We start from the raw sequence: 72,089 nt of genomic DNA on the forward strand, positions 1-72,089 counted from the left end.
GGGCTTTCAGGTGTGCTGTCAAGTCACTAGCATGAGATTTCTCCAGCTTCTTTATGTGGACATTCAGTGCTATGGATTTCCCACTTAGCACTGCTTTCATAGTATCCCATAAGTTTGGGTATGTGGTGTATTCATTTTCATTGATCTCTAGGAAGTCTTTCATTTCTTTCTTTATTCCTTACTTAACCCATTGATGATTCAGTTGAGCATTATTCAGTTTCCATGAGATTGTAGGATTTCTGTAGTTTTTTCTGTTGTTGAAATCTAACTTTAAACCATGGTGGTCTGATAGAACAGAGGAGGTTATTCCAATTGTTTTGTATCTGTTGAGATTTGCTTTGTGGCCAAGCATGTGGTCGATTTTAGAGAAGGTTCCATGGGGTGCTGAGAAGAAGGTATATTCTTTTTTGTTTGGGTGGAATGTTCGGTACATATCTATTAAGTCCATTTGAGCCATAACATCAGTTAAGTCCATTATGTCTCTGTTAAGTTTCAATTTGGCCGATCTGTCCAGAGGTGAAAGTTGGGTGTTGAAGTCTCCCACTATTAATGTGTGTGGTTTTATATGTGATTTAAGCTTTAGTAATGTTTCTTTTACATATGTGGGTGCCCTTGTGTTTGGGGCATAAATGTTTAGAATTGAAACTTCATCTTGGTGGATCTTTCCTGAGATGAGTATGTAATATCCTTCATCATCTCTTTTGATTGAATCTCCCTCTTTATTTTTTTCTTTATTATTATGTGTTTTAAATTTTATACATCAGCCATGGGCTCCCCTGTCCTCCCCCCTCCTGCCCACACCCTCCCCCTAGCCCCTCCTCTCCATTCCCATGTCCTCCACGATAAAGGCACCCCTGCGGATTCATTTAAACCTGGTGGATTCAGTACAAGCAGGTCCTTTCATCTCCTTCCAGACTGAGCAAAGTGTCCCTGTGTAAGCCCAAGGTTTCAAACAGACAGCTCATGCACTAAGGACAGATCCTGGTCCCACAGACTGGGTGACTCCCAAGCAGATCAAGCTATTCAATTGTCTCACTTATCCAGAGGCCCTGATCCAGCTGAGGGCTCCACAGCCTTTGGTTCATAATTCATGTGCTTCCATTCGTTTGGCTGTTTGTCCCTGTGCTTTTTGCAATCTTGCATTAAACAATTCACGCTCTTGCAGACCTTCCTCTTTCTGGACAGTTGGACACCTGGAGCTCCACCTGGAGCCTGGCTGAGGATCTCTGCATCCACTTCCATCAGTTATTGGATGAGAGTTCCAGCACAACAGTTAGGGTGTTTAGCCATCTGATCACTGGACTAGGTCAGATCAGGCTTTCTCTCGACCATTGCCAGCAGTCTACAGAGGATGTATCATTGTGGATTTTTGGAGACCTCTCCAGTACTCTGCCTATTTCTGTTCTCATGTGGTCTTCATTTATCATGGTCTGTTATTCCTCGTTCTCCCTTTCTGTTCTTGATCCAGCTGGGATCTCCTGCTCCCCTAAGCTTTCTTTCCCTCAAATCTTGCCCTTCATTACTCCCACTTTTGTCCAGGTTGTTCATGTAGATCTCATCCATTTCTCTGTCATTGGGTGATCCTTGGGTCTTGCCTAGCATCCTGTTTTCTAGGTAGCCTCCCTAGAGATGTGTGGCAGTCTGGTCATCTTTGTTTTACTTCTAGTATTCTCCTATGAGTGAGTACATACCATGTTTGTCCTTCTGAGTCTGGGTTAACTCACTCAGGATGACTTTTTCTAGATCCATCCATTTGCCTGCAAACCTCATGATGTCATTGTTTTTCTCTGCTGAGTAGTACTCCATTGTGTATATGTACCATATTTTCTTTATCCATTCTTCAGTTGAAGGGCATTTAGGTTGTTTCCAGGTTCTGGCTATTACAAACAAAGCTGATATGAACATAGCTGAGCTAATGTCCTTGTGGTATGATTGAGCATTCCTTGGGTATATGCCCAAGAGTGCTATAGCTGGGTCTTGGGGGAGATGGATTCCCAATTTTCTTAGGAAGCACCATATTGATTTCCAAAGTGGCTGTACAAGCTTGCATTCCCACCAGCAGTGAAGGAGAGTTCCCCTTGCTCCACATCCTCTCCAGCATAAGCTGTCTTCTGTGCTTTTGATCTTAGCCACTCTGACAGGTGTAAGGTGGTATCTCAGAGTCATTTTGATTTGCATTTCTCAGATAATTAGGGATGTTGAGCAATTCCTTAAATGTCTTTCAGCCATTTGAACTTCCTCTGTGGAGTATTCTCTGTTTAGTTCTATAGCCCATTTCTTAATTGGACTGTTGGGCATTTTGATGTCTAATTTCTTGTGAAGAAGGTATATTATTTTTTGTTTGGGTGGAATGTTCTATGGATATCGATTAAGTCCATTTGAGCCATAACATCAGTTACGACCATTATGTCTCTGTTAAGTTTCAAATTGGCTGATCTGTCCAGAGGTGAAAGTGGGGTGTTGAAGTCTCCCACTATTAATGTGTGGGGTTTTATATGTGACTTAAGCTTTAGTAATGTTTCTTTTACATATGTGGATGCCCTTGTGTTAGGGGCATAAATGTTCAGAATTGAAAGTTCATCTTGGTGGATCTTTCCTGAGATGAGTATGTAATGTCCTTCATCATCTGTTTTGATTGATTTTAGTTTGAAGTCTATTTTGCTGGATGTTAAGATGGCTATACCACCTTTTTTCTTAAGACCATTTGATTGGAAAGTATTTTCCCAGCCTTTTATTCTTAGGTGGTGTCTGTCTTTGAATTTGAGGTGTGCTTCTTGTATGCAGCAGAAAGATGGGTCCTGTTTTCATATCCATTCTGTTAGTCTGTGGCTTTTTATAGGTGAATTAAGTCCGTTGATATTAAGGGATATTAATGACCAGTGATTGTTCATTCCTGTTATTATTTTTATTTTTTGGTGGTAGTGTGTGTGTACTTGTCTTCTTTGGGGTTTACTGCTGTGGTGTTATCTATTGCCTGTGTTTTCATGGGTGTATCTGCCTGCCTTAGGTTGGAATTTTCCTTCTAGTGCTTTCTGTAGTGCTGGGTTTGTGGATAAGTATTGTTTAAATCTGGTTTTGTCTTGGAATGTCTTGTTCACTCCATCCATGATGATTGAGAGTTTTGCTGGGTATATTAGTCTTGGCTTGCATTCATGGTCTCTTAGTGTCTGCATTCTATCTGTCTAGGTCCTTCTGGCTTTCAAAGTCTCCATCGAGAAATTGGGTGTTATTCTGATGGGTTTTCCTTTATAAGTCACTTGGCCTTTTTACTTTGCTGCCCTTAATATTCTTTCTTTATTCTGTATGTTTAGTTGTTTAATTATTATGTGGCGAGGGGATGTTTGTTGGGGGGTCTAGTCTGTTTGGTGTTCTATAGGCTTCTTGTATCTTCATAGGCATTTCGTTCTTTAAGGTGGGAAAGTTTTCTTCTATGATCTTGTTAAATATATTTTCTGTGCCTTTGAGTTGGTATTCTTCTCCTTCCTCTATCCCTATTATTTGTAGTTTGGTTTTTTCATGGTGTCCCATATTTCTTGGATATTTTGGGTCATGACTTTGTTGGTTTTAGTGTTTTCTTTGACTGATGAGTCTATTTCTTCTACCGTGTCTTCAACACCAGAGATTCTCTCTTCCATCTCTTACAATCTGTTGGTTATACCTGCATCTGAAGTTCCTGTTTGTTTACTCAGACTTTCTATTTCCAGCATTCCTTCTGCTAGTGTCTTCTTTATTTTTTCTATATCCCTCTTCAGGTCTTGAACTGTTTCCCTTGTTTTTTCATGATTTTCTTTCAAGGACTTATTGTTTTCTTCTGCTTTAATTGTCTTTCCCTGTAGTTTTTTATAGCGTTCTTCCCATTTTTTGTTTGTCTGTTCCTCTACTTTATTTTTGATTTCTTCTATATAAGGCTCTAGCCTCTTCATGATGTTACTTTTAAGGTTGTTTCCTTCTTCTTCTTCTTCTTCTTCTTCTTCTTCTTCTTCTTCTTCTTCTTCTTCTTCTTCTTCTTCCATTCCATGGTGTTCAGGTCTAGATGTTGGAGAAGGGCTAGTTTCTGGTGATGCTGTATTGCTCTTTATTTTGTTGTATGTACTTTTGCCTTGGCATCTGCCCATCTCCTTGTGGATTCGTTCTTGGTCTTATCAGTGTACTTGGGCCAGACAGAGCTGACAGATTTAGGGAGCCTCTCTCTGGTCCAGATGGGAGTTCTGGTCCAGATGAGAGTGCTGGCTGGATAGGAGCTGGGGGGCTGGACTCTGAGTCTCAGGAAGTCCCTGGGGTCTCCTTATCTTGTCCAGATGGGAGTTCCGGGGCAGGGTGGAATGCTGGACACTGGTCTCTACATCTCTGGAAGTGGCTGGGGTCTCCAGCAGATGGGTGTGGGGGCAAGGTGTTGAGGTTGTAGTGTCCACCAGAGGGTCTCTCTGGTCCAAATGGGATTTCCGGGGTGGATGGGAGATGGGGGCTGGTCTCTTAGTCTCAGGAAGTGTCTGGAGTCTCGGGCAAATGGGTGTGGGGGAAGGGTGTGGAGACTGCAGGGTCTGCCTGTGGTCTTGGAAAAGGGGAGCCACGACCGTGGTAACTTTTAAAAGGGAAACATTTAATTGAGACTGGCTTACAGTTTCAGGGATTTGGTCCATTATTGTCATAGCAAGAAGCATGGTGGCATGCATGCAGCAGACATGGTGCTGGAAAAGGAGCTGAGAGTTTTATATCTTGGTCCACGGGCAGCAGAAGAAGACTATGTACTAAGCTCAGCATAGTTTGGGCATATAATATCTTAAAGCCTGCTCCCACAGTGACACCCCTAATGCTCCACAACTTCATCCATCTCTCCCTGAATACTCTCCATCCATCCCCCAACTTTATCCCTCTCGCTCTCATCCCCACCTATCCCCAGTCTACCCATAGAATTTATTGTATTTGTCCTTTCCAGAGAAGTACTTTGGGAAACAGCTGAGTGTCTGGCAATGTTCATTAGCTGGGTTCAAGCTTGACAGGAAAGAAAATAGCTGGTGTTGTCAGAGGGTAATCAATATACCCTGTCTCTTTTGGTCAGGGTCAAAAAATTTTGGGGAGACCTTGAAGACTCTATGATGTGGGCTTTATCTAATAAGCTACTCTCTGTTTCTACCTCCACACTTTAGTTTAAGCCAAAGTTGATTGAAACCCATTGAAACAATGTGTATTTGTTTTTCCTCTAATTCAGGAAGTAATCATCAGTTTTCATAGCCAACGAATAACACCTTTTGGTGATGAGGATCTGAACCTTTTTAGAAGTTTTGGAGAAGAAGCCATTATGACTTAAGCCATATGGCTATTATATAGTAGGGTTTCTATTGCTGTGATACAACACCAGAACTGTAAGCAACCTGAAGAGGAAAGGGTTTATTTCACTTCCACATCCACTTTCAATTCCACATCATAGTCCATTACTGAAGAAAGTCAGGGAAGGAACTCAAGGCAGGAACTGATGCGGAAGCCATAGAGGGGTACTGCTTACTGGCATGCTTTCATAGCTTGCTCAGCCTGCCTGGTTACAGCACCCAGGACCGCCAGTTCAGGAGTGGCACCACCCATAGTGATGTGGTCCTTCCCACGTCACCCACCAATCAAGAAAATGTACCACAGGCTTGCCTATAGGCTAATCTGGTGGGAACATTTTATCAATTGAAATTCCCTCTTCCTAAATGACTCTAGCATGTGTTGAGTTGTCATAAAACTGATCAGCATACACTGGGTCAGCAGGAAGTTCTCTGAAAGAAAGCTGGGTGCTGACAGGAAATGAAGGTTCGATATGGAACATTAACAGTATCCATTCTAAGAACTGCAGGATTCAAACAGTCTAGAAAATGAACATATGCACATATGGCAACAAATTGAACTTTATCTCTTAACAGAAATGATTTTCTCATAATTTAATTTGCCTTTTAAAAATTTCCATAAATGTTGACACTGTGGCTCAGCTGTAGAGCACTCACAGAGCATGCAGGAGGCCCTAAGCTTGATGACCCAACTGCTGTAAAACACAAGAAAAGAAAAATAACCTTTAGTGCTTACTTCTTAATACTTTGTTCCTATTTCTTTCCCTCATGTTATTCTTTCATGCACATAATTATTTGTGTAAATCTGGTTAGTTTTCCACCTCTGACTCCTCAGAATTATCATTTACTACCTCACATCAGTCTTCATTTATTTAAAAGCAAGTTACCCCAGGAAAATCTTTTCCCAGTGTGCTTATTTCTCTGTGACAGATATACAATTTTTATTTATTTTTGCTCCTAAGGAAGGGATTTGTCACATCCTGAATAAAGAACATGAGAAATAAACACCGAATTTTAAAGCAGCTCTAGGAACATGAGGAAAATAACATCAAAAATGCATCAGAAATTTCTTGCAAAGGGATTCTTCAGATAACAGGGACTTTAAGTTTTCAATGAACGATGGTAGCAGATTTTTATTTTTATTTTTGGCATAATCAGGTAGTCATCAAACAGTCTTCCATTATAGGTGTCTTTCAGAATTTCTGCTGTGGCCATATTAACGATGCAGCAATTGTTAGGTCTCTTTGTTGTCTGTATTTCAGTAGTTTTAGGAAGTGTGTTATAAGGTCATATAGTTCAAAATTATCACTGTTTTGATGGAGAAAACATAGTACCAAGGGGATAAGTTAATTTCCTGAGGTCACACAGGAGCAGTGAGGACAGCTCAAAATGCTTCAGAAGCAAAACGTCAGCTTACACAGCTGTAGAAAACAATGGTTTAGGAACCTCTGGGACAAAATATTGTTTGTCAGCATTGGATACGTTTGCTACTTGAGGAAGAGGAGAGCCAGAGGAGCCTCTGTACTATCTAAGTAATAAGTGGGTGATAGAATGGAATCTCTCCCATCTTTCTTCTGAGAACAGATAATTTAGAGAGAAAACATATGTTCATAATACATCAAAAGACGGCACGTAATGGCTACTGGTTTGACTTACCAGGCAAACTATCTGTGTTTTTCCAGTAACTGAGAGTTATATAATCCTGACATGATAGTTTTTTGAGGATTTTTGGTACATTTAACTATTAGAATTAAATCAGTTAATAAACTCATGCAATGATATTGAAATGTGTCAATTCCTGAGAGAATCATTGTATGACTTTTGTGTTGCTTTCAGAACAAACACTTGTTTATTATTAGTCTATGTGTGAGGAAAAGGCAGAGATTACTGAGTCCCCTGTCTATGTGCATTATTTTGAGAGCCTTTGGAGCCAATTCCACCAATTTGCCTCTTAAATAAATATGACTTAAATAAAAAAAGAATATGACTTTCCCTCCTCCCCTTTTGGTTCAATGGCAGCTAAGAAGTACACTGGGGATATATAAATAAATATTATATAGAATTTTCAAATAGGTACCTTCATATCACCAGAATTTAGCACAATTATGGATGATATTTTTAGAGATGTAGAGTAATGAATGGAAACTGGGACCTGACTCTTAGACTACAAATCTCCAGAAATAAGTACCATGCATTTTGAGGTGGATTTAATCTTGTCACCTCCTTCAGCAATCTTCTAACAAGTGGATTATGACATCTTTCCACTGACTCTGTGCTGTCCTTAGTGACGTGGCTACTAACAAAGTGCAGTGGAAACAATGCAGCCATATCTTTAAGGCACACTAGGAAGTTCTTTACTGTGTGCCTGGGTTACTTAGAATACTTGCTTGGGTGTCCAGCTGCTATTTAATAAGACTACAACCCTGAGACTGTGAGAATGGATGAGCCCATGTGGAAGTCTCCCATGGAGAGACATTTTATCAGCAAAAAGACAGAGAAAGTGATGCCATGTTTTTTAAGTCTCCAGTTTGTCTCTTTTGAGGCCATAGACCTCATGGAACAGAAAAGTATCATCCCTGCATCTTCTTATTCAAATTGCTGATGTGTGCTAGAAAGGAATGTTTGCAATTTTAAACCACTGAAATTTCCCCATTTATTGGAAATAGGTTCTTTTCTCAAACAATATGTCATGATTATACACACACTACCCTCTACTCTTCTCAGTTCCTTCCCACCTCTCCTCTCATTTAGATTCACTCTTTCTGTCTCTCATTAGAAAACAACAGGCTGCTAAAAGGTAACAATACAAAATATAAGATAAAGCAAAGACTGTTGCATTGTGTGGGACAAGACAACCCAACAGAAAAAAGAGCCCAAGAGCAAGCACATAAATCAAGGACCCACTCGTTTACTGGGGGACCCATAAAAACACAAAACTGAAAGTTTTAATATATATGCAGAGGATCTAGTGCAGACCTGTGCAGGCCCTGTGCTTGCTGCTTCAGTTCCTGTGAGCTCATGTGAGTTTTGGTCTTGGTCCATCTAGAGGTGGTTGTTCTCCTGGTGTCCTCCATACTCTCTGATTCTTAAATTATTTCTGCCCTCTCTTCTGCAGGGTTCCCTGAGCTCCGAGGGGAGAGATTTGATGGAAACATTCCATTAGACCCGAGTGTCCCAAGCTTCCCTCCCCTCATCTGTCTCCTTAATGTCTGGATGTGGTCTCTGCATTTGTTCCCATCTGCTGCAGGAAGAAGCTTCTTTGATGATTAAGATACTAAATTTTTAAGTGCTTTTTAATGAAGAAACTATTAGTTAGCATGAAGTTTCACCAATTTACACATTGGTTCTGATGATGCAGAATCCCTCTACATGTCAACCATTTAATTGAATATGATATGTCTGCATAACTGTCAGGTACAAAGTGAGTTGTTGCAGATACAGATGTTTCACAGCTTAGTGTTTCTTCAGTACTTGATCGTTCACATAAAGGATGCTAAGGAATTACAGATGCCCCCCCACCTCCACATTCCCTCATAATTCATGTCTCCTTCTTCTTCTTCTTCTTCTTCTTCTTCTTCTTCTTCTTCTTCTTCTTCTTCTTCCTCCTCCTCCTCCTCCTCCTCCTCCTCTCCTCCTCCTCCTCCTCATTCTCTTCCTCCTCCTTCTCCCCCTCCTTCTTTTTTCTTCTTCCTCCACTTTTTCTACACATTGAGTCTAATTAATACAGTCCACATGCACATGGGTGTAGGACAATCCACTGGATTAGGGGCAACCTATTGTGGGCCACATTCCTGAAGAAAACTGACTTTCCCTTCCCAAAGGACAAAATAAACATGAACTATATGCTTTGTACACATATATGAAATTAGCAAAGAATATAAAAAACATAAAAATGACATTTTATTCAGCTATAATAAAAATGAAATTAGAAAAAAATTACAGATAGAAGTTCTTAGTACTGATTTCTACTGCAGCTGTCAACAACAGAGAAGTCATTTCTGGTTGTGATAAGCCATTGTAGCGGTAAAGGAACTGTTTTAGCTTGCCTGTGAAGACTTCATTACTTCCCACCATTCTCAGCTAGTTGTCAATGTTTCATATTGTTGAATAATTACAAATAGATTAATAACAGAAGGTAATGGCTTCAATCAGGCAGATAGCCATTGAAACAAATGGAATTGGTGAGAAATACAGCTTAGAATAAGAGTTAATCAAGCTTAGTGAAAAATAAGATGATTTTAACCATTTGTGTAAATGGTTACATTTTGGTATCACTTAAGACGGGATCATTTCTTAAGACAGTGAGGAGGGCAAAGAAAAGAAATCATTTTGGATTATATTGTGTGTGAAATGTATATCCAGTAGATTATCTGGAGCTGAGAAGAAAGGTCCAGGGTTCTGAAACATTTTTATATTTATGCATTTTACACAGCCATGAGGATGAGTAAGATCAAGCAAATGAAAAAGAGCTAATGAAGGAGAAGAGTAAGAGAAATGGATTTTGAAAGGGGGGAAAGGAATATTTGTAAGAAGATCATGTTCTTATCAGATGAGATCTCTGGTCATATTCATTTTTGGTCATTAGAACTTAGGAATGGTTATTTAAGTAGATAAACTAGAATTATCAGTGATGATGACTCTGTGACTATCTTTTTGATTGATCTAAACTCTGTCCTTTAAGACACATTAAAGCAATCAGATGATTTGTTAATGGGGAAAACATTTAAATCCATTTTGCACATTTAAAACATTACATTTTTTAAGAGTAGCTTTAAACTACTCTAGCATCTGTATTAATGATCCTTTAATGCACTTCTCAGGAAATTGAAGTCATTTGGTCTTCAGTGTTTCATGGCTTACAGCACACTCGAGGCTCGGATTAATTTCATTTTTACATACCATTTTTGGTTGATGTATTTTTGCAATTCATTTACTCAATCCAGGCTTTCATGAAGGAAATTGTGTTTAAAAATGTATAGTCACAAAAGTTTTAAATTTATCTAAATGGAATAAAAATTTAAATACCTTTGGTAAACTTTTCAGTGAATTTTCATGTCAGAAAAAAATTACTTTATTTTCTGCTGTTAAAAAAAGACCTATGTTCTTTCAAAAAAATCTTTGATGCCAGTTAGCTTGACTTGATCAGTGTATATTATATGAGTGTGTTTTCAGACTGGACTCCATTAATGAAAAAATTGATACATATTATTTAAAATGAGGGAATAAATGAATATTAAAATAAAGATGAGAAATGATGATTTCATTGTGGCTCCTATGCATAAATTTGGCCCTTTTTTCATAGCTATACCATCAAGGCACAAAAATTCGCCAAATTCTAGAAACCATCCTCAAAAATCTGCCCTTCTTATCTAATAGAAACCAAGCTCCATTTGATCAAAGTACGCAATGTGTGTTTATAAACATCCCACCATGAAAGTTATTATTTTGTATAATGTACTTGTCCACCCCTCTCTATTTTCACGGGCTTTCCCTCATCATCATCCTCATTTGGACCTCTTCAGTGACACTCATGCTCTAGCCATGACCCCTCAGTTGACCCTGCAGCAGTCACGACGTTGGTAGCAGCTCTGCCACTGATGCTTTATCCTCTAGAACCATTTACATATCATGCTATGTCACCGCAAAGGCCTCCACCTCACGAGTGTCTCTGCCATTTCTGCAGAAAGCTAATCACATCTTTCTATTTCTTAAAACCCTGAATAGCATCTCATTTCAATTACAACAATGTATGGATCACTTGTTGTGACCTACAGCTCCCTTGTGATCTATTCTACATCTCAGAACTATCTCCTTAAACGTCCCCAGTTCAAAGTTACTGCTCAGATTGGCTTCAGGTCTAAACCCCAAATTTCCAAGCTCCTTCCCTTCTTACAGCCTTTTTTTGAGATGTGCTTATACAACCTCCCAGGGCCTTCTTTCTCATCAATCAGTTCTGTGCTCAGATAAACCTTTTCATAGATTGTCATTAAGATCTTCTTTCTCATTAATCTCCATTTCACATAGCTAATTTCTGATCGCTGTAAGCTTTGCTCTAGATGGGTTTGTGGACTTGAGATGGATGTGTAGAGCAGAAATTGTGACCACCTGTTGTTGTTCAGGTAAGTGGCCCTGCATATCCAGTACTATCTTTATTTTTACAGTTTCAACTGTTTGTATGAACAGTTTTGCCATCAGTTTTTACTTTCTTAGTTTCTACAACTGGTTACAGTAATTTCCAGTTTGTTCCTCATTTTTTTCTCCTTCTGTCTCCAGACTCTCACCGGTAGCCCCCCGGTGTATATGTGTGTGTGTGTGTGTGTGTGTGTGTGTGTGTGTGTGTGTGTGTGTGTGTGTCTGTGTGTATGTCTGTCTGTATGTGTATGTATATATGTATACATATATACACAGCCAGAAGCATAAGCAGTTTGCAAGCTACAAATGAACTTTTCTGACTGGCACACTTACAAATAGAAAAATGTTCTCAGTTGGCAGAACATGTGGTTACAGCACCATATAGGATAAGAGATAGCTTTGTCTCTTGTACTTAGTATTTACATCTGGTAGGGTCTGGGTTCTCATGATCAAATCACCTGCCAAAGCTGATAAATCCATTCTACATTTTGTACTACTCTATCCCCTCTGGGGGCACACTAAGTTTTTCCAATCCTTTAGGCAATATAACCTGGAGACTCACTCTTAATAGTTGGCACTGTTTATGCCTTGTCCTTATGTCTATGTCTCTTACCTTCTACAGTACTGGCACAGTTATTAGAAATGAGGTAATTGTGGGTTTGGGGTTTCTGATTCTACTTCATTCCTTGCTCCTTGAATATTCCCATTAACTCTTAATACCATCTATGTAATAACATTTCTTTAAAACTCTTGTGGTTAAAATGATTCTTTCCAGAACAGTTATGTTAATATGTATGCAGTGGGATGTCTTTCAGTATGCTGTGAATATGTATGGCTCCCACTGGATAATAAATAAAGCTGTTTTAGCCTATGGCAAGAAAGCTTACAGCCAGGCTGGAAATCTAAGCAGAGATACATAAAGATGAAGGGCAGAGTCAAAAGAGAAGCCAGCTGCCACCAAAGGAACAATAAGATGCCAGCAGACCAGTAATGCCACGCCACATGGCAATATATGGATTAAGAGGAATGGGTTAATCTAAGATGAGGCAGCTAGCTAGCAAGAAGCTGAAGCCATAGACCATATAGTTCATAATTAAAATAAGCCTCTGAGTAATTCTATTATAAATGGCCATGGGATTGTAGGTGGGAGAGATTTGTCTGAACAGCTGGGTAAGACACGAGCAGATAAATTTCCATCTACATATGTAATATTAAACTTCACAACCTACTCTAACTCATTCAGCAGTGTGGATAGCATAGTGAAAACAAAGAGAGCACATAGCACACATGTTCCTGGAGTCATGCCCAGAATCACGCAATGAACTGTTCACAGATCTTTGCCAATTGAATGAGGACCCCCAGGGTCTTGCCACAAGGACAGCCAGTCATGCTATTCTCGGGCCTTTGTCTCCTGAAGAAGGCACATGGCCCTCACCACTGGATGATCATTGTGCTGGTTAGTTTTATCTCAACTTGATACAAGGATAAAGTCTTCTGAGAGAAAGGATCTTCAGTTGAGGAAATGCTGACATAAGATTGGGCTGTAGGCAAGTTTGTAGGATATTTCCTTAATTAGTGTTTGACGTGGGGGGGACACAGCCCATTGTTGGTGGTGCCATCCTTGGGCTGGTAGTACTGGGTTCTTTAAGAAAGCAGGCTAAGCAAGTCACTGAGAGCAAGACAGTGAGCAGCACCCTTCCGTGGCCTCTGGATCAGCTCTTGCCTCTAAGTCCTTGCACTGTTTGGAGTTCCTATCCGGAATTCCTTCAATGATGAACGTACTGAGGAAGCATAAGCCAAATAAGCTCTTTCCTCTCCAAGGTTCTTTAGTCATGATATTCTGCTGCAGCAACAGAAACCCCAATTAAGTCAATAATGCAAGCTTTGAACTCGGCTACACTTCCAATATCGACTCTTCTATTGAGTATCAGATATCTCTGGACAAGTTATTTCATATCTCTTTCTTTTTTTTAGAAAATGTCACAGTAAAAAACTCATTTAAGTGCTACAAAAGTTAAATTATCTACTCTTAAAGTTTATATATAATACTGACCTATTCATTATTAGTTGCAGATGTAATATAATGTGTACTAAAATATTGGCTTTGAATTCAGACCTGAATATCCATTTTTGTAATCATGCATCAAGACTGGAGTCTGTTCAGGCATGGTGGTTCACACCTTTAGTCCATGCCATTAATCCAGAGGCAGATACCAGTGAATCTCTGTGAGTTTAAGGTCAGTATGGACTACATAGGTCTAGGCCGTCCAAGAACCTTACTTCCAAAATAAGGACAGACTCTGATACTCAATATTTGGTGCTCAATAAGTGTGTGGATGGATGTTACTTTACCACTGATATAGAAATAGAAATTATTAAGCAAATTTAATTTTATTTCAACACCAGGATTTGAATATGTAGGGAATCTGAAGTCCTAGAAAGGAGACTCAGAAGAAAGAAAACCATAGGGGTAATGGCCCTCAAAGTGATCTGATCCAGGAAGAATGGAGAATATTAGCTACAGTGTCTACCTGGGTCAGAGCTAGAGTGAAGTATCCTGGCAGTGAGTGATTCAGTGATGTAACACAGAGGGCCAACTGTGTACCTTTCTAGGGCAAGGATGAGCTAGAGCCTCTAGTGGTTGGAATTGGCTTAAAAAATAGGACAGAATGCATTCTGTATATGAAAACACTGGATCAGGGTGAGAAGGTGGCAAATGGCTAAAAAGAGTTTGCTGTGTAAGTGCAGGGACCTGAGTTTGGATACCAGGTACCTATATAAAAAGCCAGGTGTGGTGGCACACCTCTAATCCCCGTGATAAGAGATGGAGAGAGACAGCGGGATTCTGGGAGTTTGTAGCCAACTTATACAATGGGCTAGCCAGGTTCAGTAAAATTCTTTCTCAGAAAACAACATGGAGAGTGATAGAAGAAGGCACCTGGTATTGAGTCCTTCCAGCCACATGCAACACTCCACACCACATGCAACACTCCACACCACATGCACCCCCAACACACACAACAAAACAAAGATACAAAAACTAGATCAGAGTAATATATCTTAATCCCAGCTGCAGAAATTAAAAGCAGGTAAACTCAAGGTTAGGTCATAATTCATCATCTTAAAAACACTCAGATTTGGATAAAAGGATAACATCTCATTTTACTTCAGTGCTGAGATCTTCATGTTAAGATCAAGCACTATTTATTTATTTATTTATTTATTTATTTATTTATTTATTTATTTATTTTTATCACAGATCATCAGTCAATCCTACTAGGCTGAAAACCAGAGTAGGAGAAGGCACATCAAGCCCCTTGCTTTCCCTGACTTACTTCCAGTAAATAATCTTGCTGCAAAGTCTAGTGCACATGCCCCAAAGGATACTGGACTGATTTCTCCACATTATCAGAATTATGTCTGCATGAGCCTTGTTGTGTTTGCAAACTTTGTCATAAGACACTGCATCTGGTTGTTGGCAGCCTTGCCTTCTTGGCTGTGTCAGCCACTGTGTCAGAGTACAAATTTAGAAACTTTTATATATAGTCAGTGCCTCCTCTTTTTACCTGCTGAGTTGTTTAGATTTCCTGACCCCAGCTACATTTGTTGGAGGATCTTTCCTCATAACATACAAAGAGACAGGTATGTGTCTGGTCTGTCTGATGCCTCTAAAACATTGAGCATTTAAATAAAATATGAGAGGGGATTATGTAAGAACTCAAATAGCTGTTGCATAAAACTTGGCAGGTTACCTAAAATGAGTGTATTGTGAAGAGAAATCCCTCTCGCTGCTTCATAGTAACTACTTTTATGGGCTGAGAAACTTGTGTTATTAAGTTTTAGTATGTATTTTATATTTAATATTTGATTTATACCATAATTTGTTAGAAGACTCATTACTAAGTCTCGATTTTAGTTTTCATAATACATGGCTACTTCATGCACGTCACTAATGAAAAATCCTTATTTATAAAATTAGCTGTATGAATTGCTACATCCACCTTTAGCAAAGCTCTCTATATTTTACCAAAATGAATAATAGATATATTTAACAATTGTGAGTTGAATATTTCTAATTAATGGAACTCTTAAGAGTTAAGGCTGCTTTTTATACATTTAAAATTTAAAATTCACTATTGGTAGTATTCCACAGATGACTATACTTATATGGATTACTGCCAGTGGTTTCCAATTTCACTCTTTTAAAATAAAAATGGTTGTCAAAAACATAGGATTAAAAATCCAAACGTCTCTGCTCTCTTCTAGAATTTTTATCCAAATCGCCATCTTGTCTTTCTAATATCTCCTTCTGTCTCCTCTTTATATCATTTTGTTCTTTTTCCATCTGGTGTTTCTGGCTTTATTATGAGTCAAGGTCATGTACCCTGAATTACCAGAAGTGCCTAGAAGCTAAGTAGTGAGTTTAGGTAAAAGAACTGTGTCCTTAGTCTGCCAGTACAGAGTCTTTTCTTCTATGAGTCATCCAGAACCCATGGGTAGTGTCTTGGGCAAAAGAAAGAAAATGTTCCAGATAGTTAATAAGAATTCTCAAGTAGAATTAGGAAACATTTTTATAGATGTTTACTTTTTGTTTAGGTGAGTAAAAAGAGGTTTAGTAAAATTTATGTCTCTTCGAAAATTAAAATTAAAATATTAATAGTGTGAGCTGTTACATTCTTCCCTCTTTGTGTTTTTATTGTGTGTTTGTGTGCATGTATGTCTGGGTACATGTGTGTGTGTGTGTGTGTGTGTGTGTGTATGTGTGTGTGTGTGTGTGTGTATGCGTGCGTGCATGCCTGTGTACTTGTGCATCTTTTTTTAAAAATAAGAAACTTGCATTGCTTAGGATAATTTTGTAGATATGCACTACATAAAGTTTAAAACACTTGTTTAAACTTCTAAGAATGAGGTATGTGAGGGAAGAATGTTGGTTGTTTCTTTTAGAAAAAGTGAAGACAGTTTACAGTCACAATGAGAAAAATGGGAAACCTTGATAAAGTAGTTTATGTTGACAGGATTTGTAAGTGATTTTCTAGCATATATTTCCTGCTTTCTCCTTCATAGTTAATTGATTCTTCCAAATACTGTCTCCTTTGATAGGAAAATAACTATAATCACACCATCAGTTAATCTTTGTATATATTTCAAAAAGTTTAATTGGCTAACAAACTAAGTAAAAAAACAAACTTAATTTTTCAGGATGTCGAATTTGGGAGAGTATGACATGGACTTTTACCAGTCTAATTATACGATTGATAATCAGGAGCAGAGCTATGATTCCAATGTTTATGGAAATCTTTATGGATCCAGAGAGTAAGTAAATTATAGTGAGTAAACATACTACCATTTTTAGAAATGTCAATGTTCTGTCAGTTAGTTCTGTCAGAGGGAAGACAACGTTAACTGAGCAGTTGTCAATGATGTGTCCCCCACTAAATGACAAGAAAGGACAGATAAGTTACCACTATTTTCTGTGAATGTTTTTTTCACTTGGTGCTCATGCGAAGTTAATGCTTTATTTATTCTTTTAAAAATAATGGTTAAATAAGAGCCTTTTACCTGATAGCTATCTGGACACTAAAAATGCATTTCATCTGTTTAAAAATATTTATTTTGTCTAATTTCTCTCAGAAAATCAGACCACTACAAAACCAAGGTGAGGATGAAATCTAAGGTCTTTTATAGTTTTTACTTATTTTTAAGAAAGTGAGTATTTTTTACATGTGTAGTGAAGTCACATCACTTTCAAGCCACCTCTGGTTTCCACCCCCAATCTCTCAAATTCGTGACCTCTTCTTGAGTAGTTAATATTGCATACACACATGTGCATGTGCAAGCACACATACACACAATGCACACACACGTGTACATGAATCTGCTGAGTCCATTTGGTGTTGGTCTCTTAAACGTATGTGTTTAATGTCGATCACTTGGTATTAGATAATTTATCAGGGGGATCATCCTCGAATAAAACTGATGATCCCTCTCTCAGCAGACCTTGGTTGCCTGTAGGTCTTTATCTAGGGGTGGAGCCTTTCCTTTATTTATGATGGCATGTCAACTAGTGTTGTCATTATGATATTGCTGAATTTTCATGGATGTTACTTCCTGTCATACACAGACACTAAGTTGCAGCAGATGTCCTCTGGCTCCTGCAAACTTTCTGTCCACCTTTTTCTGAAATGTTCTATTAGTCTTAGATGTAGGCATTTCACTGTAAACATAATAGTTAGAGTTGAGTGCCCCACAGTCAATTCTCAATGTTTTGATCAATTATAAATTTCTATAATAGTCTTGTCTGCTTCTACAAGAAGTATCTTTAATTATGGGTGAGAGCTACATTTATCTGTGCTATAAGGTTAAGTTTTTAGAATGGAGTTAAGGAAGTCTTTTCTATACAGAGATAAAATTTTATTTTGAGGAGTTGTACAATAAAATATGCATTTTAATATATGAATATTATGAAATGTGCCATGACAGTATTGACATAAACATATTTAGGATGCATTAGGTATTGGAGATAAATTTAACTTCTTGAAGGTCTGGTGAGATAGCTTAGTTGGTGAAGTACTTTCCACAAAATCATGAAAATCAAGTGGAGGTTTCCAGAAATCCTGTGGAAAGGTTGGCTGAAATGATAACATGGAGGAGGTGGTGGCCAAAAATCTTCTGGGGCTTGGTAGCTAGACAGTTTAGACAAATCAGCACGCTCCCAGCCACTGAGAGATTTTCCCATATTAAAACCATAAGGAAGAGAGCAGAGATCTATTGAGAAGACCCTCAATATTGCCCACTGGGTTCAACATGCTCATGTATGCGCATGCGTGTGCACGCGCGTGCGCACTCACATACACACACACACACACACATACACACACACACACACATACACACACACACACACACATACACACACACGGGGTGCAAAATCTTAGCTTGAATTTTAAAACAGGGAAATGATGAAGAATTTAGTTTTTTTTTTATTAGTGACAAAAAGAAAGAAAAGAGGGAAGGAAGGAAGGAAGGAAGAAAAAGAAAAGAAAACCCTTCAAACTGAGGAAAATTTCTCCCGGCTAGCACTGTTCATCTCTGTGATATAGGAAGACAACTTTTTTTTTCTTCAGCTGAGACATAAAGTAATGTACTTTGTGTAATTTTTATAAAGAACAATTGCAGCCAGGCGGTGGTGGCGCACACCTTTAATCCCAGTACTCGGGAGGCAGAGCCAGGTGGATCTCTGTGAGTTCGAGTATAGCCTGGTCTACAGAGAGAGATCCAGGAAAGGCACAAAGCTACAAAGAAAAACCCTGTCTTGAAAAAACAAAAAACAAAACAAAACAAAAGAACAATCGCAGTGCTGTATAAAAAGTATATCTTAAAGAAAAACTATTATTTAAATGTTAGATAGACATAATTTTGAAAAGCACCCTGTTATCCTATAGTTTGGGTTGCTCTGCTGCATTTCTGCACATAGTTTTGTGGGTCTAGATAGAACTGGAATAAGGATCATGTCTCACAACAATTAACATTTACTGTGTTCTCTTTTTGTGTTATGGACTGCCTTGAGCTTAATTAAGCATGTCACTGGAATCCTGAGCAACCCTATGAGATAACTACTACTTTTGAGAAGCTAACCAAAGAAATAAATTGATATTTTTTGAAGGTTATTAATCAGTTATTTTTCTGGTTGCTATCACAAAAATATCACACATTCAACTTAAGTCAGGAAGACTTGTTGTTGTTGTTTTTTATTTTTCTTGGGCTCATGGCTTGAGGCTACAGTCCATCATGGAACAGGAGGGGAGTTCCAGAGGCAGTAGTTTGAGATTACTGGTCACATTGGGCCACAGTCAAGAAACAAAAGGAGAGATGAATGCTGTTTTTCACATCACTGTATCCTTTTGTTCAGAGTAGGGTACTGCAGCCCATAGGGTGCCATAGCCCTAAATTAGAGTGTGTATTTCCACCTCAGTTAATCCCATCTAGAATCTCCCTCCCTCACACATATGCCCAGATGTTTGCCTCTCAATTGATTCTCAGTCCAACTTTCTGACAGTAAATATTAACCATCACAGAAACATGCTTGAAGTTTGGGATCTAAGGTTGTTTGAATCTTTTTTTTTTTTTTTTTTTTTTTTGGTATTTCAAGACAGGGTTTCTCTGTGTAGCTTTGTGCCTTTCCTGGCTCTCACTCTGTAGACCAGGCTGGCCTCAAACTCAGAAAGATCCACCTGCCTCTGCCTCCGGAGTGGTGGGATTACAGGCGTGCACTATTACTGCTTGGCTTTGATTGAATCTTTATGGGGGTGAATGGAAGGTGTTCAGTTTCATCTCTGTCTAGGGATGTTTGGACCATGTTCTTATTAACCGATCTGTTCTTATCAACTGATCATCCTACACACTTGAGCAGTAGGTGCTGCACTCATTACTGAGCAGTGTTCTAACTCAAAGGTACTGTTGTATGTTTCTACAACTTCAAATGGTGTGTATCTGAACTTTATCCCATTGCACCATTTATGGTTTATACTTTGAGAGATAAAGAAATGCCAAACAGTGTTTGAGATTGAGTGAGTACATGGATTACAAGGCTATTGAATGGTTAATGTAATGGTGGAAAATGAGAAAATGTGATAGGCTTTTCATCTCAAGTGCCCTGTTTCACAGAGAGGATCACAGTGCCTTTAAATCCCTATTCCTTTTATCTATTCTCTTTTCCAAGTGGCATTTTTACTGGAGTACTATCTTTTATTTAAACTCTAATATGAAAGTCCAATATGAGGAAGCTAAAGCTTTATTCTTGAGATCTCCCATTCCAGCCACGCCAACATTTCCCCAATTTGATTACTCTTATCAACATTTTTCAGAAATCAAGATGACAAAGTGATAGATGTTAACTCAGCTGCATGAGAAAAGTTCGTGATTACACTGCACCAGTGTGGCTGAACTTGGCCCAGGTATAAGCTCTGGTTCCAGCCCACGTTGAAAAACATGAGTAATAGTTCATATGAGTGACATAGCTATAGTAACCAGTATACATGCTGTGGGGATTCAAAAGTATTAGGTTACATCTCTGCCTTTAATAAGCCAGTATTGGGTTAATGAATGATGACATGACTCTTTCCTCTATCTGTATGGTTTTATTTGCCAAGATAGGCCATTCTTTGGTCAAGGTTAAATACTTAGAATTGAATATGATTTTTTTGGAATGTACATTAAGAATAATCATAAAAGAAAATTGCCCAAAGTATTTTGTAAAAATATTTTAATAAATATTTTTTATAATTATAATAAATAAATTTAAAAAAAATAAAGAGATCTCAAGATTTCCAAAGTTCAGAATGTTGAACTCTATATTCATCTATAGGTCTTTGGAAGAAGAAAAAAGCAAAACAAAAAATATGAAAAAAAATGATAGTTATTGATTTTTCTTTCCCTTACTGCAACTAAAAACTGAAAAATGAACTAATTTCATAGACTCTCTTATTTTTCTTCCTTTCATCCTCTAGCGCTACTACAAGTTATTTACAAGTATCAAATATTTTTTCAAGTTTCTTAAGCACATGATAAAACAAAATACACATTCATGGACATGTAAAAACGTCATCCTTTGGCAAAAGCAGATTGCTCGTTGTAAGAAGAGTTTCAGAAGTTGGCAACTCACACAGTTAGCAAGGTGCTCCAGGTACTCTTGGATAATTTGATGAACAGTAGTTTTCTGGTAATAGTCATTCAGTAGTAGAGAGCATATTTCTCTGTGAACAAAACTGATTTTTGTAGATTTTGATTACATTTGGCTTGATGATACTATTAAGGTCTGATTTTTATTAGCCAGTTGTGGGGGCTTTTTAAAAGCTTTAATATCGACAATTCCCTCATGAAGAGCAGAGAAAAAGGTTTCCTATGTAGGGGCAGAGCTCTGCTCATAAAACTTCATTTCAGAAACCCAAGCATGGCGCTGAGGTTCATTTACTTTTGAAATTCTATTTATTCTTCTGTAAAATGGTATTTAAAGGGCATTTTTGACCATACAGAGTTTTAAGTGAGGAAAAGGGCACAGTGCCCAGCATATTGCATATGCCTGATTAATAATCTTACTGTAGATCATTATTATAGAAGCTTTTTCATGACCCCTTACTTCAAATTTTTTAGTTAAATGTAACTTTTGAGTAGGTTCAGTACTTCATTGGCAAGCAACCCTTAGAACCAGGTGAAGTCCTTAAGAGGAAAATTGTACTTCTCTTTCTTGGTTTGTTAGGATATTACTTTCTTGTATGTCAAATACGGGCATTTTTAATTTCCTAGAACACAAGCCACTGAGCAGCGTCCGCCTTCCTCTTCTGTTCCAGCAGAGATGCTCCTGTCATCGAGTTATGCAGGGCAGCTCTTTCAGCCAGCATATAACTCAGACTACTATCCACCATCTCCTTCAGTGGACGGTTTTGATGAAGAGCCTCCTTTGCTAGAAGGCAAGTTAAGGGAAGTGTTGTTCTTAAGGTGTGCACAGCTCAGGGAACTACTGCAGTAATCAGGGCTTAGCATGTTCTGCCTCAATGTTGCATACCCTGCTTTGTGTGTAGTTCTGCACAGTTAACAGGACTCTTCCAAACCAAGACACATACACCTAAACTACCGCACGTTTGTTGCATTATTGGGTGAAGTTTCCAAGCATGTTTGTCCTGTTGCTGGGAAATTGTTGCTATTATTGAATGTTCCTTCACTGTTTCCAAGATTTGGACTCTGGCCTTGCATAAATAGGAAGGACATGTTATGTAAAAGTGTTTATATCAAAGTAGCAACACTTTCCAAACATCTAAGGGTGCACTTCATAACAGTATTATTTTATTCTTTGCTGTTTGCCTGGGAGCAAGTGAGATAGTTTCTCAGATTAATGTTTCTCTGTGGTTGGCATGGAGGCAAGCCCAACTTTTTTTTTTCTCCTCTGGCTCTCATGAGCTCTCTCTGATCATCTTGGAAAAGCTAGGTGAAGGAGAATACAGTTCCAGTTCATAACAATGTTCTTAGGAGGGAAACCCAGGATTCTTGGAGCTGGAGATCCAGCTAGATTTCAGGAACTTTCTATTCATTTTTCTTCATACCCAGGCATTCTATGTCTTTGTTGAGTTTTTGCTGGAGGTAACAACTCCAGGAAAGAACTTAAAACTCTACTGGATTGACATTAGAGAATGAAGCATACATGCTCAGTGGTAGCCCCCTGCCAGTCTGTACCCACACCAGCTCTAAGTGGGGTGAGATGAAAAAGAAGACTATAATTACCAATATTTTTCATAATAAGTACTGTTTACCTCATTTGAATTCAATAACTACCCAGAGTTAACACAGCCTTCTTTCTTTGCCTAAAAACATAAACAAGAGAGAGATTTAAATAATTCTGAACAATGTGGAAAATTAGGTAATAGATCTGTTAGTACCTTAGAAGCTATTAAGCTTTGTGAACCGTTGTGTGTAATCAGCTCCTTCTATTTCTCCTCTGCAATTACCAAACAACTGAAACTTAGAAACTATTTTCACTAAATATGGTTGACTCTACCAACATTTTTTGCCTTAAAAGACCCATCAATTGCCTAAGTGCATTCACTATGCATATTGGAAAATCTAGAAATACATGCATTAGTATATAAGGTATTGAAAATCTTGTCTCTAAGGATTAACTACCATGAAACATTCGAATGTTTCTTTCCAGCTATTATTCTATTTTTTAATGTGTGTACATATTATGTATGTGCACATCTAGTTACTCCAAAGGGAAATACTATTTTTTCAATGAAAATATTTGTTTTGAGTATTTTAAAATAAAGTTGAGTCATACAATCATATCTGGTCTTTTTGTCAGTTATTATATCATAAATATTTCTTTTTTTTTTTGAGACAGGGTCTCTCTGTGTTGTTTTGTTGACTGTCCTGGATCTCATTCTGTAGACCAGGCTGGCCTCAAACTCACAGAGATCCTCCTGGCTGGGCCTCCTGAATGCTGGGATTAAAGGCATATTTCACTGCTGTAAGGCTTCATGAACATTTCTATATATCAGTTCTTTAAAAACATTAAATGTTAGACACATGATTTATAATCATCTTATAAAACTCAGGTGCCACAATTTAAATATACATTAAAGGTTGTAACCTACAGTAAGTAATATTGAGATTACCATCACAGTTAAAATCTTTTAGCCTGTGCATTCTTTGGGATGTGTCTGTAACAGTGGGAAAATTTGGTCAGAAGGCACTTGGAACATTATCAGTTGACCTGACAAAAAGTGAATTTTCTACTGTACTGTTATAGTCAAATATGCAATATCTATGTCAATTTGATGTTTAAAAAGGAAAGATGAATACTTTGTATTTTATATTACTAGAAGTCTGAGAATTTTTCATGTATATTGATTGTTTTGTTTTTGATTTTGTCTTTGGTTTTGGTATTTGAGACTGGGTTTCTCTGTGTAGCTTTGTGCCTTTCCTGGAACTCACTTGGTAGCCCAGGCTGGCCTCAAACTCACTAAGATCCACCTGGCTCTGCCTCCCAAATGCTGGGATTAAAGGCATGCACCACCACCGTCCAGCGCATTGATTGTTATTTTTTTTTCTTTTTTCTTTTTTCTTTATTATTATGTGTTTTAAATTTTATACATCAGCCATGGGTTCCCCTGTCCTCCCCACTCCCGCACCAACCCCCACATTCCCCCAGCCCCTCTCCTTCATTCCCATGTCCTCCAGGATCAAGGCACCCCTGGGGATTCATTTAAACCTGGTGGATTCAGTACAGGCAGGTCCTGTCACCTCCTTCCAGACTGAGCAAAGTGTCCCTGTGTAAGCCCAAGGTTTCAAACAGCCAGCTCATGCACTAAGGACAGATCCTGGTCCCACAGACTGGGTGACTCCCAAACAGATCAAGCTATTCAATTGTCTCACTTATCCAGAGGGCCTGATCCAGCTGGGGGCTCCACGGCCTTTGGTTCATAATTCATGTGCTTCCAATTGTTTGGCTATTTGTCCCTGTGCTTTTTGCAATCTTGGATTCAACAATTCATGCTCTTGTAGACCCTCCTCTTTCTCGACAGTTGGACACCTGGAGCTCCACCTGGGGCCTGGCTGAGGATCTCTGCATCCACTTCCATCAGTTATTGGATGAGAGTTCCAGCACGACAGTTAGGGTGTTTAGTCATTTGGTCACCAGACTAGGTCAGATCTGGCTATCTCTCGACCATTGCCAGCAGTATACAGAGGATATACCATTGGGGATTTCTGGGGACCTCTTGAGCACTCTGCCTATTCCTGTTCTCATGTGGTCTTCATTTATCATGGTCTGTTATTCCTCATTCTCCCTTTCTGTTCTTGATCCAGCTGGGATCTCCTGCTCCCCTAAGCTTTCTTTCCCTCAAATCTTGCCCTTCATTACTCCCACTGTTGTCCAGGTTGTTCATGTAGATCTCATACATTTTTCTGTCATTGCATGATCCTTGGGTCTTGCCTAAGGTCCCATTTTCTAGGTAGCCTCCCTGGAGTTGTGTAGCAGTCTAGTAATCTTTGTATTACATCTAGTATCCTCCTATGAGTGAGTACATACCATGTTTGTCCTTCTGAGTCTGGGTTACCTCACTCAGGATGATTTTTTTCTAGATCCATTCATTTGCCTGCAAACCTCATGATGTCATTGTTTTTCTCTGCTGAGTAGTACTCCATTGTGTATATGTACCATATTTTCTTTATCCATTCTTCAGTTGAAGGGCATCTAGGTTGTTTCTAGGTTCTGGCTATTACAAACAAAGCTGATACGAACATAGCTGAGCTAATGTCCTTGTGGTATGATTGAGCATTCCTTGGGTATATGCCCAAGAGTGCTACAGCTGGGTCTTGGGGGAGATGGATTCCCAATTTTCTAAGGAAGCACCATATTGATTTCCAAAGTGGCTGTACAAGCTTGGGTTCCCACCAGCAGTGGAGGAGAGTTCCACTTGCTCCACATCCTCTCCAGCATAAGCTGTCTTCTGTGCTTTTGATCTGATCCATTCTGACAGGTGTAAGGTGGTATCTCAGAGTCGTTTTGATTTGCATTTCCCGGATAATTAGGGATGTTGAGCAATTCCTTAAATGTCTTTCAGCCATTTGAACTTCCTCTGTGGAGAATTCTCTGTTTAGTTCTATATCCCATTTCTTAATTAGACTGTTGGGCATTTTGATGTCTAATTTCTTGAGTTCTTTATATATTCTGGATATCAGCCCTCTGTCAGATGTGGGGTTGGTGAAGACCTTTTCCCATTCTGTAGGCTGTCGCTTTGTCTTGTTGACCATGTCCTTTGCTCTACAAAAGCTTCTCAGTTTCAACAGGTCCCATTGATTGATTGTTTCTCTCAGTGTCTGTGCTACTGGTGTTATATTTAGAAAGTGATCTCCTGTGCCAATGTGTTCAAGAGTACTTCCTACTTTCTCTACTATCAGGTTCAGAGTAACTGGATTTATGTTGAGGTCTTTGATCCACTTGGATTTAAGTTTTGTGCATGGTGACAGATATGGATCTATTTGCAGCCTTCTACACATTGACATCCAGTTATGCCAACACCATTTGTTGAAGATGCTTTCTTTTTTCCATTGTACATTTTTGGCTTCTTTGTCAAAAATTATATGTTCATAGGTGTGCGGGTTAATGTCAGGGTCTTCAATTCGGTTCCATTGGTCCACATGTTGGTTTTTATGCCAGTACCAAGCTGTTTTTATTACAGTAGTTCTATAGTAGATCTTGAGGTCGGGGATGGTGATGCCTCCAGAGGTTGTTTTATTGTACAGGATTCTTTTGGCTATCCTGGGTTTTTTGTTTTTCCATATGAAGTTGAGTATTATTCTTTCCAGATCTGTGAAGAATTGTGTTGGTAATTTGATGGCAATTGCATTGAATCTGTAGATTGCTTTTGGTAAGATCACCATTTTTACTATGTTTATCCTGCCTATGTAGGAGCATGGGAGATCTTTCCATTTTCTGACATCTTCTTCAATTTCTTCTTTCAGGAACTTAAAGTTCTTGTCATATAGGTCCTTAACATGCTTAGTTAGAGTAAACCCAAGGTATTTTATATCATTTGTGGCTATTGTAAAGGGTGATGTATCTCTGATTTCCTTCTCAGCCTGTTTGTCTACTGTATATAGAAGGGCTACTGATTTTTTTGAGTTAATCCTGTATCCTGCTATGTTGCTGAAGGTTTTTATTAGCTGTATCAGTTCCTTGGTTGAATTTTTGGGGTCACTCATGTATACTATCATGTCATCTGCAAATAGGGAAAGCTTGACTTCTTCCTTTCCAATTTGTATCCCCTTAATCTCCTATGTTGTCTTATAGCTCTGGCTAGAACTTCAAGTACTATATTGAATAAGTAGGGCGAGAGGGGACAGCCTTGCCTTGTTCCTGATTTTAATGGTATTGTTTTGAGTTTCTCTCCATTTAATTTGATGTTGGCTGTTGTAGATTGCCTTTATTATTTTAGGTATGTTCCCTGTATTCCTGATAGCTCCAAGGTCTTTATCATGATGGAGTGTTGGATTTTGTCAAATGCCTTTTCTGCATCTAGTGAGATGATCATGTGGTTTTTTACTTTGAGTTTGTTTATATGGTGTATTACATTGACAGACTTTCCTATGTTTAAACACCCTTGTATCCCTGGTATGAAGCCTACTTGATCATGGTGGATAATTGTTTTGATATGTTCTTGGAGTCTGTTCACCAGAATTTTATTGAGTATTTTTGCATCAATGTTCATGAGGGAGATCGGTCTGTAGTTCTCTTTCTTTGTTGCATCTTTGTTCTGTTTAGGAATCAGGGTAATTGTAGCCTCATAGAAGGAGTTTGGCAATATTCCTCCTGCTTCTATTGTGTGGAACGATTTAAAGAGTATTGGTATTAAGTCTCGTTTGAAGATCTGGTAGAATTCTGCAGTGAAACCATCTGGTCCAGGGCTTTTATTGGTTGGGAGACTTTTAATGACTTATTCTATTTCCTTAGGGGTTATTGGACTATTTAAATGGTTTATCTGGTCTTGATTTAACTTAGGTATCTGGTACCTATCCAGAAAATTATCCATTTCTTTTAGATTTTCCAGTTTTGTGGAGTAGAGGTGTTTGAAGTATGGCCTGATGATTCTCTGGATTTCCTCATTGTCTGTTGTTATGTCCCCCTTTTCATTTCTGAGTTCGTTAATTTGGATGCTCTCTCTCTGTCTTTGCGTTAGTTTGGATAAGGGCTTGTCTATCTTGTTGATCTTCTCAAAGAACCAACTCTTTGTTTCATTAATCCTTTGTATTGTTCTCTTTATTTCTATTTTATTGATTTCAGCTCTCAATTTGATAATTTCTTGGCGTCTGTTCCTCCTGGGAGACTTTGCTTCTTCCTGTTCAAGAGCTTTCAAGTGTGCTATCAAGTCACTAACATGAGATTTCTCCAGCTTCCATTATGTGGACATTCAGTGCTATGGATTTCCCACTTAGCACTGCTTTCATAGTATCCCATAAGTTTGGGTATGTGGTGTATTCATTTTCATTGATCTCTAGGAAGTCTTTAATTTCTTTCTTTCTTTCTTCCTTAACCCATTGTTGATTCAGTTGAGCATTATTCAGTTTCCATGAGATTGTAGAATTTCTGTAGTTTTTTCTGTTGTTGAAATCTAACTTTAAACCATGGTGGTCTGATAGAACAGAGGAAGTTATTCCAATTGTTTTGTATCTGTTGAGATCTGCTTTGTGGCCAAGCATGTGGTTGATTTTAGAGACGGTTCCATGGGTTGCTGAGAAGAAGGTATATTCTTTTTTGTTTGGGTGGAATGTTCTGTACATATTGATTAAGTCCTTTTGAGCCATAACATCAGTTAAGTCCATTATGTCTCTGTTAAGTTTCAAATTGGCTGATCTGTTCAGAGGTGAAAGTGGGGTGTTGAAGTCTCCCACTATTCATGTGTGGAGTTTTATATGTGATTTAAGCTTTAGTAATGTTTCTTTTACATACATGGGTGCCCTTGTGTTTGGGGAATAAATGTTCAGAATTGAAACTTCATCTTGGTGGATCTTTCCTGCAATGAGTGTGTAATGTCCTTCATCATCTCTTTTGATTGATTTTAATTTGAAGTCTATTTTGCTGGATATTAGCATGGCTACACCATCTTGCTTCTTAAGACCATTTGATTGGAAAGTCTTTTCCCAGCCTTTTATTCTTAGGAGGTTTCTGTCTTTGAATTTGAGGTGTGTTTCTTGTATGCTGCAGAAAGATGGGTCCTGTTTTTGTATCCATTCTGTTAGTCTGTGTCTTTTTATAGGTGAATTAAGTCCGTTGATATTAAGGGATATTAATACCATTGATTGTTCGTTCCTGTTGTTATTTTTATTTTTTTGGTGGTAGTGTGTGTGTGCTTCTCTTCTTTGGGGTTTACTGCTGTGGTGTTATCTATGGCCTGTGTTTTCATGGGTGTATCTGCCTTCCTTAGGTTGGAATTTTCCTTCTAGTGCTTTCTGTAGTGCTGGGTTTGTGGATAAGTATTCTTTAAATCTGGTTTTGTTCACTGGTGTTGTTCACTCCATCTATGATGATTGAAAGTTTTGCTGGATATATTAGTCTAGGCTGGCATTCATGGTCTCTTAGTGTCTGCATTGTATCTGTCCAGGTCCTTCTGGCTTTCAAAGTCTCCATCGAGAAATCAGGTGTTATTCTGATGGGTTTTCCTTTATAAGTCACTTGGCCTTTTTCCTTTACTGCCCTTAATATTCTTTCTTTATTCTGTATGTTTAGTTGTTTAATTATTATGTGGTGAGGGGACTTTTTTGAGGGGTCTAGTCTGTTTGGTGTTCTATAGGCTTCTTGTATTTTCATAGGCATTTCCTTCTTTAAGTTGGGAAAGTTTTCTTCTGTGATCTTGTTAAATATATTTTCTGTGCCTTTGAGTTGGTATTCTTCTCCTTCCTCTATACCTATTATTTCGTAGGTTTGGTCTTTTAATGGTGTCCCAAATTTCTTGGACATTTTGGGTCATGACTTTGTTGGTTTTAGTGTTTTCTTTGACTGATGAATCTATTTCTTCTACCGTATCTTCAACACCTGAGATCCTCTCTTCCATCTCTTGCATTCTGTTGGTTATACTTGCATCTGAAGTTCCTGTTTGTTTACTCAGATTTTCTATTTCCAACATTCCTTCTGCTAGTGTCTTCTTTATTTTTTCTATTTCCCTCTTCAGGTCTTCGAGTGTCTCCCTTGCTTTTTCATGATTTTCATTCAAGGTTTTATTGTTTTCTTCTGCTTTAATTGTCCTTTTCTCTAGTTTTTTATTGTGTTCTTCCCATTTTTTGTTTGTCTATTCCTCTAATTTATTTTTGATTTCTTCTATATATGGCTCTAGCCTCTTCATGATGTTACTTATAAGGTTGTTTTCTTCTTCTTCTTCCATTCCGTGATGATCAGGTCTAGCTGTTGGAGAAGGGCTAGTTTCTGGTGATGCTTTATTGCTCTTTATTTTGTTGTATGTACTTCTGCCTTGATGTCTGCCCATCTCCTCTTGTGTTCGTTCTTGGTCTTATCAGTGTACTTGGTCCAGATAGAGTTCACAGATTTAGGGAGCCTCTCTCTGGTCCAGATTGAAGCTCTGGGCCAGATGGGAGCCCTGGTCCAGATGAGAGTGCTGGCTGTATAGGAGCTGGGGGACTGGACTCTGAGTCTCGGGAAGTCCCTGGGGTCTCCTTATTTTGTCCAGATGGGAGCTCCTGTTGTCCAGATGGGTGTTCCTCTTGTCTCTGGTCCAGATGGGAGTTCCAGGGCAGGATGGAAGCTGGGGGCTGCTCTCTGAGTCTCAGGAAGTGCCTGGGGTCTAGGGCAAATGGGTGTGGGAGCAGGGTGTGGAGACTGCAGTGTCTTTCTGCAGTCTTGGAAAAGGGGAGCCTTCCTGCAGGGCCAGCTGATTGGCAGGCAACTGGGGCCAAGTTGGTCAGGTCCTCCTGGGGTGGCCTGTCTCCAGAGGTGGGACCCAGGCGCAGTTACCTCTCTGACTATAACCCAGGCACTCACCTCTGTTCCAGATGGGAGTTCAGGGCCGGATTGAAGCTGGGGGCTGGTCTCTGAGTCTCAGGAAGTGGCTGGGGTCTAGGGCAAATGGATGTGGGGGCAAGGTGTGGAGACTGCAGTGTCTGCCTGCAGTCTTGGAAAAAGGGAGCCTTCCTGCAGGGTCCGCAGGTTGGCAGGAAACTGGGGCCAAGTTGGTCAGGTCCTCCTGGGGTGGCCAGTGTCCAGCGGTGGGACCCAGGCGCAGTTGCCTCTCTGACTATAACCCAGGCACTCCTTATTGATTGTTTTTACTTCTTCCCATTTTTGTGCTTTTTGCCACAGTAGAATTAAATTAGTTTTTCTTTCCTAATTTAAAGATATATTTAGCTAGAAGTATATTAATAACTTTCCAGAAGATATATTTGAATAAATCTTTTTTCTTTCTTATTTCCAATATAATTTTCTCATAGGTCTTTTGGGACACATAGAAATTTCGATATTTATATTTTTAAACTAAGAATGACATTTCTTGGAGACATTTTTTCCAACTGTAGCATTTTTAGAACCAGACTCTCTATATCAACACAGCATTTATATAAGTTTCCTTAAAGATGCCCAGATTTTAAAGTAATATTTTTGTTTCATATTTTCATAGATGATACATACAATATAAAGTAAAAAACAAAAACAAAACAAAACAAAACAAAACAAAAAACGTTCATCCTAGGATAATTTTCAGCCTTACCATGACAAACTAGAAAAGTTACTGGTATATGTTGTTTTCTCTTTGTAGCACCAGCAAAAATACTTAGATCTGTAAGGTCAGTGCCATAATTTATGTAGAAATGAAGATCCTAATTCACGTTTATACTTCATGTCATATACTTTACAACCACAAGATGGCAGCAAAACAATAAATTTTACGTTCAAGTTATAGCAGTTGTATCGTCTGCTTTGCAAGCTAAGGTGCTATGTTGGGGCCACTACAATGAATACTGTGTAATAAACTTGAAAACAAACTATTTTGGATGGAAATATTCTGTTGAAAACATAAAATATTTTTTCATGAAAATATTTAACATATCTTATATTCATTCATGATTTCATGACTCTGTATTGAAATGATTGCAGACCTTAATTATGCCATCAAATAAATGGTGGAAATCAACAATAATATTGCATAAATAATTTTTTCTGAGTTTTTTTTCAGAAATAACTACTCCTTTTTTCTTAAGGGAAAACAAGTATTTTATACCAAAGGCACTTACTTGTAAGAGAAACTGAAAATGAAGCTTGAAAGTGACATAAGCCTGGCATAAAATTAATTTAAACTGTGATATTTCTAGTTTTTATGATCTTCTACTATTTAAAAAAAAAACAAGTGTGGCTGGGCGGTGATGGCGCATGCCTTTAATCCCGGCACGTGGGAGACAGAGGCAGGTGGATCTCTGTGAGTTCGAGGCCAGCCTGGTCTCCAAGGCAAGTTCCAGGAAAGGCATAAAGATACACAGAGAAACCCTGTCTCAAAAAACCAAAACCAACCAAACAAAAAAAACAAAAACGAAACAAAACAACAAACAAAAAACAAGTGCAGTGGAAACTCCTAGGGATCTACAAGGGTGACTATAGAAAAGACTCCTAGTAATGGGGATTACAGAGCTTGACCCGACCATCTTCTGTAACCAGAAAAAGCTTCAATAGAGGGATTGGGACACAAAATGGTCAACTTACAATTTATCCTTCCTACAACATGTGCCGGGGGAAAGGTGTCACAGAAATTATGGGAGTGGCTATCGGATGACTGGTCCAGCCTGAGACCCATGCCACTAGAGCAAGCTCACTCCTGATACTACCTAGACGGCCAGAACCCAGAGGCTGGATAGCCCAGGGACCCAAGATAGACCCAAACAAGACCAGAAAAAAATAACATAGTGAACTCTCACGATATTCTGCTAGACAGACACCAAGCACAATCATATCCAGAGAGGCTTCACCCAGCACCTGATGGAAATAGACGTGGAGTCTCACAGCCAAACATTAGTCAGAGCCTGAGGAATCCTGCCAAAGAAAGGAAGGAAGGACTGTATGAACAAGAGGGTCAAGGGCCCGAGAAAACCCACAGAAGCAACCAAACTGGGCTCCTAGGGGCTCACAGAGACTGAACGGACAATTAGGGAGCCTGCGTGGAACTAACCTAGGTCCTCTGCATATATGCTATGATTGTGTAACTTGGTGTTCTTGTGGGACTCCTAACAGTGGGGGCAGGAGCTGTCTCTGACTCTTCTGCCAGCTTTTTGGACCCTTTTGTTCCTAGTGGGCTGCCTCATCCATCTTTAATATGAGGAGGGGTGGTGCCCAGTCTTACTGCAACTTGGTATGCCATGTTTAGTTGATATTCATGGGAGGTCTTCCCTTTTCTGAAGAGAAAGGAGGAGTAGTGGATGGGGTTGGGGGAGGACTGGGAGGGAGGATGGAGAGAAAACTATGTTAGAATGTAATATATGAAAGAATTTTTTTTTTTATTAAACTCCTAACCCATTTTAAAGTTGTTGAACCATTCATCTCCTCCAGGGTGTAGATTTAATTCTAAACGGTCTTATTAAATCAGAAACACAGAACCAAATAAAGAGTTAAAAGCCCAGAGATTGAGCAGTAGCCAAGAGCTAAGACTACTTTATCTTACCACTCCCTGCCATCCTTCCCCTGAGAGAGACTTTTTTCCTGTGTCCTGTCTTTTTATTGCCTTTCTTTTCTGCCTTCTCATTGGTTCTAAACCCAACCACATGACTTCCTTGTCACTGCCTGTCTATACCGACCTCCAGGTCTCTATGGTTTGTACTGAGATTAAAGGTTTGGGTCACCACTTGGCTGTCTCCTTGAACACACAGAGATTCTGCCTGCCATGTGATCAGATTAAGGGTGTGTGCCACCACCGCTGGACTTCTGCTAAATGGATTGCTCTTAGCTCTGATTCCCAGGCAACTTTATTTACATAAATAAAATCACATTTCAGCTCAAATAAAACATCACTATACCAGGGTACATGGTCAGAAGATGCAACATACTGAAAATAAAGGAAACGTGGAAACCAAATGTACTCAACTTACTCACTTTTTAAAAATTACTTTCTTTTATTTTTTGAGATTATAGTATAATTAGATCATTTCCCCTTTCCTCCCTCCAAACCCTGTCATGTACCCCTCCTTGATCTCTTTCAAATCCATGGTCTCCTTTTTCATTAATTGCTGTTTCATGCATATATGTACATACATAAATATTTCCAACTACAACCAGCTCAGCCTGTGTAATGTTACTTGCATGCATGCTTTTAGTTGCTCACTGTTTAGTAATGTTATTTTTCTCAATCTTTATCTTTCTTTCCTAACCTACTGCTGAGGTACAAATCCAGACCCTCACATATGTGAAACCACTGCTTTAACTTTAACCTATGGCCCCAGTAGGTTAAGTAGTCCCCTGCCCAATGCTTAGGATGACAAATTTCAACCAGGAGAATCCTGTGAATATACCTCTGTATGCTGTTGCTGTGATTGGTTGATAAATAAAACGCTGATTGGCCAGTAGCCAGGTGGGCTAAACAGACAAGGAGAATCCTGGGAAGAGGAAAGCTGAGTCAAGAGACACCAGCCCACAGTCCAGGGGGCAGCATGTAAGGGCACACAGGTAAAGCCACAGAACATGTGGCAACATAAAGATTAACAGAAATGGGCCGAGTTTAACTGTAAGAGCTAGTCAGTGGTAGGCCTGAGTTAATGGTCAACCAGGCATAAATAATATTAAGCCTCGGTGTGATTATTTTATAAGCAGGCCATGGGACTGCAGGACCCAGGCAGGACTGGAGAAACTTCTAGCTACAGGAGACTGTTTATGTTAAAGTTTAACTCTCTATGCTAGCTCACTCAGGTGCCTCACTGATCCTCTGACAGTTTCTAAATTGTTAAAGGAAGGCCCCTCCATGACATGAGGATCATTAAAAATCTTTCTAGTTCAAAATGTCAACTTTGGAAAATATTTAAGTGGCACTAGCCACCATTAAAAAACTCTGAGGATGGAGATGTGGTTTAATGGGAGATACTTTGCCTAGTACCCAGTGTCTCTAAATAATAAATAGCTCAACTATTCTTATTATCTGACCAGAGATATTTGTACATGCTTGGAAGTACAGTTGAATTTAGGAATGGTAGCCTTTCCCATAGGAAAGATGGAATAGATAGATGATTGACAGATAGGTAGATGATAGATAGATAGATAGATAGATAGATAGATAGATAGATAGACAGACAGATAATAGATGATCAATAGATTAAATGTACACGAACCTGACTTCTCAGTGTTTTACAGGAGTGAGATTGGCCAGTGTGGAAATGTAGATTTTCTACTTCTTGCTTTTAGACTCTGAAAGTTACTTAACTTTTTAAAATTTCAGACATCTGGTGCATAAAATAGGAATGAATTGACACTACCTTTATCATATATATATGAGACCAATGCTTATAGATCTTGAGAGGCCAGTAAAGCCTGAGCAATCGATCAGAGCTTACTTTAGTGAGAAGATTCTATTCTAACACTCTCACTCTTAGAAAGAAAAAAGATGAACTTGTCCTTAGTATTTAATTTTTGAGTATATTGATTTAATCCTACGATGCATTGATTTATAAACATCTGCATGTACATCATGGTTACTGCTCTTTGCAAAAAGAGTCCTTCTCTTTCTTCCTTTTGGAGCTTTATCAATTTAGAGCAAAGTTAATATTCTTATTAGGCAGAATGAAAGAAAACGCTAGACCTAAACTGAGTGTTATTAACAAGTTATGCCATCGGTGGTATGACATGATTTCAGAAGTACTAGGAGTCGGAAATGTAGGTGGAGGAAATATCTGAAGGGGCAATTGAGACACATTCAGTCTGTTAGCCACAATGATAGGTTTTACTGTATGTCAATTCCCATATTTTTAAATAGTATTAATGTTTTCCTGCATGAACCCAGGTAGAAATTTTCTCAATAGAATATTTTTTTTCCTTAAACTGTTTCTTTGGATGTGTTGTTTGTTCACTGTATATTACCTCAAACTTGAGATTTAGATTATGAAAACAAAGTAGAGCAATCATATTAAGATGCCATGCAAAAGAATAGATACACTAACTTTGAAATAATAGAACTCTTTTGTTTCCTATATTTACTGTAGACTATTTTTTTTTCTTTTTGCAGAACTTGGAATTAATTTTGATCACATATGGCAGAAAACCTTGACGGTGCTAAACCCAATGAAGCCAGCAGATGGCAGCATCATGAACGAAACAGATCTCACAGGACCCCTTCTTTTCTGTGTGGCTCTGGGAGCCACACTGCTTCTGGTAGCTTCCAACAGCTAACCTGACATTTCAGGCTTTGTCTCCATCAGAGATAATGTTAAAACAATTTCTTTCTTTCTTTCTTTCTTTTTGTTTTTTTAAAGAAGAAGTTTGTTTTCTAAGAAGCATTAGGACAGGAGCTTGTATTCCATCATATAAAAACTGGGTTTAGAGATGCATGGTAATATCCCTATCACAAGGGACCATGATGATCACTAGTGAGTAGTTTAGACAGTCTGTGAGCAACGAGATCAGTGAGACATCTTGTCTCAGAAAAAAAGGTGGCCTGCACACACACATACATACTCATACATGAACACATACTCAAATGAACATATGCAGCACCCTCCCACACACACATACAAAAGCAGTTTCTTCTAATGCAGCTATAATTTTCAAATGTGTTTTATAAAATACATGTTCTATTTTCCTTTACTAATTTGTAATACTAGTCTGAGAAGATATTGAATAAAATATAGTTTCTGTGTGACCAATGATCACATCCTTTTTATCCAGGACAACAGTGCAGTATAACAACCACCTTCCTTGCAGTACATAAAATGTGAACACACTCTAACTCAAAAGCTGTCAACCAGAGTTACCACCTATTCTTCAGGCTCTCTTCTTCTCTTTTTCACAGTAATGTAGTAATCTTGGATTAAGCTGCTATGCAAGGCCATGCCGATTAATCAAATAGTCAGAAACAATCAGTTTAATATATGAACTCATTTTTTCCTTGCAAGTCATTTGTAATATAACAGCTATTTGTTTTTCTGTGGGATATATTATGATTACCATCTCTTAAAAGACAGTGTGAATTCCATCATCAAGATCACTCTTGGATACATAACGCTACTAGGAGTCACTTAAATATCCTCTTCTGTGTTTTAGAAACAAAGCATTATAAATGAGGAAATCTTAACTTGAGGTGATCAAATGAATTTTACCTATAACTACCAATAACTATGATCTTCATATGTTATCTGCACATTTTTATGCCTCCATTTCTTCGCTTCAAGACAAAAAGGCTTTATTTATTTATTTATTTATTTTTAAAATAAGGTTGACTAGAAACTTAGGTCTCTTATAGTTCTAAAATTATATGGATATATATGATTAGCCCTTATATTTTTTTTATTAGCAGTTATAACTTTAGAGTTAATGTTCATAGACACAGACCAAAAACGTCATTGCAAAAGCTCCAGTTGGACATTTAGCTCAAGTCAGATTTCAATATGAATTTAATTGCTGCCAAATCAACTCTTTGTCACTCTGCCTTTATAATTAAAAGTTCATTTCATAGGCCATTACATCCATTATACCAGTAAAAGTAAAACTAAATTCAGAAACAATATCCAAATTCATTAAGTACTTCTGGACATGTAAGATTCACACTCATCTTTAGGAGTGTGCTTACCTCTTGCAGCCAAGAAGTAAAAGAGAGAAATAAGAAGGACCTGGAGGTCCCAATAGCCTTCACAGAAACATGCCCCTAGTGACTTCACTTCTCCATACTAAATCCCATCTTTAGAGGGTCCACAACTTCTCAAAGCACTGCAGGCATCTGAGTCCTTAATACATAAGCATTAAGGAAACACACAAACCATAACAACTCCAATGTTTTTCATTACCCAACATCAACACACAATTTAAAGACATTATCACTTAACTGTTCTGGTAGGGCTATTAGTATGATCTGAAAAGCAATGTTCTTAAGCAACACACAAGTATAATTAGGGCTGGGTACTGTGCTACATAAGTCATTTCAGCACTTAGGAGATGGAGGTATAAAGTACAGAAATATGTATTTACAAAGATCCCTTTCTCATAAAACCAGGCTGGGAATGTTGTTCAGTGGTAGAGCACTTGTTCAATGTCTACAAGACCTGGGGCTTTTTACTTTTTGAGGCAGGATTTCTTTGTGTATCCTTGGCTATCCTGGAACCTGCTCTGTAGACCAGGCTAGCCTTGAACTCACAGAAATCCATCTATTTCTGTCTCCCAAGTGCTGGGATTAAAAGCATGAGCTGCCACCACCAAGCAAGAAGACAATTTTAAGCTTTTGATTACAACACTATGTATTTTAGATCAAGATTTGCTAATATGGGTAAATTTTCTATGGAGGATCCTAGAAATCTGAGGTAAAAACTCAGATAATTTATTTTCTGTTCCAATATTAAACCTTTATTAAAATTTGAAACAAAATCTTAAGGGTATTTTTACTACTTGTAAATGTCTAAGACTATATTAGATGTTTTATTTTTTTGCTCAATCATTCAGCTTTTCAGTAAATATGGAACAAAAATATATGTGTTTCACTCTCTGCACTCTCTATAGAAAATGCATGATTAAAAAAAAAACATCCTGGCAATATTTCGTCTTTTATGTAGCATGCCTTGCCCATCCCAAATATTAGACATATATGCATAAATATATATGGATACATATATTCAGGGTGCTTGTTTGGAGTTCATGTCTCAGGCAATGTTTTATTTTAACCAGAACCAGTGCCCTGGTGATAATACTTACCATGATATCCAACAGCATTGAGTAAATTCTTGAATGGTCTCTGGATTGGAAATCTATTCTGATTTCTTCTCATTTGTTGTGATGTTTAATCATCTTCTTTACATTGTTTCAGGCAGGAAAAGCCCAGTTTGGTTATGTTTATGGCATGAGTGCCATTGGTTGCCTTGGGATTTACACCTTACTAAACTTGATGAGCTCTGCAGGGGTGTCATATGGCTGTGTGGCCAGTGTCCTGGGATACTGTTTGCTCCCCATGATCATCTTGTCCAGCTGTGCAATCTTCTTTTCATTGCAGTAAGTGTTAGTACTAATTGACCCTACATGGACAATCTTTGGCCAGGCCAGCCAGACCAGGATAATCATGAAGTTTTATTAACATTTTGTCATGGAAATGAAGAAAATCATGCTTACTGAAAGTTACACATAGATTAAAAAAATAGGTCAGTTTGGCTGGGATGCTGCTCCTTTTTAACTGGTTAAAAACAACAACAACAAAACCCCAACCATGTAAAATTTAAAACTAGTTCTTTTAAGTTGTCGCATTCTTCAGTCTTAACCCTTGGCATGGGTAATTTAACAACTGCAGAAATTTCATTTATTTGATTTTGGAAAAGTAAATGCCTGCTGAATTCTGACAAATTACTTCAGTGCCCAGGCATCTGCCTTCTAGGCAAGAAGCAACTGTTATTTCTCAGCTGGACTCCTCACAGTAGAGAATTCCCAGAAACCCCAATGAGGATATTAATTCTGGAGAACTTATGGCATACATGCTCAGTCAATACAATTTCTTTCCCTTTTTCTTTCTTCACTTAGGCATCTGGCATTTGCAATTCTAAACTATTCATAAGGAAACTGTAGATGCGTTTCCTATAGCACTTTCCCAAGACTCATGCATAACGCTAGCACTCAGGGACAAATAAGCAACTGCACAGTCACCTGTCATGTCTACAAAACACTTGGAAACAAACTCTTACCCTGTGCTCACTCTCTCATGCCCAAAGGAGATGTGACTTGCGTTTTCTTCTTGGATGATGCAGATCTTAGGTTATTAATGCTACATTGGAAGGGATGTTGTCGTACAGAAAGTTTATCACTACAAGGATAATCAGGTTAGAGAAGAAAAAGCTTATGATATTTTGTTATCACAAATAGTTATTCTTATGAAATTGCTGAGAGTGATTTAAACGTGCTCAGTCTGTTCAAATAGGGTCTCATTTTTTTTTTTTATTGTAGCATTCATAAGAATTACTGGAGCCAATCTTTGCTTTTTCAGTGAATACTCAAATTTAACAAAGGAATTTGACAGGAAGTGGACACTGTGAATGCATAAGTAGAACAAGTTATTCTAATTGTGTTTTATACACAGAAAAATACTACTGTTTGTGTAACTGTTGGCTCTAGCACGTTGTTCTGTTCACATGGCTGTACTGAACTGTACAGAAGTTTGACAGGATAGTCGAGCTTGGTTTTACAACTGTCTGATGTTTTAGCAAGATGATAATACTATGATGTACTGTTTTAGGATTCCAAGTGTCGAAAGATAGTTCCAGTGACTTCAGTACTGAGAGCATCTTAAATGACTTGGATGCTAAGGGACAAAGAAATCACTAGCAGTTTAGACTTTTTATCCTAAAATTATAAGGAATAATGCATGTGTTATATTCTCACTACTGTGACAAAATACTTGAGGGAATCATCTTATAAAGAGGAGAGATTTATTGTGGCTCTTGGTTTCAGGATATGGTTGTTATCTTTCTTCTGTGGGAAGGCAGAAATGATGACGAATAAATTGTAGTGGAACAGACCTGCTCCTCTTAGTACCCTGGAGAAAAGAGAATAAGAAGCATGTGTAGGTTGAACAAACTTCCTCCCTCTAGGTTCTGTCCCCCGCCCCACCCCAAAGTTAGCTCTACAACTTCTAGTTATAGCTAGCAACCAAACATTTAGCAAATAGACTTGGTTAAAAATTCAAACCATAAAATCCCAATTTGTGTAACAAATTACACAAAATGGGAATAAAACGGGATGTTGATGAATGAGACTGATTATTACAATGGTTTCTGCTTTTGCTTGTTCTAGATTTACTAAAATATAAAAATATCAGTCCTAAACAGTGGATTTTAATGAAATGTTTTCTGACTGGCTGAGGTCTTTTGACCTCATCTAGGTAAATCGTTAACCTTTGAAGTGAAAACTGATATTCTGTACAGGGGCACCACTGGCTTTTCAGAGGCAGCTCCTAGTCAGTCTCCCCAGCCTCCTCCAGGCATAAGGCAGCTGTCATCTTTGTTTCTGCTACAGGGGCACCTTTGGAACTGTGTCAGCCATGCTCATCATCATCTGGTGCAGTCTCTCAGCTTCCAAGATCTTCATTTCGGCCTTGGCCATGGAAGGACAACAGCTTCTTGTTGCTTACCCCTGTGCCTTATTTTATGGACTGTTTGCCCTTTTGACAGTTTTCTAAAGACTACTGATGTGGCTTTTCAAGATTCCACTTGCTTGCTGTTCATATTTTTTTGGAAGTGCATTAGCACTCAAATTCAGTGAGATAACTTCTGTTTTATTGCTGTTGAGAGAATATTAAGCAGAGAGACAAAACAGCACTCAAGGATAGTGTCTAATAGCCTGTTTGGTGGGGATGGTGTTTTGATTTTTTTCAGCTTGGAGCATTAAAACACTTCAAATATTTTGATATATTAAGAGATACAGTCTCTGTGTGGATAGATGCTGTTTTTCCCAATAGACATATTTCTGAGAAATTGTAAGTAAAATACCATCCTATTCTTAATATTTATTAACTCTATAATAAATATTTTTCAAAAACTTTCATGACTCTGCATGTGGTTAAAATTTACACAGTTTGGCACCTTTGGAGAGTTCAGGAGTTTTTGTTTTTGTTTTTTGTTTTTCTACTCAGAGTCAAAGAAACACCTTCATTTACCTTAACTACTGTTATTCAGTTTCACTGAGATAAATTGACTCACCATATTTTCAGGTTCTCGCTTCCCTCTCATCTGCTCTAAATGCTACAGTCTATTACTACAGCTCTCTCTTGCATAGATCCCACATAATCTTACTGTATTCTCTCTAAATAGGTAAATGCTCCTATGGAAAATCCCACCCATTTGTACTAATGCTATTGAAGTTTCTGGAATGTTTCCTTAGCAGTGCCCTTTGATCCTATACTACGTTTTTGTTTGAAATTTGTTTTCATACTAAGATGACCAAATAACACCAGTACTTTACTGCTCAACCCTCTAATCTTCCTTCCTCATTAGGTATTTTGATCCCATTTTATTTAAACCTGTAAGTGTCTAGATAACCCTTTCATCTTCCCACAGCACCTATCTGTTTATGAGAGATTCTACTTATGTCTGCTCTGCTTCCTTTAACGACTTCCTTCTCTCCACACAACTCTTCCTTCCATCCCTAGTAGTTTCTCTCAGCTTTCCTTCACACAAGCTTGTAAACATGATTGGGTGTCTCTTAACTCAAAATTAAAGTTTCAAGTGTAGCTCATTTCTCTAGTTCTCTTTATGGAAAAAAGACAATCTTGAAAAGGTTGTCTTCTCTCTGCGGCTACCTTACCACCACCTCTGCTCTTCCTGACCATCCACTCAAGAACTCTTTATCCTGTTAACATGACCACCTCTGTCAAATTGATGATAACATGTCATCCAACCCATTAATTTTTAGTTTCACCTCATCTGAGAAGTGGTATTGGCTTGGTCTTTTTGTCAGTCTCTGGTTTGGCTCCTGTATTGAATTATTGAGTTCTTCACATTTGCAATGGCCACCTCTCTTATCTCTGTCTCCTTAGCTGGCCTTCCTTCTTCCTTCCTTCCTTCCTTCCTTCCTTCCTTCCTCCCTTCCTTCCTTCCTTCCTCCCTTCCTTCCTTCCTTCTTCCTTCCTTCCTTCCTTCCTTCCTTCCTTCCTTCCTTCCTTCCTTCCTTCCTTTCTTCCTTCCTTTCTTTCTTTCTTTTTCTTTTTGGTTTTGTGAGACATGGGTTTCTCTGTGTAGTTTTAGTGCCTATCCTGGATCTCATTCTGTAGCCAGACTGGCCTCAAACTCATAGAGATGTGCCTGGCTCTCCCCACGGCCCCCCTCAAGCCGAGTGCTGGGATTAAAGGTGTGTGCTACCATCACCTGGCCTACCTTTCAATCACAAATCTAATATTAAGTTATTAGCTGTGCTCACCTAGTTAAATAGCTTCCAAATATAATGACTCTAAAATTCCATCTGCACTGGACATTCTCTTCCCTGAGCTCTTGGTATATATCCAAATTATATTTAACATCTCCATTTGATTTTTCATATGATAAGCACATACACATCACATCCAGGATCAATCCCGTGATTTCTAGCCTGTCCTCCTCATTCCTCCTTAAAAATCTATTCAATTTTATGGTGAGTAGAATCTTGATCACTTTTGTTTTCCAATCAATATATTTTCTAATATTTAACTTAACCTGTCATAAAAATACTTTTTAAATGTGGCTGTGTCCCATAAGATCCTCTATGGTTTGAATAAGAACTGTTTTTCCGAAAGTCTTTTACGTGGCAGGTTTGTGTTTCAGATAATGGATTCAGTTATTGAGATGTGATTGGATCATGAGGTCAGAGACATAATCAGTAGACTAGTGCATTGGTGGATTCTTAATTTGATGATGTTGCTGAAAGGAAGTAGGAACGAGGAGACTGGGCTAGCTTGGAAGAAGTAGATCATAGAGGGAATGCCTTTAGATGGCATGTCTAGTCTGTGACCCCTTCCTGTCTTCTGAAAGGTGAGCTGCTCTGCTCTACCACATGCTCCTCACCATGATTTTGTGCCTCACTACACATAGGCTTAGAAGCAATGGTGCAAATGACCATTGGTCTGCAACTTCTGAAACTCTGAGCCCTGAAGAAGTATTTCCTTTCTTAAGTTGTTTTCTTGTCAAAGTGATAAAAAGTGACTGACACAAGCTCTTTTGCAGCCAGCCACACAGAGGCCACTTTAACTGCTGGCTGAAGGAAGTAGTCTACTCGCTGATTTCTTTCTCCCATGCATTCTCTGAGACAAGGTTATTTATAGACAAAGTATGTGAACTCCTTTGAATATGTATATTTATTTATGGCCATGCTCACCCAAGGCCCTTTTATGGCTTTCATTCATATATACAAGAAGCCTCAACCTCCTTTGCATAGCTCAGAAGCTTTCTAGTCAAAGAGTGGCCCTTGGAATAACAGATAGCATTCTCTGGAATTCTCTGAAGGGCTGTAAATCCCTGGTCCAGTCCTAGAACTTGTGAATTGGAATTTGCATTTTAACAAGATCCCAGATGAATTAAAAGCACAATAAATTTTTAAAGTGCTTGCCTGAATGATATGGTCATGTGACATGCTTTATCTTCCCAAATTCACACCTCAAATTCTCCCCTTGTTCCCTAACCTTGTTGTTGCTTCTCACACTACAACATTCATCACTTATGAATCTTCATATTTATTCTGTTTACCTGCAACATGCTTTCTTCAGATCCTTTGTATTATTCAGCTCTGTGTTCACACCACTTCCTCATCTGAGGCCTCCTTTGTTGATCTTTTTCTAACAGTACACCTTACACCCAGCTTTACTCAGTCCATTCTCCTCTGTTATGTATTATGTTATGTACTTATCTAAAGTTACTTAACCTCACTATAAACTAATTTCTTGACTTCTCTGCTTTCTCTCTCCTCATCCAGATAAACACTTGGTCTCAGATCCTTTTCTATAAACAGCATTCCTGACATAATTTTTGTTTCTATTTTTAGGAATATTTTTATTTGTTATTTGAAATTTTCTATTTATGGGCGAATGAATGAATAAATAAGTAAACAAGTGAGACAGTGATTGGATATTAATGCTTGTGATGAATAAGACAATTGAAGCTGTGACACATCCATGAGTAAGGGGCAAAATAGACAAAAAGCAAATAACAGTAATCAAGTGAAAAAATTATTAAAGTATGAGGCTGCTAATGTGTAAACATGCAGAAAGGAAGTCTGAGCTGCAGCAGGTGTTAGAATTCTGTGGCTTAAAAGCACATTAATAAATATTAATTAAATATGGAGCTTTCTTAAATTCTTAGCTTTTCTGTTTGGAATGAGATGGTTCCATTTTCACATGTTATGTAAAGCAGGTGAAGCAAATATATCATTCACTGTATACTTTTTCTATGAAAATATCCTTTTGCATAGAGATATACTTATATTCTGGAGTAAAATTGGATCATTTGGAGGAGATTTTTGCTTAAAGTATTTGTAGATAAGTATTTCTTTAAACTCACAATGTAGCTTGAAATTTTTTCTATAAACTAAGTATACAAAACGTTTTTCTTTACTGTGAAATTTTTTGACATCTCTGAAAAGGCAAATGCCAAGTGTCTTCATTTAGTAGGAAATAAGGTTACATTTTATTCAATAATAAAAGATAGAATTGTGAAATATCTAAGAATTAAATTAACACAATAGGAAACATAGATTTTCTCTATCAATAAAAATTTATAAAATATTAAAGACATATTTTAAGGAAATTTGGTTATGCAGACAGACAGACTATGGGTATAGATGACAAAACTAAATCATGAAGAATTCCCCTGGATAAATGTGTATTTTAAATGTGTCGGAAAAAAATTCCAACAATTTGGGAATTAACAAGATGATTCTAAAGTTGATATATGTGTCAAAAACATCATGCTAACAGTCTATAAATTTATTTTGAAAGGGAATTAAATCAATTGTTCACTTTTATGCCTAAGTAAATTGAAATATCTTTGAAGAGTGATCATATGAGACAAATGCATACAAGTACGTTTTTATTTTATTTTTTATTGTTTTGGTTTTATAAATAGAATCCCACTACGCAGTCCAGGCTGACTGAAAGTTTTCAATATCCCTGTCTCGGCTTCCTGAATGCAGGAGTGCTTCGCCTTCATAACAAGATCAGTTTTCACATGCTGCTATTTAATGAGGACCTACTATGGCTGGTCTAAATACTTCCTAGATGTATCAGCACATCTGATTATCACAATAACTATAAAGTGCGATTGCCATTGTCTCCATCTCACAGCTGAAGGTGCCAGTGACAGAGGGCTCAGTCACTTGCCCAAGTTACTCAGCCAGCGTTTCCAGAATTTGGAATCAGAAGCTTGATTTCATAGCCCCCAATCACAGCCTGACAATTCCTGTTCTCTAGCAGTGACATGTCTTCTGTTTGTTCTATTTAGATTTGGCTTTACCCTTGACCTTGGTGCATGCTACACAGGGACGGTTGGCTTGAGCTGCTGGAGAGAATAACTCAGTTATAGGAAGAAAGCAGGATGCCCAATAGGAGTAGAATGGTGCCTGAAAGCCTCCAGGGACCACAACTGAACTCTAGTTGAAATCAGTGATGCCAATTCAGATCTAGCTGGCAAATGGATACAAGATCTTCACAAGATTTAGTTCTTAACCCTACTCCAAGAAAGGTGCGCAACACATAGATTGTAGGTGTTCTCTTTACTAATTCATAAAATCTGGAATTTATTTGTCATCAGTAGTATTAAGTCACAAAATGATGGAGCAGATGGAAGCACACTTGGACACATGATAGAAACAGGTCCTTTCAGGAGTTTTTCCCTTTCTCTTTTCATCAAATGTGTTCAATTTTTTTTTTTTTAATATGGCAATGTAACTTTTTCTCTTTCCTTTTCACTTTCTGTTTTACTGGCTGTATAAAAGTTACAGATTATTTTTCAAAAGATAAATGACACATTCGGAGTTAAGAGATGGCCTCCATTTTGACAAGCATGATTGGGGACATGTGCTGAAAATAAGAGCCCTGAATTGCTCAGCCTCGAGTGCCCCAGTTCACACAGCTTAACTAGGGCAGTGGCCTTTGAAATGGCTGATGACAGATGCTCTGCTTTCTCTGTCTCCGGGTGAGTAACGCCAACTGCAAAGGCCCTCTAACAACACCCTGCTTCTCTTTTTGTGAGCAGGCAGCAGGCTCCACTCTGTTCCTACCCAGTCACGTCCTCAGCTTGCTAAACCAATTTCCGTTCTTCAGTGGAAGTCTGGAATGATTATATGTTTTTCTTTAAGTTTCAAATCCAAGTAGGATTTCATAGAGAATCCACGGTGGTGGTAAATGTGTGCATGTACGTGTGAGTATAAAACAGTTTGTTTCCTGTAGGTAAAATTCAAGAGCTTTCTGATTGCTATAATCCAAAGGAATATATGCATGATTAGGACAATGAATTAGTCATAGATGGAGGCTTGGAGAGGAGAGAAAGAAGTGAAGAAGAGAACTGAAAGAGAGAATTATAAAGGGTATTTTGACTTTGTGATGAAATGGAAAGTTTGACTTCTCTCTCTCTCTCTCTCTTACACACACACACACACACACACACACACACACACACACACACACAAATCTTGTTTTCCTCACACAGAAAACTAAATGAATGATGCAAAATTTGCAAGTTTCTGTTGAGGAGAGAGTAAGACACTGCTTGTGAATAACCTAGCTGAAAGTCCAGCACATGCCAATTACTCAGTAAATGGAAATCTGCCACAATTTTGAGAGATTCTCTGGGATGAGATTTTTAGGAAAGGCTGTTTTTTCCTATATTATGATACACATATACCCTGAAAATAAATTATTTTTACATTGTGTACAATTGGTGAGTGAGATAATGTCAATGCCAGACAAACTTCTTTTAGCTTGAAAAGTTTGAAAGAAAAAAAGGGGTTTTATTGACATTTTATTGTCTATAAAGTTTCAGAACATCATTCCTATAGTGAAGGTCTTCCATATGCTCTAAAGAAGGTGTCTGTAGTCTCTTTCTGTTCTCTAGGAGTTAGAGACCAATAAATTCAAGTAATTCAACCAGATCCATTTGCTCAGTACTGCAAAATAAATGATGAAACAAGCAGAAGAACAATTTGAAATTTATATGAAAGCAAAGAGATAAAATCTAGAACTATCTCTCTACTTATCTATCATCTATCTGTCTGTCTGTCTATCTATCTATCTATCTATCTATCTATCATCTGTCATTAAAGTTAATTCATTGTCTGGCCATACCTAATCCTATATTGTCTTCCAGTCCTTTTTTGAATTATGATCCATATCTATCCAATATTTTGTTTAATGGTATTTATATTTTTATATTAACTATGGCCAATTTCTGATGGTGTTTATAAGAACTCTTATGCTATCAGTAAAATACTGAACATCCAAAGTTTGGTAGCAGCAAAAACTTTGTACTACAAATCAGAATATCAAGATAGATATAGGATGTTGAAGTAATATCCTTTGCATTGTCTGAGAGAATACAAATTTCACATATTATGTAGCATTTATAAACAGAGCATTTAGACCTGGAACTGTCACTGCAGAGGAATTGTTATCACTAAAGGCAGTGCAGAAAATTGGTACTGGAAACTGAATTAAATTAAGGGAGAGAGTTTTGGGTAACTACAGTATGGTTCTCACACTCTGTGCATAGATTATGAATCTGGGTATTATCTATCCCCAAATCAGATCTTTGGGGGGGTTAAATATTGTCTATTGTGTACACAGAGATGAATAATACAAAATAGAAAAAATGAAGAATGCAAAAAGGAACGTGTTAAATATTTCATAGAAGAGGAATCAAGGTCAAGAGCAGGAATGGCAAAGAATATCTGTGAAAGCCACAGGAATCTGAGGGTCCTCCTACTAAGAGCAAAAATCATGTGGACTTCAATCGCCACCTGTCACCAAGAATACAGGGAGCTCATCATCCAAAGGCACCGAAATCTCAATTTCATTAAAAGTGTGCAAACCAGAGACTCATGCTTATTTAATAAAAAGTGTGTACCTTGTAGATAAACAGCCAGTCTGAATTTTCCTTGTTGGTGTTGTTTATTGAGCAGGCAGGGGTGAGAAAAGCTAGTCCAACAAGGATAAGCAAAGCTGCTCCTATTTGGGGAGCTTATTGGGAAAAGTTACACAAAATCCTTTTTATTACTGGGATTTGCTTAGAGTGTAGTTATTTGTAGAGGGCCACAAATTTGATCTTCATCATTAGGCCAGGGACTTTGATGAAGCAACTTCCAGAAAAGAATACAGAGTGAGCAAAAAGAAAAAAATAAAAAAAAAAACATCTAATTCCTGAGATTGTTTTGTAAACAATGATTACAAAAGTATTTATTTCATTTATATTCCTGTATGACCCTAGAGCCACATATGTCTCAAGGAATCAGTCTGGGGAGATGGGGTACTCTATCTGTAATGTCATCTGACTGCTGTTAAGAAACATTCTTTAAGGAAAGCAGTAATTCAGAAACATGAATAACTTGTCCTTGATGAATGGTATGCATTAATTCCAACTCTATCTTGTTAGAAATCCAATTCCAGCAAGACTTCCCAAGTCAGATTCCATTTGGCATAAATTTGTTTCAATAAGCTTTTTACCATTTATAAATTTAGATGAAATAGATCCTTTAAGTAGCCATTAATATTTGCTTAAACCATACATTTTCACAAATAATTATGTTAAACATAATGAGAAATTCTATTTACTAATATTTTCTTACAATCATAGGTTGCTCCAATCTTGAGGAAATTTCTCTTAATTTGAGCAGAATGAACTCCTTAGAACATTTTTTAAATGCTCATCAGAACCATACATAATTATTCACATATGGTCTCAGCTTTTCAGAATTGCCAGACATTTAGTTGTGAGACACTAAATGACTGAATGCTGCTTACACCAGGTCTCCTCTTCATCCCTAGTTGTGCTGGATTTTTCTCAGCATTTTTCCATACTCTTCTAATCAAAATTTCTGCTTTCAGTTCCATCCACGGGTAAAAGGAGGAAAGATAAACAGTGTTTGCACTGAAGACTTATGAAGAAACTGAATGAGTAACTCATGTGTACACATGATAGTGTTTTATATAGTCTCATTTCTCCATCAGAAAATCAACAATGTTGTAGAAGAAGTCTAAGTCAAGAGAATATAGTGATATCTTTATATCTTTCATTCACATCCCGTGTCTTACCCTGTTGCAGGTGTTATCATGCCTATTAATTTGGCTACATCTTCAATGCAGTGTAAGTTTCTGGAAAATACTAACCACACCAATTACCTAAAGCATTCTTTAAAAAGTACTGTAGACTGGGAGGTTTAATCAGTAGAAATGTGCTCATAGATGTTAAGGCTGTAAGTTCATGATCAAGGAACCTCCTTCTTTGTTCTCTACAATGGCCTATCACTTTGGCTTGCAGATGCCCCCTACCCTTCCTTCTCCTGCATCTTCATTTTTTGGCATATATTTGCTTATTTATTTGTTTATCTATCTATCTATCTATCTATCTATCTATCTATCTATCTATTTACTTATTTATTTAAAGTGCTGGGACTGAACCCCAGTGTTTCATGCATGCTAGGCAAGTCAATATTCCTAAGCTCTATCTGCAGTCCTCTTTATCTTCTTTGAAGCCAGACCTCACTATGTTGTGTAGACTGCCCTTGTACTCACTTTGCAGCATGCATGCCATGAGCTTTTAATCCTCCTGCCTTCAGAGTACCTGGAATTACAGGCCTGAGCCACCAGGATAAACTCTGTAATTGACAATAATGAACCAAATAGTAAGTCCTACTAAGCTGAATGCTATTAGGAATTTGTGACATTTGTGTATGCATGTGTGTTCCTTTTAAAAATATTTTTTGAGAATTTCATATGATGTATTTTGGTCATAGACTGCCAAATACATAAGTGAACAAATACAAATTTTTTAGACCTCAAACTGTCTTCTCTCTCTGCACAGGTCAGGGCTATTTGTGGGCATGTTTGCCTCCATTGCATGCTGGGGGTTGGTGTATGTGTAGAATCTTCCTGGAGGCTCCACTTGTCCTCTGCGGTCTCATCCCTGTGCCCATATTTCACAGTGTGAATCGGGCTGTCTTATCACTGTGCCCTCCTGTGTTCTTTTCTCAGCCCTCACTATTCCTTTGTTGTCTGTAGGTCTTTGTCTAGGGCTGAGGCCTCTGGAGTTTCCCCCTTCCTTCTTAACATGTTTGTTGATGTGGTTCTTATTCAGCCATGTTGGTGAAACATCATGGGTAGAGCTGTTAGTATCTAGGCATCTGTTCTGGCCTGTCTTTAGGGTCCTGACAGGATATATCCTCAGCTGCAGCCACTGAAAGCAACCTCTGTGCGCATTCGCTATGTTTCCTTATAAAGGACGAGCCTTGCCCACCTCCCGTCTTTTTCTTTCTCTCCTTTTTCTCTGTCTCAGGGACTGGTCTCTGCCTGATTCTCTGTTCTTTTTCACCCCTCCCCTCAATAAACCTCCCACGTGGGCCCTGTGTATGGTGTGACTCATTTCCACCATTTTTAAAATACAACAATAGCTTCGGACATTTCTAAGAGACACAGACTTGCAGCTAAACTCTATTCTCTGGCTCTTGTAATGTTTTAATTAAAATTTATGTTACTTTCCTCCTTCATTTTCCTTCCTTTCCCTCACTACAGCCTCTCCCAAAACTCCTCTCCTCCTCCTCCTCCTTCTATGCCCCCCCTTTTTTGAGACAGGGTTTCTCTGTGTAGTTCTGTATCTTGCTCTGTAGACCATACTATCTTCGAACTCACAGAGATCTGCCTGGATATGCCTCCCAAGTGCTGGGATTAAAGACATGCATTACTGCTGCCTGACTTATGCCCCCTTTTAATTTGATAATACCTTTTCTTTTATTACTATTGTTGCATGTATATGTTTGTGCATATACATAATTATATCCCACTGAGCACATTTTTTGTTATATATACATATACATATGTGTATAGACATATACACAAATATATATGTTTTATAGGCTGGCCACTTTTTATTGGATAACCAGTTAGGTGGCTTGTCATTGGGAGAGTCTAGTTCTCCCTAACAGTCATTAGTGGCCTGTAGTTCTTTGTCTATTGATAAGTCTCCATGAGATTTCCCCACTTTCAAATTAGCATGTGCATTCATACCACCATTGTTCTGGTCTTGTTTATGCAGCTATTTCTGGGATAAACTGTTTCATAGCAGACTTCCTGTTGCTAACTCTTAAATCTTTCTCATCCTTCATCTATGATGTTCCCTGAGCTATAGATGCAGAAGCTATGGTGTAGATGTATCCCTTGAGGCTGGCTCCTCATGATCCATTGGTCTTTATATTGTGTCTAGTGGTGGTTCTCTGTGATGGTCTCCATTTGCTGTACATAGAAAATTCTTTGATGAGGGTTGGTAACTACACTTACCTGTGGATAGAGGATACGATTTAAAAATGTAGTTAGCAATTATGCTGGTCGAGCAAAGGGCAGTAGTGGATTCTCCTCTAAGATCCATGACTTCACTAGCTCTAGGAAGTTGGCTAGGTTTCTAATATCAGGCATGATGTCTCTCCTGCTGAGTGGGCCTTACATCCAATTAGATAGAAATTGGTTACCACAAGCATGTGAATGCCACATTTACAGATACTTTTCCATACTGATCATTGTTGTGATTCACAGGTGTCACAACTGAGTAGGACTATTAACTGCCTCACTCCCTTGGCAACTTTCACAGTGTCTTCTCATATTCTGGAAGCTAAGCTGTAGGAGGGAGGCTTTCAGGTTAGCTCCAGATTGAATAATGCTTGTCTTATGCTGTCCCAAGTATGAAATGTCTTCATCAGTAGGGACTTAACTTCCATTTTTGAGTAACAGCCAAGGGCTAGAGCAATAGTCTATATTTTGTGGGGAGTCACTTGGATACTTTGAGCAATCATTAGAAAGGAAGTTTCTGGTGCCTGAACTAGGGTCTGTGTTAGTTTATGGTTATTTCAGGGAGCAGACAAAGCTATCTTGATCACAGGACTTCTACCTTGAGCATTACTGGGTACTCTAACTACAAGAGGCATCTATCTCTTGTTCCCTCTCCCTTGATATCACAACAATTTCTATATTCATTGGGCAGCAATGAATCACCTACCGGCATTTTACCACCTGAAGATATCCACCTGAGTTCTATAACCCAGGACAATAGATTTTTAGAAGCTCAGAGTACAGAATCATCAAGATACTACCCTTGTCTTCTCTTCTTACCCAAGATGTCCTGGTTCAGTCCAGAGGAAATTCTTTGACTCTAATAATTTAGTAAATTAATTAATTTTTAGTAAAAATTGTATTTTTACTATGACTTCTATTTCATATAGTTTAAAATATATTCACTGGAGCAAGAATACATAAAATGGTTCTTAAATATTCTTGAACCAAAAGCTTGTTAAAGGTGCAATTGGTACTGTCAACATTTCTTGTGTGATTTTAATGAGGAAAAAAATTAAAAGCAGATTTCTTTGTATGGCCAGTCATTAATCATTGTAGAGATAGCTTGGAAGCAAATTAACTGACACTATACACTGTTTGCCTCCAAAAGCTAAGTAATCATAAAGGCACTGCAGGAAAATTAGTTAGATACGAACCCGTGTTTTTAAGTAGCGATGATAATGAAAAATGTTTGAAATCAAAGGTAAGTGTTGTTGTTGTTCAAAATAGGAGCAACCTGAGAATTCAAGTTTGGATGAACACCAACAGTTCTTTTCCCCTTGTGACTCTTCCCAAACATTGCCACAGCCACGCTGTTAGATTTTCTTTCTTGCTGTTCCCAACTCTGGGTCACTTCTCTGCATTCATGGTGGACTTGCAACCTTTACTGTGTCCTTTCCTGCTCCTATTTCAGATGTATAAACCATCAGGAGGAACCTGTACATCCATGTGGGTGGCATGTCCTATACTTCATCCACTCATATTTGGTGCCTAGCATTCTATTGTCTTCTATTTAACACACGACCACCTTAGCTGTACCCTGGACTTGGTTCCTTTTCAGTATTTCCCCTTCTTGGAATGAAATCAGGATACTGATACTTAGTACTCTCAGTTCCTCAGTTTCTTCCTTTTATTTGTGCATTCTTCTCAGACTCTAACACATGTTGCTTTTGTTCCTCCCCAGGCTATGTGCCAAGGTTCTTACACACACATCATCCTAAGCCTGTTGTCCTCTCGCTTTACTAAGCTACACACAGATTTAGATTAATATCTGTACCTGGTTTCATTTCCCTGTGCTTGGTTTAATGAACTATATTAGAAAAACTAGAGAATCATTTAACAACATAGAGAAGTTGTAAACTATAACAGCAGATGTATTCCCCAATTTTTTTCATGAAAATGAAATGTACTGAACACAGACACTTGTAAAAAGTACAAATAAATACATAAAATGTTTAAACAAAAGTAAAATGGGGTGAGAAGAGGTGGCTAATAATACCTTTACATAGAAAAGAGATTTATTGCCATTTGTCCTAATTGTATTTCTGTAGAAATAGAATTATGTGCACATTATTTCACAAAGCATCCTCAATACTATAAAACATGATTGCTATAGGAATTTCTTTCTGATGTCTCATTTTAAGTATTCTATATCATTCCTGCTTTCAGACACATCTGATTTACATCTAACTTTCCCTTAGTGTTGGGTGTTTAGATTGTGGCTGATAACAACTGTCACCTTTTGTACAGAATAAATTCCTAAATACAGGACTGAGAAGTTATGAACAGTAACAGCTTAAAGTTTCTTGCTGAAATTTAGCAAGTAGCTTTGAGAAAAGTGGGGGAAATATACTAATAACTAGAATAAGAGCTACTTTGTCCTGTTCTGGGCACACTGCTTAGATCATACAGCACTTCTGACAATAGCCAAATGTATTTATGTGAACAAAAATGGTGTGTGCAAGGGTGGGGAGGGAGGGAGGGAGATACAGGGGAAGGATGGGAGAAAGAATGTTACTCTGGAAGCGATATTTACCAAAATCCCACCAAAGAGTTCGAATTAAGATTCCAGTAATTCTGTCATGCAAGATGCATCAGGCTACAAAAAAAAAAAAAAAAAAAAAAAAAGCAGAAGTTGATACACTTTATTTCTGAGCAGAAATAGCTAAGGCAAATGACTCAACAGAAGTAACCATGAGCTTTTCTTATCTTGAGGTCTTCTAATCAATTCAGAGCTTTAGGCAGCTAATCAGACTGTCACTGGTAGATTTTAAGATGAGTAGTGCCATAGTTGATGTCTTGAATGGTGCAGGATTCTTTGTAAGGACTCTAACTCCACTTCTAAACTATTCCTGTGATATCTCTGAGTAGACCACAGTCAGTCAAAAAGGTGGAGAAGGCTTTCTAGAGGGCAGCTACCCAACCTAGACTAGCATTGTAGCACAGCCTATGCAATATGATTTTCTGGAAAAAAAAAACTGAGTCTGATTAGACTGTCTCACTATAACCCTCACATGCCAATGTGTATCAGGGCCCTCTTTATTTGGCCCTGAGGGACATCAGAACATCCCAGGAAGCTCCTCAGAAAACTTAACTAGAAGCCATGGCTAAGGAAGACACTTTTCTCTGCTTTGATGCAGTACTTTTCTGTTTATAGTTCTTTCCCAACCATCTTTTCAGTTCACAGATACACCATGTAAAAATCTTTCCTCTGAGGTACTTTGGCAGTGAGTGGGTCTTTGCTGTTCATGATACATACTCTTTATCCTGTGTAGCCCTGTTATCTATTGCTTCTCTATTGCAGACAATAAAGCCTTGAGGTATCACATCCAGTTTGGGTTGCTCTAATGGCTCATCTGATTACCTATATGCTGCACCAATGACCTTGGCTCCTTTGGAATCTACACCTCGGGATTACCTTGGCTTCTAATTTATCAGGAGAGATGTATCATTTATCTGGCCAAGGTTAAACATTCTTTCAATCATTTACCTAACCATTTGTTCCTTTAAGCATATTGTTTATACACATGGAACCACATTACTACCAACATTATGTGATTAAAGAAAATATAGGACAAATAAAACTTGGTTTCCATCCTCAGGGAATTCACTATTTTAATTCGGATACAGGAATGGGGAGATAATCAGAAGTCTCATAAGTCAGGAGTAATCTTGCGAAGCTGTAAGGAGGTAGAGGCAAGTCACTCAATCCAGTCAGTAGTTCAGTATTTTTCAGGAAGATGTAGTGCTAATTTTCTTGGCATTTGTCAAAAAACATTTGGCAGGACAACTGAAGGAATGAGAGTTTTAGCATGTTTTAGCTCTAGAGAGATTTTGTTCCATCATCTAAGAAAGGTGTGCCATGGCAAGCTATTCAGTGTATAATGAAGGGGCGTGCCGAGAGCAAGTCATGTCATGACAAACCAGAAGTACACTGGAACAGAGCCAGGGATAGGTATAACCTTCAAAGGCTGGCCTTCAGTGACCCACCCCTGCTATCCATGCCTCAAGTGCTAAGGATTCTGTGTCAAAGGAAGCAGCTGCCACCAGCAAGGTAACAAGCATTCAGAACATGAGCTATGGGGAAGAGGAGTTTTCAGATTCAAATAGAAGGTGGTAATCTTGGCTCAGAAATCAGACAATAAGGAAGTATAATTTAAGGCTGAATTGAAGTGAAAACTAGCCAGAAGATGGAGAATGTAGAGCTGAGAGAAAGAGAAAGGGGAAGGGCTTAGAAAGTACTACCAGGAGACTATGAAGCTTCATTTAAGAAAAAGCAAAAGGAAACATCATGTGTGAACAGAACAGTGGTCAGGTGCATGTGGTTTGCTTGTAGAAGATGGCATGGGGAAAGAGGAGAGAAGATGCTGAGAAGATGGAGCAGCCAGCAAATTCAATGATTAGGTAGAGTAACAAGGACTTTAGGCTTAGTTTTGAAGACTCTCAGGAATGTTTTTTGTTGTTGTTTGGTTTTGCTTTATTTTCATGTAGAGAAGGCTGTCAACAAAATCAAGAACTCCTTATGTAACTTGATGACACTCATCACAGTTAACAACTTTCTGAAATACAGTCCATGAATTCTGGGAGGTGCTTTGGTGACTTCCTGTCAAAAACATGAACAGGTTAAAATAGCAATGATATTAAACAGAATTATATATAATGTATTATATATAATTATATTTTATACATAAATGAATATAAATATTTTATATGAATATATATTACCTGAGGGAAGATTGTGGTGGAATATTCCTTCACATTATGTGAAGATGTGTCACTGTGATTGGCTTAATAAAGAGCTAAATGGCCAGTAGCTAGGCAGGAAGAGGTACAGGCAGGACTTTAGGGCTGAGAGAACTCTGGGAAGAAGGCAGAGTCAACAGTGTTTGTAGAGGGAACAGACAGGCAGGAAGAGAAATAAAAGTCACAAGTCACATGGCAACATGTAGATGAATAGAAATGGGTTAATTTAATCCATTTATAAGAGCTAGTTAAAAACAAGCCTAAGCTACCTAATCTTTTATAATTAATAATAAGTCTCTGAATTATTTTTTTGTGAACTGGCAGCCCAAATAAAAGTCCATAAAGGGAAGATGACCCTTGACCCTTCATATATATATGTATATACTTATATACATATACATATTCATATATATATATATATGTGTGTGTGTGTGTGTGTGTGTGTGTGTGTGTGTGTGTGTGTGTGTATACATATGAAGGGTCCTCTTCCCTCAAGCAATCCTTCCTAGGACTCAAGACCCACCCAGAGTCCTGACTCTCAATTGATTTCAGATCCTATTTAGTTGGCAAATGAGTTGACACATCCTATTTTCCTTTCTCCCTCTCCCTCCTGGTCATTGTGAAGAACATGTGAGAAGAACAAGGAGAGGTCTACAACCTAGAGTTTTCCACATCATGGGCTTGAGCTCTACCACTGAGCAACATATCGGATTCATGCACATTATTTTAAGTCACACCATAGTCAAAGATACCTTATGTTCTCTGAAGAGTTTAGTCCTTGGACTGTTTGCTTCAATGTCATTACTCACATTTTTAGGCTATGTTGGTGTCATCTGAATTACATTGACTGGGTATCTGTCATCACAGTCTCTCCTCTAGCAGAAGCTCTGTGTATGTGCCCAAGTTCATACATTGAATGTTATGGAACCTTCTGAAGCCTGAAGGAATACCATAGGATCTTTATTGATAAGTCTGACATTCAGAGACCTAATTCTTGTGACCTGGCAATTATGAAGAGTACTTACATGGAAGCTGCATCCTTGCTGATATGCACATTTCAATGGCAAAGGACTCTTTAGTGACAATAACAACATTTGTATTTGGTCTGCTCCAATTTGGAATTTCTTAACTTGGAATCAATGCCAATGGTTCTTCCCTATCAAAAGATTCCCCTGTCCTCAGAAGATCATTGATAGGAGACAGCACATTCATCACAGTTTTAGTCCTCGATGAAGGAAATGGCAGTGAGGCCAACTCAGCAATGTGTGAACATAATTAGTAGAAATATCATAGTCTCCTTCTGCTCCGTGCTTTTTTTCTGATTTAAGATAGATGGACAGGCCCTTAGCATACTGATTAGGAAATAGACCCGTTGATTTCAACCTTTTTAGTATGCTCCAAGGTTGCTGTGTGAAAATCAGAGTCTCTGCTCACATTCCAGAATGGAGAAGACACAGTTTTATCATGTTCTACAGGGTCTCTAACATTTTAATGGAATCCTACCTTTTTAGTAGAACAATGATTTGATTATTTTCAGAGGGTAAAAGACATCTTGGGATATTATGGGATGTAAAATAATGTTTCACATGACAGCTAATGAAAAATAAAAGTCGATGGGTGAATTTAGAACAAAAGCATTTCCAATCAGTTCTAGGAAGGATTGTTTTGATGTCGCTTAGCAATGGAACTGATAAGACCAAAACCCAGGTGATTTTCAAAGGGGACTGAGTTCAGAAGTTATCAGACACCAAATGATTTATTATTTATTTTTATCTGTATGCATGCATGTGATTATGATATATATGTGCTTATTTGTGTGTGAGAGTGTGGACATGTCTATGTAGTGGAGGTCAGAGGTCAACTTCAAGTGTCGGTCTTTGCCTTTCACATTTTTTTGAAGCAGAGTCTCTTTGTTGTTTGACTCTTACAGCTGATTAGCTGGTTCAGAAGGTTCTTGGGGTTCTCCAGTGTCTACCTCCTCACTGGGCTTACAAATGTCCTTCCTTGTCAGCTTTTATAGAACTAAATCTGAGGAAAAAACCCAAATGACTGAGCCTGGAATGTCTGAAGAACACCCTGAAAGTAATACTTGCAAAGAACATTCAGTGGACACTGAAATGCAGGTCTGCTTTTCAAGAGGGTCCTAATGTCACAGACATCTTCTTTTCCAAAGCTACGTATTGGGAACTTGACTGAAGTAATTAAGTCACTGAAATGTATCAACACATAGCTGCATAATGTGATATGAATTGTAGATAATCACTTTATATGCAACATAAATATTTACTAGACATGAATGCATTTTAAACTTAAAATGTATGCATCTTAAAAAACTCCATCCACTGACAGCAGATAGAAATAAGTTATCTTTAATTTTGTCCTAAGGAAAAAAATTTAAATATGATTGATAATTGTAGCATTGTTAATGATAAACATGCAAATTTCATAATCCAGTTTCAATATTTATACTTTACTGACTATAGGTGTAAAACAAGATTAAAAAGGGAGATTATAGGAAGTTTGACTTTCACATATAAGTCTCTTCTTCATTGCTCCATCTTGAATCAGCCAATGATCCTAAATGTCTTGTCTAAGCCTACTGTAAGAATTCCATTGTTTAGGATGACAGAGGAGATTCAAACCAATAAAATGTGAGAGAGTGAATGCTGTACTTTAGGAGAAATCCTTGAGGAAACACTTCCTCTTGGTTGAACCAGACCAACAGAAATGAATGGTAAGCCATTCTTACCAGCATTCATTTGTTGCACTCAGGTGGCTAAGAGTTTGTAAGTGAAACCTGTGCCCCAGGCAGATAAGGGAGAGAGAGAATGTGAGAGCTACATGATGTCCTTTAGTCTTTCTGAACCAGTCACTTCCGTTTTCTACTAAATATATTTCTCATTGATTGAACACACAGCTATAAACAACTTCAGTGATAAACACGATGACTCAGATCTTGCCTTCACTTTCCATTCTCTCTTGGTTGTCCTATTTACAATGGTAGCCCTCCAGTGCTTTCTATCTGTATTTGCTCACTTTCTTCATAGCATCAACAATATTTGACATGGCACACTATTTACTTGTATGCATTGTTTATTGTCCGTCATTCCATACTAGAATCTGAAAGATAGTAAGAGCTGCTTTTCTCTTTATGTAATTCACCACTGTATCTTCAGCATCCACATGACGTCTGAGATATAGTAAGTGATCAATCAATATCTGTTTTGTGATTGACTGAATGACTTGTATTCAATGAATGATTCAATAGGTTACTAAACTTTTCTTTCTTTTTATTTTATTTTATTTTTGAGTTGGGGATCGAACCCAGAGCCTTGTGCTTGCTAGGCGAGCACTCTACCACTGAGCTAAATCCCCAACCCCCAAACTTTTCAACATAAATGGTCAGACGTACCTCTATTTGTTTCATCCTCTATTATAGATTATTTACAAAATGATCTCCAAATGGATTCTCATTTCCTTCCACTCCCTACCAGATGTCATAGAGATTGTTTGTCCACCTTTCACTAACTTCAAGAAGACTTAATACAGATATAATTTATAAGAAAATGAGCATATTTTGTATAGATTGTAACTTTGTGTCAATTTGTATTTATCTGGCTGTTTCTAAGTGAGACATACTCCTCTGCTAGGTCTATAAAATGCATGAATAAATTGCTCTCCAGCCGCTTAGTCTGCTTTAGCATTAGTATGCTCATTTCCCCTTTATTGATTTTTAATATTATATCACTCTGAAGTTGGCTTTAAATTTTGACTGAAATTAGTTATCAGTTTGTTTGGTTTTTAATCTTCATAAAAGTTATCTGACATACTTCAGCTTTCAATTTGTACCTGTCAAATTATCTCTCCTCTTCTGCTAAATTTCCTTTACTATAAAAAGCCAAAGGACCTTTCCTTTCTAGCACCAGGTGACTAGTCACATCAGCATTGGTTTTGAAGGATGGCCTATCAGCCACTGCTGCCCGAATCATCTAGCATCATTTTGCTTATTCAAAAATGGAGAGCCTCAGGGCTCTACTCCACAATCAGTCATTTTAGATTTCATTTAAAATGTTACTGAAATTATCTACATTTTTTTTCCCGACACAGGGTTTCTCGGTGTAGCTTTTGTGCCTGTCCTGGATCTCACTCTGTAGACCAGGCTGGCCTTGAACTCACAGAGATCTGCCTGGCTCTGGCTCCCGAGTGGTGGGATTAAAGGCATGTGACACCACCACCCAGCCAATTACCTACATTTTTACATAGAAAAGTTTATCATTTTATAGATTATAATTTGATACAGTTGATATGTTCTATTGCTTCATTAACACTATACATTACTCTTAAATAATGCCTAACTGTTTCTTTTATTTTTTTCTTCTTTCATACAATACATCCAAACCACCTTTTCCTGCCTGCATTCCTCCCAGTCTCTCCCACTCATAGACCCACTGCTTCTCTGTTTTACGTCAGAGAAGAGCAGGCCTCACAGAGATATCCACCAAACACAGCATAACAAGATGCAATAAGTCTAGGCACAAACCCTCTTATCAAGGCTTCACAGCCAACTAAAATATATTTTTAAAAATTCTGTAAAAATAAAATAAATATAAAAGGAATCTATCTTAAAAAGAGCTCTTTGGGCATAATAAATAATGAAATTTATTGTTTAAAAATTGTGTTGAATTCTCCAGGAAACCTTTCTATCTCAGTAAAATTTTGACTATGCACTACAAATTGGGAATATATAATCTTATAAATTCATATTTTGCTTGTAAACTTATCACTTAATAGTATAACCTAAAATATTGAAATAGGAGTTCTTTTGTATGATTTAAGAATCTTTTCAGTCATTTTAAAGATTGTACTTCAAAAATCTTTTCTAAAGCTAATAGCAAGGGTATTTAGATATAATTCATTGTTTAAAACTTTTGAAGTAAGATATTCTATATTATTTTAAAATTCCAAATGAAATGCTCTAAATTATTCACTATAGCATGAGCTGAACATAGTGATAAAGCTATTCATATTTTATTGTCTGTCAGGCCAAGTTCTTTACAAATTGTTGTAGGACACATATTCCCTTTAAAAGTCTCATCTTGTGCAGTTTCATCTTGATAAAATTTTCAAAAGACATTGAATGTTCTCAAAAGCAAGAGCCTTACCTCAATCTCAAGTATATATGTTAATCTTGGATGACAGCTTGTCTTATATTATGGCTTTTTGTGTTATTGGACATGATTTAGAAGATGAGGCTCCTCCATTCCAATGTGTAACCAAAAAGGATTTTTCGGTCATTAGGTAGAAAGTAACGAATTCTTTTTTTAAAGCGAAAGTAGGTCTTTGCTTTACACACTGAGTACTGTCTTAATTGGAGTCTGTGATAGTGACTTTCCAGTGGAATATGAAGTCATTGAAATTCTATCTCTTGAAAATGTTATCTCAGGCCCAAGCTCTGGATATGTTAGAGTCCATGAACCTTCTTAGTTTGAACTTTTATTTATTTATTGGTTTGTTGGTTTGTTTGTTTGTGGTTCTTTTGAGACAGGGTTTCTCTGTGTAGCTTTTGTGACTGTCCTGGATCTCGCTCTGTAGATCATGCTGGCCTTGAACTCACAGAGGTTCACCTGGTTCTGCCTCCTGAGTGCTGAGATTAAAGGTGTGTGCCACCATTGCCTGGCAAGTTTGAACTTTTCTTACAATTTACCTAAACTGTGAGACTGACACAAAACAAACTCTTGGCTACTGTACTACAAAGAATGTTTCTTTATACGCCTGCAAACTCAATAATTTTAATTAATTAATTAATTAATTTTGGTTTTTCGAGACAGGGTCTCTCTGTGTACTTTTGGTGTCTGTCCTGGATCTCACGCTGTAGAACAGGCTGGCCTTGAACTCACAGAGATCTGCCTGGCTCTGCCTCCTGAGTGCTCAATAGGTTTTTTTATTCTGCTTTATGGCTGGGGCATTCAACTGGAATAATCAGTACTATGTATCCTTGAGGACAGTGCAGGACCCCAGTGGGACCCATCCTGTGGAGCATTGGTGAGGAAGAAGGAAGTTTCCCTGGAAGTTTCTACACTAACCCTGGAGCCTTAAGAGACTTGTCTTGTTAAGAAAGAACTCAGAATGGAATGATGCCAGCTGTGAGGCAACATTGCTAAGAGGAGGAGATAGATGGATTTTTCAGTCAACTCACTTGAGCATGTGAATCCAAACAAGCTTACTCCTGGTCTCTGCAGGAGTTTGTCTTTCTTTATGTATATATACACAAAATGGTGTGTGTGTGTGTGTGTGTGTGTGTGTGTGCGTGTGTGTGCCAATATTTACACCACTTGAGGAGATCACTTTTCATTGAGTTTTATTTCCTTGTAAATAAATCAACTGCATGAAAAACAATAATAATAAGCAGTGCATACTTTTCATTTATCTCTGGTGTTACAAATATTCAAGAAAATGAAAGAAATAAAAACAAATATATCACAGTCTTTAAGATACAGAAAGATTGTTTTATTTACTCACCTTTTGTACTATTTGGATTACTTAATAGCAACTTTTAGACATGTAATTATTTCTAAGCCATATTTTTAAAAACTAGGTATTTTATTTTTATGATGTCATATTTACCCAGTATATCTTTTAATTTTATTGCTATGCTTTAATATGGTTGAGAACTTAGTTTTGTTAACTGAAAAGTTTTGAATTCATTTGGGGAAAGAATGTAATTTGATAGATTTTTTTTTCAGTTCTCAGAAAGATTTTTCTTATACATTCCAATTGTGAGCTCCCTACAAAATATTTTCCATCTCTAAAATTCCAAATCTTCTCTTTCTTTGGGTATTAATAGCTTATTTTTTCTACTCAAATTTATGGATATTCTCATGCATATATCACTTCCTGTTTCTATTTACATTTGAGAACATTACAACATAAATGTATATGCTTTTTTTTTGGTTTTTTTGAGATAGTGTTTCTCTGTGTAGCTTTGTACCTTTCCTGGAACTCACTTGGTAGCCCAGGCTGGCCTCTTACTCACAGAAATCTGCCTGACTCTGCCTCCCAGTGCTGGGATTAAAGGGGTATGCCACCACTGCCTGGTGAATGTATATGCTTTGAATTGTTACTTCTAAGTGCATTGGAAGTCACAACTTGTGAATATCACGCTTAACAGCTGTGATACAGGTGGACAGCATTGCTACTTTAAGTGCTGTTACTACTGTCTGTGTTTTAAAACAGATTTTAAGCCTCTGTGATTTTAGGCTGTTTGGAAAATATGCAAGTATGACATAAGTTTATTCTTATGTTATTGGCACCAACAATTCACTTGATATTGCATCAAATCCAGTATTAAATAAAGTTTATCTAAACAGGTAATACGTGATTTTTATATTTTGTTTGTGTCAACCCACAAGGGGGCCTGTAAAATTATTAAGCATGTTGTATTTGCATATTGATGTGTTTTATAACAAAGGGGTAATTTTTTTTTTCTGCAACTGAAGAAACAACTTATCCTGGAGATCATTTTAATGTCCAAAAAACCAGAGATAAACCATTTGTAAGTATTTTCAGGCATCTATTTGGGAATATTTGGAGTCAGTGGCTTGAAAGAAAATGGTATCTATGGAAAATTTAGCAACCTACAAACCTTGTGCTAGAGTTATAGGATCATAGTTGAGAAAGTTTGTCCATTAAAGCAAGCTCAGATCCATTCTCAGAGATGTGAATAGAAGTTCTTATAAAAAGAAGTAATTAGCCTGATGTGTACCAATTTGGGAACAGAACAAGGTTAGTGGGTGTCTTAAGAAAAAAAAAAAAAAGGGTTGAATAAAAATAGCAGGAGCAGATCTGGACCAGACAGACTAGGGCAAAGAGATTCCCTCGGGAATTCCTAGCTGAGAGTGTCAGTATATCTTAGAAAGCAGAATGGTTAATCATTGACACCAGCGCCATCACACATCTTCATCTGAGAATTCTCTGCCTCTCCTCTCCTCCCCTCCTCTCATCTCCCTTCTCCTCCTCTCCCCTCCCCTCCCCTCCCTGCTCTTCTCCTCTCCTATCCCCTACTCCTTCTCTCCTCCCCTCTCCCCTCCCCTCTCTTCTCTCTTCCATTCTCTTCTTTCCTCTCCTCTCTCCTCCCTCTCTTCTCCCCTCCCCTCCTCTCCCCTCCTCTCCTGTCCTCCCCTCTATCTCTACCTTGTCTCCTCTTCCTTTCTCTATTTCTGTCCCCCATTTCACCCTCCCTTCTCCCTCTTTTTCCAATTAACACAGATTTAAGAATTATTAAACTGAGAGGCAGGCCGATCTCTGAGTTGGAGACCAGCTTGGACAACAAAGTTGTTCCGGGACAGCCAGGGTTGTTATGCAGAGAAACCATGACTCAAAAAAAATTATTAAACTAAAGAGGATAAACAGGTTCATTCAGTTTAGTAGGAAAATCCATTTAAAGGCTTATGAAAATGGTGACCAAGCATCACTGGTCACCTACAGGCCTCAAGACAGCATAATGCCCCATGTTCAGCAGCTCAGAAATGAGTAGGAAGCCATGTTGTTTAGCCTTCAATGAGGTAGAGGTCAATGAGACAGATAGTTTTTGCTTCAGGAGCTTTGCTAAAGTTTACCCTTTAAGAGGAAGGTGAAATAACACTTGGATAATTCACTGTGACTATATATCTGAGGGAAAAAAAGATTGTATTTTGTTAATGCACATCTTCAGTGACCCCAGTCTAAGGTCAACCTGAGCCACTGGTTTGGGGCTGAGGGACTCAATAACATGGAAGTGGAAGTGAGTATCAGAAAATACACAGCTCATAGAAGCTAGGAAGTAAAAGGGACACAGGACAGTCTGCAGTAAGAAAAAGCCACACTCAAAAGCCACACTCTCCAGCGATACAACTAAGTCCCACCTAGTAATGCTTCCTGAGCCTCCCAAAGCAATAGTTGCTAACTGGTGACCAAGACTCCAGTACATGAGCCTTTGGGGGTACAATTCAAGTTTACATCCAAACAAATACTGTTTGTTACATTTTGAGGGATATAGGGTGGGGAGGATTGGAGTATGAGCAATGATGTGGTGAGTGTTCTAGAAATCAGAATGAGTGATTAGTAAGGTCAAGTCAAGTTCCTTTTGCTATTCACAAACAGTTCAGAGAAGTACCTTGGCTTCTGTGCCTGTGTGTCTTAACTTTAATGATGCAAATACTTTCATCTCAATTTGATCCCTTAATAAGTTGCTTGATTTATGGACTTGAAGGTTTTTAATGGCATATTGTTTTTAACATTGTTTTAATATTAGTGGCATATGACCTCACCTAAAATTTGAGACTTTTGAGTTATACTATGCTTTTGCAAAGCATGACTGCTATTATGTTTTAGTGCTATTCTTTTAAAAGTAGTTTTTCAAATATTTCAACTCACTTTTAATGTTTAAGCATAAAACACCTCTACAGGCTCAAGACTGAGCACGTAGCTCCCATCTAGTGGTGCCGTTCTGGGAAGGTACAGTATCTGGAATGGTGGGTGCCTGGCAGAAGAGGACGGGTGTGAGTGAGCCTTGAACGTGATATATTCTTCAACTTCTGGCAAGTTGTTTACTGTGATCCATCAAGATGTGAAGAAGTCACAGAGCAAGTTCCCTATGGCATGAGTAGATGAGGAGGCCTTGCCTAGTATGGTGGATTGATAATGCTAAAAAACCATGAGGCAAAATAAGCCCCTGTCTGCGTGAGGTGCTTCTGTGAGGTATTTGGTCACAGCAATGAGAAAAGCCACTGACACATACACCTTAACGCAAGCCACACTGAGACCTTTGCAAATCAAATGCTGAGTGTGTGTTTTAAGATCATATTGTCTATCATTCAAAAATAGAATGTGGGATGGAATTTAAAAATAAGTACATTCGCAAAGGAAAGATGTAAGAAGAAGCTAAACAAATGAACTTACCAGTAATTATGTATTCACTAATTTTATATTACATGCTGATTTAAAAAATTCAAAATATGCTCTTGATGACCTATTATATACTTGTAAAGGTAAATCAAATTCAAATTCACTCCCTGCAAAAGTAATAATAGAGAAAAATAAAAATGGAATTGGGTCATTGCTATAACCTGGATACTGTTAGTAAGCCAAAAATGTAAGAAAAAAATTAAAATACAACAACAAAAAACTTACTTGCTGTTGAGTTTGCCCAAAGCCACATATCTTCAACCCCAGGTCCTTTTTCCTGACTTCATGTTCTTCTTTCCTCTGTTCTCTTCTATAGCCAGAGGACAGGGAAGAAGGCCCTGGTTGTTTAGAATTCCATCACTCTCTGTGGGCCTCCTGGCACATAAAGCAGTCTTCTCAGGAATTTAGTGAAAAAGGCAATCCTCTATAACACTAAAAAATCAGACTCTAGGGTGTTTGGCCATCTGATATCAGACTAGGTCAGTTTGGGCTTCTCTCGACCATTGCCAGTAGTCTACAGTGGAGGTATCATTGTGGATTTCTGGGGGCCTCTAACAATTTGCTTCTTCTTGTTCATCCAATAACTGATGGGAGTGGATGCAGAGGTCCTCGGTCTGGCCCCAGATGGAGCTCCAGGAGTCCAGTTGGCGAGAAAGAGGAGGGATTGTATGAGCGAGAATTGTTGAGACCAAGATTGGAAAAAGCACAGGGACAAATAACCAAACTAACGGAAACACATGAATTATGAACCAAAAGCTGTGGAGGCCCCAACTGGATCAGGCTCTCTGGATAAGTGAGAAAATTGAATAGCTTGAACTGTTTGGGAGGTGCCTAGGCAGTGGGACCCGGACCTGTCCTTAGTGCATGAGCTGGCTGTTTGGAACCTGGGGCCTATGCAGGGACACTTTGCTCAGCCTGGGAGGAGGGGACTGGACCTGCCTCAACTGAATCTACCAGGTTGAGCTGAATCCCCAGGGGAGTCTTTGCCCTGGAGGAGATGGGAATGGGGAGGCGGGGGGGGGGGCGCTGGGGGAAGGCCCATGGCTGATATATAAAATTGAAACACAAATATCCATATAAAAATAAAATTTGAAATTAAAAAATCAAATCAGACTCCAGCAGAGTGTTGACCAATGCCTTTATTCCTAACCATTATCCTTACAACCTCAAGTCCTAGTTCATGATATACTGTCCTTTAGTTTTTTGGGAATAGAAGCATCTTCTTGACATAGTTTTTGGTCTCTGATTTTTGTAGTCCTGCAGAAATAACATTGAATGTAATTAAAAATACATAACCAAGAAAGCTTGTGTAACAGTGTCACTGGGGTTTTCTGTCTTCAGTAATAGATTTTTTTTTTCAGTAAGAGATTTTTATGTAATGACTACATATAAAAGTGCCTGGATCTATTCCCCTATTATTTCTCTCAATCTTCAAATACACAGAGAGAAATGAGTTCATTCATCCATCTTTAAATTCAGGCTTTCTGCCTTCTGAGGCCACTCACCACCAGCTCTATAGCTTTACTTATGTTTGCATCTGCACCAGAGAGTTCTTAGTGCTGTGCCTTCTTCCTTAAATGGATTGGGTGCTTTCTGGTGATAATTAGGACAAGTTCATTAACTGCATTGTAAAAATTGTACAGATTCTCCCATTACTAGCCATATTTGTACACCAAGGAAGAAATTGTTTTTATTTTTAAAAGAAGAAGTTTAAAACTGTTTCATTACCTCATTCTTCTTCCAAGGTTTACATGGCCACCTTCATATTCTAGCATTACATAGCTTGGTGATTTTCAAAAACTAAATATAAGTTATGGCACAGAGAAAGTACTGAACTAGGCTGCTCTGTGGGCAGAAAGAAAGATTTACTGAGGATCAACAGTCAAGGCTATGTCTTGGGGATAGGGGACAGAAAGAAGAGCAGAACTGTGGAAAAGCAAGCAGATTTTATGACAGTCAGCAGTGTGGGGATCTAAACTGATACTGACTACCCTGGATTGATTTAGAACTGAGTGCTCTTGCCAGAGGTATTTGACCTTTGGGGGACTGTTTAGGGAGACTCCTGGAGGATTAAGTAGGTTCCTAATGACACAATCCACATTAAGAGATCTGCTTTTCAAGTGAAAAGAAAAGGTTATGTTTGTTTACCTGATAACAATTCTGTTTACCTGACCAAAGTGCTTCTGTTTAGGACAATGTCACCAGCACTGCCATTTTTGGGGAAAGGGAGCCTTGGACTTGACATAAAGACCCTGGTAATGAATTTTTGAACTACACCATTAAAATAAAATTATGCAACTTTCATTTTCTCCAATTCACTGGGAGAAAACTTATACAAAGAGCTGAATAAGGGCACTTTCATGCTGGCAGGGTCTGGAGACATCTTCTGATAGAGGCTTTTTAATTATCCTTAAAAGAAAGGGAACTGAATACGGTTTTCATTTGAAAGAAGTTATGGAAGAAAAGACTGGTTGGGAATTAGAGACAGAACAAAAGAGTGCTGGAAGGAAGGGAGGTTCAGCTACTTTCTGGACAAAAATACAGGGTTGTGGTCCAACATCCAAAGATGACAGCCATAACAAATGCAGAGAACTACAGTTTCAGGGAGAAACGTGTGAAAGCTAATGCTCTGTTGAATAGTTGAATATCCAGGAACAGAGATATTCCAGGGACCAACTCAGGTAAATTGCTGAATTTCATTGTCTTGGCTGTGCTCTAGTATTTTAGCTAGTCATGTCCAATCATTTCATAACTAGTATTAGCACCCTAGCTTGAGTGATTCATCTTAAATAAAAATTTTATATGCTTCAGTCATCTACATGAGGTATTTCTATTTCATGTTTTGTCTACCATCATTTTCCTATAGTTAAACTTAGTGAATGAATTAAACAGAGCAAATGTTTAAACAAATACATTTTTTTCTTATTTATTTATTTATTTATTTATTTATTTATTTAGTTTTTTGAGACAGGGTTTCTCTGTGTAGCTTTGTAGCCTGTCCTGGAACTCACTCTGTAGCCCATGCTGGCCTCAAACTCACAGAGATCCACTTGCCTCTGCCTCCGGAGTGCTGGGATTAAAGGTGTGCGCCACCACCACCTGGTTAACCAAATACCTTTTAACTCACTAATGAGCAACATTTTGACACCATGATGGCTGGGAGAAAGCAAGTAAAGTTATATGTTGGGAATGTACTGGAAAATATTATAAACCTGCAGGCTAATAATGAAGACATTGTGGAACACTGTTCCCTGGGAGTGGTGTGGATGTTGCCTTTCTGATCTCTCAGATGCTTAGAGTACCCACAAAAGGTTTGGCTCATTAATGTTCCAGCATAGATCAGGATGGATATACAAAGCCACCCATCCCTGCAGAAGTAAGTTGCTGGCAGAGCCATACAGACATATACAGAGGTGTACACAGGTGCATGTACACACACACACACACACACACATACATACACACACACACACACACACACACACACACACACACACACACACACACACACACACACTTCCCAGTTAAACTCATTGTTTCTACCTGCTAGACATAAGTGACATACTTTCTTTGGTCTATGGTTGATTCTCTATCTGGGGAGTAAGTAGAAATATGTTCTTGTTTCCCCATGAAAAGATCATACAACAGAAATATCTTAGTCAATATTCTATTGGTGTGAAGAGACATCATGACCATATTAAAAAAAGGAAAATATTTAATTGGGGATGGCTTATAGTTTTAGAGGTTCAGCCCATTATTATACTTTCTCCATCAAGGTCATACCTACTCCATCCTATCCCTGTCATCTAAGGGCCCTCCCTCCTATCCCTGCCAAGTAGTATCACTCCTTAATGACCAATGGTTATTCAAACCTACGAGTCTATGGGAGCCATTCTATTTCAAACCATCACATTCCATTCCCTGACCCCAACAGGCTTATAGCTATATCTTACTGTAGTCCAGTGGCTAATGTCTGCTACAAAGATAGTAAACTCCATATGGAGTTTCTTCAGTGCCCATCATCTTCTCTGAAGTAGATTGCTGATGCCAGGAGCAGACATGTCTCGTCATAAAAACTGAAAAAGAAGCTGTTATTAAAACATCTTAAGTGCCATATTCTCTAGGTCTCTGAAGTGTTTGAAGACCATATGTCTATCTAAAATATATCTCTATTTGACCTTGAAAACATACCTAAAATGACTACAAGTTTGATTGTAATAGGTGACTATTAATCTGCATTTCCATATTATCCTAAATAGTTTGTAATAATAACTTTCAAGGACTAGAAATTTATATTATGTTGTCAAATGAGATGTAAAGGCACAATACCTTAAATAAGATTAGAAATTTATGTACAATATGCTCTAACAAAATAACCTTACATTTGTATCAATATACAAAGATATCTTAAACAAGAGTAGAAACATATATACAATATAACAAAAATAACCTCAAATTTTTATCAATATACAAAAATCCATATAATGTAAAATATTTAAGACTACTAGTTGCTTTTTTGGTTTAAAAGTATACACAATAATCTAGTCTTTTATCCTATCATTTCTATTTACCCTCCTTTTTTTCAGAACAAGATCCCTAAATCTAATCTACTTTGTTCAGCTTTTTTTTCTAACCATTACCAATAACAACTTGTAACCAACCCCCCTAAATGATGACAAATACATATAACCCATTGAACAAATTCAGGAAAAATACTCCCATTCCTTTGGGAATGGGGGCATTATGTTCTTAAAATTATTTCCTGTTTCTGGGGGTGATGGCATCTTTAAGGGACCCTGAAAAGAAAATTGGGATAATTGTCAAGTCCTGGGAGAGCTAGCTGTATCATTTGATGTTGTTTCTCTGTATAACGGACAGTGCAGGTCTTATCTCAAGACCATCTGGACCATCTCAGCTAGCCACCTTGAAATTGTCCTGAGCAGTTTGTAGTCCAAATCTGATCTTCAGGTGGTGTTTGTCAGCTTAGAGGCACGGCTACAATTCAGGTAATATTGTCATTGTGGGGCAACATTATCCTTTTGGAAACTTTAAAAGTCACTGTTAGGCATGGTCATGGTTTATTGCAGAAAACTTAAACATTTTAAATGTTATATGCAGTAGATATAGAGGAAGTTAAAGGACCATCATTTGTTAATGACACCCAGAATACAAAGACTTAATTCTTACAGACCCGTTAGAGACTTAAACCCAAAATCATGTATAGCAAGCTAGTTGATGCCCTTTTTTAGAATTAGTTAGTACTTGATATGATCATTAGTATCATTACAAAAAGTTTTATATATATCTTATAAATTTTGAGATAATATTTATACCTAAGAAGAAGTTTAAAGAGTCAAAACAAACCAAAGGATTATGAGATTAATGGCAATAGAATAATTCCTTAACTTTGGTTTTTATTCTGTCCTATATCAGATGGTTCTGCTGACATGAGACAGATTTTGATTTTAACAAGCATGCTTGTGTTTAGAAAAGGAGAGAGCCATGTTCCAACTCCAATGCCAGCTTTAGGTTTTATTGAACTAGGACTACAAAAGGACCATTTGCATTATATATCTATAGAACAACAGAAACAAACATTTGGGAAGATTTATAAAATTTTATCCTGTTGGAAATGTGATATATCAATAGGCCAATTTACTCTTTTTCTTGGGTATTTTCTCTGAATGATTTGTCCTTT

At 38.0% G+C, this 72,089-nt stretch overlaps 1 protein-coding gene across 1 annotated transcript; it reads left to right on the forward strand.

Moving 5' to 3' along the window:
* The first annotated feature begins 13,432 nt into the window (after positions 1 to 13,432).
* On the forward strand, positions 13,433 to 40,837 carry Yipf7 (Yip1 domain family member 7). The gene is made up of 6 exons (XM_036200190.1): positions 13,433 to 13,458; positions 16,656 to 16,769; positions 21,759 to 21,922; positions 35,702 to 35,847; positions 38,486 to 38,667; positions 40,675 to 40,837. The coding sequence occupies exons 2-6, from the start codon at positions 16,657 to 16,659 to the stop codon at positions 40,835 to 40,837; spliced, it is 768 nt and encodes a 255-aa protein (XP_036056083.1). The 5' UTR covers positions 13,433 to 13,458; position 16,656.
* The last annotated feature ends 31,252 nt before the right edge of the window (positions 40,838 to 72,089 follow it).

The sequence above is a fragment of the Onychomys torridus genome, chromosome 10 (genome assembly GCF_903995425.1).
Source record: "Onychomys torridus chromosome 10, mOncTor1.1, whole genome shotgun sequence".
NCBI lineage: Eukaryota > Metazoa > Chordata > Mammalia > Rodentia > Cricetidae > Onychomys > Onychomys torridus.

What these genes read in the sequence shown, in the direction of transcription:
- Yipf7 (XM_036200190.1), top strand. Translation starts at nt 16,657, where the DNA reads ATGTCGAATTTGGGAGAGTATGACATGGACTTTTACCAGTCTAATTAT. An exon ending in AGAGCCTCCTTTGCTAGAAG is followed by an intron (nt 21,923 to 35,701) that starts GCAAGTTAAGGG and finishes TTCTTTTTGCAG; the next exon opens with AACTTGGAATTAATTTTGAT. An exon ending in TGGGAGCCACACTGCTTCTG is followed by an intron (nt 35,848 to 38,485) that starts GTAGCTTCCAAC and finishes ACATTGTTTCAG; the next exon opens with GCAGGAAAAGCCCAGTTTGG.